At 40.1% G+C, this 72089-nt stretch overlaps 1 long non-coding RNA gene across 1 annotated transcript; it reads left to right on the forward strand.

The window, feature by feature from the left end:
* The first annotated feature begins 49324 nt into the window (after window positions 1-49324).
* On the forward strand, window positions 49325-50436 carry LOC129417277 (uncharacterized). The gene is made up of 4 exons (XR_008635713.2): window positions 49325-49496; window positions 49585-49746; window positions 50063-50187; window positions 50292-50436. It is a non-coding gene; the product is annotated as an uncharacterized lncRNA (long non-coding RNA).
* The last annotated feature ends 21653 nt before the right edge of the window (window positions 50437-72089 follow it).

Below are 72089 nucleotides of genomic sequence, written 5' to 3' on the forward strand. Positions count from 1 at the left end.
GATGGAGCCAAGGAATGTTTCTTAACCATCAATGATCTTTTACCTAATGACAATGCAGTGTATTACTGTGCAGCTAGTTTACACAGTGTGATGTGCAGTCATAACCACAATACAAAAAGCTCTGTTGCAGAATAACCCACAACTGGTCTGTTGCACCACCTGTGCGAATTGGTAAATGCTAAATATTCACAACGTGAAAAAACATAATTAAAATGAAAATGAAATGTCAGCCTTTGTTATATTTTGATTGACCAGCATTCAAACAAACAGCATAGCATTCACAGAAATATCATTAAAGTCATTAAAAAGAAATCAAGACAAAAGAGAGGTCTTCAAAGTATAATTTTTTTGCATGAACTGGGAAACATTGTTTACCGTATTGTTGGTTCTCTATACTTAATAGACTGAGAGTATAAATACAAATGATTTACCTCTGCAGTTGCTGCCACCCTTTATGACATCACTCCACCTCTATGCATTAAACTCACAGATGAGTCCCTACGCAGAGAACAGACAACATGATACATTTCCCCTGGCTAAGTGTTTCTGTTTTTGTTCTGCTTCTTGTAGGTAAATATATTTATTAGTATTTTGCTAATATATTAAAATCGTACATTTTTTAAACAATTATGCAAACCCATCACTGCTATAAAAAGAATTTACAGAGCCATTTTATCTTTTTCAAAGCAGCCACAGTTCTCGGTAAAACTGTTCTTCAGACTCCCTCCGACCTCCTGAAGAAAGAAGATGAATTGGTTCAAATAACGTGTTCACATAATATACAAGGCTATGATGTCATACAATGGTACAAACAAAACAAGAACATCATGGACCTTCAGTTGATGGGATACCTTAATATTCAATATGAGAACATCGAGTCTGAATTTAAACACACTATCAATCTTACTGGAGATGGAAGAACGAGCTGTATTCTCAATATCAAAAAACTCACATCCAGTGACAGTGCTGTGTATTTCTGTGCAGCATATTACACAGTGATCAGATGAACCTCTGTCTTGTACAATAACCCTCCTTTGACATTAAGGCTTATAAGTGAGAGTATAAACTTTCATTTTACACCTGGATCTGTGGTTTAGTACCAATAATGCACACAGATACTGTAGCTTAGCAAAATGAGACCACTTTCATAGTTAAAAGTGAGATTGTTTGGTGGAATTAGTGGTTTTAAAGTATCGCTGTTCAAACATAAATTTATACAATATACATTTATAGTGGATTTATCATTATCAGGGAATCATACAATCTGAAAAAAAGGTGATCTTTGAATAAAACTTTCAGGTGGACTTTATGCCTCCTGAGCTATGGTATGAACAACCATTAAGCAATACTTACCCCAGATGCACTTTATCAGTCACGCCTCTTCTGTTGGACAAATAGGGATCGGCGATGTGATGCTTGTGATGTCACATGTTGTGTTAAAACATGAGAAAGAAATCATATTTGTGCTAGTTGCCATTTTGGAAACTAAAGCCAACATGAATCCAGTTTTTGTTTTCCTAATAGTTTCACTTCAGTGGACCTCAGGTATTTTTGCAAATTCACAAACGTTGAGGCAATTAAATTATAAAATAAGCCATGTACTTTTGATTGAATATGTTTTTATATTCAGTGTATATCTTTATGTGTTTTCCTTTTTTTATGTCAGGTTTTGCAGATGTAAATGATATCACACAGTCTCCAACCATTATGTTACCTCTTCAGGAAAATGCCACACTTACATGCAGTCACAGAAAAAGTGCCACTTACAACAACATGTACTGGTTCCTACAACACAATGGAAAAGCTATGGAGCTCATTGTGTACGCAACCACTTATGGTAAACCAGATTTTCAAAAACCTGACAGCAACAAATATTCAGTGATTTATAAGAATCACGATAAAGGATTTCTAACTGTGAACAATCTGGAGTCAAATGACAATGCATTGTACTTGTGCGCGGTGAGCGAACACAGTGTGGCAGAGTCATTTGACAGATGTACAAAAACTCTTTCCTTGATAAGTAATTAAAACATCACACACACAGGTGGCACTCTTGTTCGACACCAACATTTTCTCAAAACAATACTTTAATTACTGCATGATGTATTATACTGCTTGATGATATATAACAATTATCCTATATACTGCCAGAAAATTATCAAACTTTTATCATTTTTTTGTCATTATATGATTTGAAAAGAAAAAACTGCATAGATATCTTTTTATGCTCCAACCATTTTTGGAAAAGAATGTCACAGGCATTGTTATTACATATTTTGTCACATTAAGATGTTTTATTAACGTAGTTCGGGACAATCAGTAATCAGCTGTCTACAATCAGCAATCAACATATCTACCCAATCAGCATGAATGCAAGCCCATATATAATCACATTCAAAAGGTGTGTTCGACTTCATGTGGCGCTGTGCAGATTGGCGGCTGACTTAAAGCAGTGCATGCCGGTTATTAATTTTGTCCGACTTAAGCTGGCGCTGCAGGCAGGTGACTGTCTCATATGGTTTTAAAGAACCGCGAGAGCGATTCGAGATCAGCCGCCTGAGTCAGCAAGTGCAGTTCGCGAAGAGGAGCTGCACGGACTGTAATGACAACACAGGATTCCCCTCATGACAACAATCGCATGTGTTTTGTGTTTATTTTCACGCCCAGTTCCACGAGTGCTCACAAATCTGTATTTTGATAACAGTTAAAGCACTTTTCATGTAGTCGTGTTGTTATATTGTGTCATGTTCATAAAAAAAAATTGATAAAAAACTTAGACCCCACTACATTGGTATTTAATTAATATATGCTTATGTTAAACTTTATTCCTGTAAAAACAGATGCCATAAGCCTCTTTAGTTTCACTCATGCTCATACACGAACATTCAAAACAGTATCATTAACTTTTTATGTTGTTAACATCTTACAAATCATGTTTAATTAAAGCAAGCAAACGCCACGTGATCAGCCATGCCTGACGTAAATGCAACCACAGCGTGTCCAACTTCGCGTCTCCGTTTTCAGCTCCACCCCGCCTGCACGTGGCTAATCTCGCTGATCGGTTACATCCAGCCGCAGCCAATGTCGAACTCACCTAAGAATTCTCTACAGTCTTCAAAATCCCTCCACCACCCCATTTCCTCTCACTCACCAGGTTACTCCCTAAACCTGGGGGTATTCTGTGTTCGGGCCAATTTCCGAGCTCAGAGCCCCCGGACAGCACGCCAAATACGTTTACAAATTTAATCTATCCAACTTATTTGTAAGTGTGAACTTGTGAAACCCTAAACCCAAAAAATCTTTACAAACTGTATATAATTGAAGAGAAATTAAAACTACAAGCTTTCAATCGATATAGTTTGTCTTGATTAATGAAGAATTCATACACAAAACACTGAAGTAAAGGTTGGGGGACAGTGACATTAGGATATAGTACTGTATGTAAAATTTTATGCGAAATATTGAAGTAAACGCAGATCTCATGGGACGGCGCCAGTTGTCTCCTAAACTACCATATTTACAAGCATTAAGCAATACCTCTTAGAAAACCCCAGATGTACTTTGTAAGTCACTCCTCTTCTGTTAATTTGACAACAAATAGGATCTGTGATTTTAATGTGATGTCACATGTTGTGTTGAAACAGCCGAAAGAAATCATACTAGAAGTTTGGCTGGAAACCAAAAGCGGACATGAATCTAACTTTTGTTTTCTTAATAGTACTGCTTCAGTGGACCGCAGGTATTTGACAATTTCACAAACTCTGACATTTAAATGATAAAACAGGCAATGTACTTTTCATAGAATATTTATTAAGTGTATATTATAAATATTCAATGTATACAATATATTTCAGTACATACCTCTTTGCTCTATGTTATCTTTTGTTTTATGTCAGGTTTTGCAGATGTAAATGATATCACACAGTCTCCAACCATTATGTTACCTCTTCAGAAAAATGCCACACTTACCTGCAGTCACAACAAAGATATTACTTACAACAACATGTACTGGTTCCTACAACACAATGGAAAAGCAATGGAACTCATAGTGTACACAACCAGTTTGGGTACACCAGAATTTGAAAAACCCAACAACAATAAATATTCAGTGATTCATAAGGTTCATAATAAAGGATTTCTAACCGTGAACAATCTGGAGTCTAATGACAATGCATTGTATTTGTGCGCGGTGAGCCAACACAGTGTGGCAGAGTGATCTTACAGAAGCACAAAAACTCATTCCTTGATAAGTTATTAAAACATCACACACAGACAGGTGGCACTCTTGTTCAACATCAACATTTTCTCATAATAATACTTTCATTACAGCATGATGTATGATATACTGCTTGATGGTATATACACCCATTATCCTATGTCCATTTTATGTTCCATAGAGGAAAGAAAGCCAAGTGAAAAGTAAATGAACCAAACTTGTGTGTAAGTAAATGGTGACATATTTTTTGTGAACTATTACATTTATATTATTTGCTTCGGGATAATAAAACACAACATGCAAGTAAAAGTACAGTTACAGGTATTCATTGCATGAATTTACCATAAAAACAACAACAGTATTAACGTATTACAAGCAATTCATTTTGCAAACCTTGCGAACTGAAACCATACGATCACTTTATATGAAGAAATCCATAAATGCAAACCATGGTTTTACTACAGTTAAGACCAAAAAACCATGCTTACTGTAGTAAAACCATGGTTACCACAAAATAACCATGGTTTTGACAACCATGTTTTCAAAAACCATAGTTAAACCATGGTTAGTGTAGTAAAACCATGGTTTTGCTCATAGTAATCAATTGACCAAAAAACCATGGTTACTACACTTTTACCACAATAAAACCATGGTTAATTTTCGTAAGGGAACGCACACTCAGTCTCATTCAAACATAAGCCGTAACATTAGAGCATGTCGCAATCGGTCATGACAGCCAAAAGTGCTTCACATTCTTAGCTAACATAATTGTAACGGTTTGCAGACAAGGATGACAACAGAGGTTAGCATTAAGATGTATTTATTGATAAATGATGGATGACTGGAACCAGATAGCAGCGATGGTAAGCAGATATGGAGCAGTCAGGTAAGACACGGAACACACACACACTTTCAGTCACAGAATACTAATCTTCTTTTCCTTGCAGATAATTGGGTGAGAACAGCAATCCTTGGAGAGGACAAGGAGAACAAAGAGTCGAGCTGCCTGGAGATATCGGGAGTCTGATGAGAAAGAGAACTTCTAAGGAGAGAACTTCAAAATAAGAGACATACACAGGGGAACACAGAACAGAGTCATGATAGAACCCCCCCCCCCCCCCCCCCCAAGAACAGCTTCTACACACTCCCAGGGCAGCCATAAATAGTTCAGGTGGGTGGTGGAGTGGAGGGAAGGGGTGGACCAGGTCCATGTAGTGGCAGAGGCCTATGAAGACAGGGCAGAGCTGGCAGGGCAAGAAGCCAGGGCGGAACCAGAAGGGCAGAACCCAGGGCAGAGCCAGCAGGGCAGGAAGCCAGGGCGGAGCCGACAGGGACTTCATCTTGGGCCAGGCAGAGAGTTCAGGGAGCTTGGGGACGGTCATCTTGGGCTAGGCAGATAGGTCAGGGAGCTCGGGATCGGCCATCTTGGACAGCACATAGAGTTCATTGGAGTTGTGTACTGCCATTTTGGCAAGGGCGGAGAGTCTTTGGAGCTTGGGAGTGACCATGTTGGCTGACCTATAGGACACAGGAAGCTCAGAAGTAACCATCTCGTCCTTTTCAGAGAACTCGCAAACAGGCCTTATGGTCAGGACAGAAAATTCTGGAAACTTAGGATCAGCTAACTTTGCCAAGACAGGAAGCTCAGAGGACTCAAATTAAGTCCTTTCAGCCAAAACAGGAAGTGCAGAGGACTCAGGTTCAAACCATTCAGCTGTGACAGGAAGTTCAGGAGACTCAGGTTCAGACCTTTTAGCTGTGACAGGAAGTTCAGTATACTCTGGTTCATGGGCTTGAGAGACCTCTTGTGGAACAGAAGAGCAGAAAGCAGATGATCATTTGAGTGAGATTGTTTAGTTATAACCTGGGTTCACAAGCGGGGTATTGGGTGTGGGAATTTTGAGCGGGTCACATTAATGCCTTTGAGCCCAACAAGGGTCCTTCTGCTTAATCGATTTTCACAGACTGCTTCTTTCGGTTGCTTCAGAGACTGATCTTATTGTCTGTCGCAGAGCCTGTCCATGAATTCCTATGTCTTTCAGCAATCTGATGGTGGACGAAGACACAAAACCTCTGCATCCCACTTCAACCGGATAAATTGTAACTTTCCACCCTCATTGTTGAACGTCTGCTGCCAGTTCTTTGTAGCAGTTTCTTGCACTCATAGGCATCTTCTGTTGAACTCTCCCATGGGACTGTGAGCTCTATGATGTAAAGCAACATGATCTCACAAAGTTCCGTGGGATAGTCACAGAATTTTTTGCACATTTTTCCGTGTCATTCTCACGGATCTCCGCATATTTCCGTGGCCCTGCCATGGACTTTCTTTTCCGTCGCATTCTCACGGATTGGTGTCTGAACTGCTTTTTCCTATTTTCAAACCGTTGTCGCTTCGGTTTAGGGTTAGATTTGGTGGTTGCGTTATTATGTCACTTTAAGTATTGGTTTATCCTATTTTTTCTGACGTATTCTTTTATATTTTCTAAACTTTAATAAATTGTCAACTGGTGTTGGGGTTAGAGTTGGATTTGGGTAGGGATGTCATTTTATGTAAATCTAACCCTAAACCGAAGTGACAATGGTAAGAAAATTGGACAAAACAGTTGAGTAACCAATCCGTGAGAATGCCACGGAAAAGAAAGTCCATGGCAGGGCCACGGAAATATGCGGAGATCAGTGAGAATGCCACGGAAAAATGAGCAAAAAATTCTGTGACTATGCCACGGAAATTCGTGAGATCAGGTTGTGTAAACAGACTTCAATGAAGAGGATCCGAGTACCAAGTCTGGTCTAAGGGTGGTAACTGCAATCTCAGGTGGAAAGATTAGTTGCTGGCCAGTATTGACTAGCATCTTCCAATACCAGGCCATGGCTAGCAGTGATGTGCTGGTCAATATATAAAAGACCCGCACCTGACCGACGTTTTCAACTAACCCCCCGCAACTCGGATCGCAAAAAAACAAAAAAATATTGTACCCACCAATTGTAATTGTTTAAAATAGTTAATTGGCATCTTTATTTCAAATGACCCGACCGTCCGCCACCCGAATATCATTAAAAGTATATTTAGATGACTCGTAACTGCAGGTAACCATGGGTGACCACATGCATCCGCTCATTTTGCATCAATGCATCACTGATGGCTAGTTGTCCAGCTTCTGATTTGGTAGGGGGATTGTTGGGTTTTATCTGTCCCTCTCGGATGAAGGTTGGGGCTGTGATGGAAAAAGTTGCTCTCAGGGGCAAGGAGTTGGTGGTATTCCTCTAACTTTCAAGAACTGCTGCCAAACTCTTGAGGACCTGGTTGTGCCTCCAGGTGTAGTGGCCTTGTGTAAGGCTAGTCTTACAACCAGCCAAGATATGTGACCAGTCACGGAAAGTAGGGACACAAGTCGGATCTGGGCCATTTTGAGTTAGTCACAGATTCTAAGCTTTCCAACGATGTGTAACACATGGAAATCTGATAAGATTTGGAGAAGTTGTGGCCATTTGAATATAGGAAATCAGAAAAACTCAAACCGAGAAAATCAAGACCAAAGGGACTATTCTTTCCCCTTGGGGGAGACAATAGGGCTCAATTACATATCATTTAGCTAAGCCATACCGTAAAGCCGTTTTGAGATACAGATGTTCTAGCATCATATATGTAGTATTTTGTGAAAGAAGTCCGGATGACAACATGCAAAAATAAACATGACTTTTTACCTTTGTGTTGATCACAAGTCGAATCCAGTCTGTTTCAGATGTCTGAATCATCCAATGTCCATTTTTGTCCACAAATGCGTATAATCTGTGAAATATAGTTCCCTTTCAATACGGTTCACTTCGCATTGCGTCAGTTAGCTGACGCTATGGGGGAAACTCCTGTTTACTCCGTGACTGAAGCCTATTGGTTAACGTCTGTAGAAAATACAGACCAATGACGTTTGAGCCTGCGCGGGGCGTGGCAAACACGTCCCTATATAAGACGGGGAAATACGTCAGGAGCTCATTACTTTTCTCCTTCAGCGCGAACCTTCTCGCTGCTCCGAAGAAGAAGCCCTTACTCGCCGTCGATCTGAGCACTGGAGCGGATTACTACACGCCAGCGTGTTCCCCTGCCGCTTTCCGGTTTGAGCATAAAAGAGCGAATTTTATCTAAAAGAGCAGAAGCGCGTTGAGATAATGTCGCTTCGGCATTGCGGCTCATGCGAGCCCCTTTGCCTGTGGAGGATTTCCACAAAGAGTGCGTCATCTGTCTGGGTCCTGCCCACGCCGAGGCCGTACTCACCGAGGCGGGCTGGGCCCACTGCGAACGGCTTCCCATTGCGGTGCTGCGCTCCCGCCTCGACGTCTTTAAAAGGAAGGCTTCTCGTGCTCTCCTGCCTAAACAGCAGCGGAGCCGTGAAGCTGAAAAACGCCCCGAGGCCGAGTCTACGCCGGCTCATCCCCCGCGTGCTCTGTCTCCCCGCCGTCATCCTGTCACTTTCGTCCATGAGGACCAACGCCCCCTGCCGAGTGCTAGCGGCATGGTTTCCTTTGGGTCCGGTGACAATGTGGAGATGATGTCATCCTCTGAGGAGTTGGAGGATTGGGCGGCTTCGGATGACGACGCCCACGCCGCCGCCGCCGCTGAAGGGTTCACCCAGCGCTTCACTGAGGCACAGAAATCGTCGCAGGCTATGCGTCATTTCCTTCCTAAACGATCCGCCTCAGCGTCTGAGAACGGCCGCCCAAAACCGCCGCCAACTCAATGCCCTAAGCCAGCGCCAGCTCAACCCCAGCAGAGAGCTGAACCGGAGGTCAAGCGCCAACGTCCTGCACGATCGGCTGGCCCGCCTCGACGCCGCGGTCCCCGCCCTCGGATCACGTTGGACCCGGCGCCGCGGTCCCCGCCCTCGGATCACATTGGACCCGGCGCCGCCTCCCTGAAGAGAGTCTGAGGAGTAAAACAGGCTCTGGTCCCGCTTCGGCCGGCCCGCCCTCAAAAGTTCTGCGTGTTTCAGTCCCCTCGGGCGCTGGACACACCCCCGCTGTAACAGCGAAAAACAAATTTTTACTTTTTCACAAAAAGAGCAAATTTCCTCCTCTGTACACACACACACACACACACGGCTTAGAGTTCTCAACGGGTCGGGCCGGCCCGACAAACCCGACGGGACCCGCGAGTTCGGGTCAAAAATATAAGCAACTGAGTCGGGTCGGGTCGGACCTCGGGCTTAATCTTTTATGCTCCGCAAAAAAAATTATTAATCATCACTGCTGTTCACCGTAAAGAAAGTCTGGTCTGGCTGCTGCAACATGCATCACAGAGAGGGGCAGGGGATAGCAATAAGCTCCGGGGTGGATCAGCAACGGATCCAGACCGGAGCTGCCGGCTTCAGAGCGGACCGCCCCAGAGCTTATTGCTATCACTGCGTGCACGCCTGTTGCCTGGAGAAGAAGAGATGGAGAAAACTAAACTTGCCGCAGGTGAATTCATTATAGCCTATATTTAAAGTTTATTGTTTCAGTTGTTTGTATTGTTATAAGGCGTGAACATTAAAGCTTGGTTTGAATTTCCGTCTGCTGGTCATGATAATAGCATAACGTTACGTGTATGAGACAAAAAGGGAGGGGGGGGTCGGCGGCGTCGGGCCGCGGGTCGGGTTCGGACAGATAATTCACGTTGATGTGTCGGGTTACATCGGGTCCGGGATTTAAAAGCCACGGGCCGGGTCGGGTCGGGTTGTATTTTTCAGGCCCGTTGAGAACTCTAACATGGCTTACCGTCCATAAGCATATCGACGCTTGCCGTCAAACTTCACGTTTGGCAATCCACCCCCGGTGTGCCGGGTTGGATTCTAAATGTGATCCAACACGGTTATTCACTTCAATTCGCTCGGAGACCACCCCAGTCTCGCGGCGTTCTCTACACCACTGTCCCAGACGATCGCATGCAGATCCTCAGGGAAGAGGTGCGTTCTTTATTACTAAAAGACGCGATAGAGACGGTCCCGGCGGATCAAAGCGAATCAGGCTTTTACAGTCGTTATTTTCTCGTTCCAAAGAAAGACGCGAGGCGGCATCGTTCAAAGCGGGTTCACATCTCCCTCTCAAACGATTTCAAAAAATGCTGGGTCTGATGGCAGCAGCATCCCCACTAATACCTTGGGAATGCTGTTCATGAGACCGCTTCAGTTTTGGTTGAAAGCGTAAGTTCCACCCCGTGCTTGGTTGTCGGGCCGCTTATTAATCAAAATCACGTACAGCTGCGTGAAAGCGCTTTCAATATGGACATCCCCTCACCTTTTCCTCTCGGGCACGGAGCTCGGCTCCGTGAGCAGGAGGAGAGTGGTGACTACGGATGCGTCTGCGACGGGTTGGGGCGCGCACTGCGACGGCGAACCTGCCTTCGGTACGTGGAACAACCAGTTGTCTCAGCTACATATCAACCACCTTGAGATGTGGGCGGTTATCTTAGCGCTATGGCACTTTCGACCGAAACTCCAACATCAACACGTTCTAGTGCGGTCGGACAGTATGACGGTGGTCTCATTCATAAACCACCAAGGAGGGCTGAGATCTCGCTCCCTATCCAGGCTGGTGAAACGGCTTTTATTATGGGCTCACGCGAATGTACGCTCGTTAAAGGCGACTCACGTACTGGGTGTAGCCAATACGGGTGCAGACATTCTCTCACGCAGCGGTCCGCCACCGGGAGAATGGAGACTGCATCCTCAGACGGTCGAGAAAATATGGACCTTCTTCGGCCGAGTGGAGATCGATCTGTTTGCATCCGAGAAGAACGCGCATTGCCCGATATTCTTCTCGAAACACCACGATGCCCTGTCGCAAGCATGGCCGGCGTGTCTTCTATATGCTTTTCCTCCGGTGGCTCTGTTACCACAGATCCTGCGGAGGATAAGAGAGACGAAATGCGCGATAATTCTGATCGCCCCGCTTTGGCACAATCAACGTGGCTCCCCGACCTATGGCAGCTGATAACATCAGCACCATGGCCAATACCGCTGAGGAAAGACCTCATATCTCAGGCGAGAGGGACGATATGGCATCCACAGCCGGAGCTATGGAATCTACACGTTTGGTTTCTGAACGGCAACCGTCACGCCTTTCAGGACGAGTGTTAAATACTTTATCAGAAGCTAGGGCCCCATCTACCAGGCGCCTTTACGCTCAAAAGTGGTCTATTTTTTCTGATTGGTGCACGACAAAAAACTTAAACCCAAACACCTGTGAAGTGGAGCATATTCTCTCCTTTCTACAGGAAATGCTGGACAGCGGTCGCGCGCCCTCGACGCTTAAAGTGTATGTGGCGGCAATAACGGCGAATCACGCCCTTATCGCCGGTCACACCGTGGGAAAACATGATCTTGTCATTAAATTTCTCAGAGGCGCTCGCAGACTAAACCCACCGCGACCTAACACAGTCCCGTCATGGGATCTGTCCACGGTTCTGAAAGCGCTGCGCGGTCCCCCTTTCGAGCCCCTCAAGCAGGCTGACCTGCGCGCTCTCTCGTTTAAAACCGCTCTCCTCCTGGCGTTGGCATCTGTTAAACGAGTGGGCGATTTACACGCGTTTTCAATTGACCCGTCGTGTCTGGAATTCGGTCCTAACGACAGCAAAGTGATCCTTAGACCGAGAGCGGGATACATTCCTAAAGTTTTGACCACGCCATATAGAGTTCAGGTGGTTTCACTTCTCGCCCTCACACCGGCGGACGGCGAACAAACCCCGAACACGCTTTGCCCCGTCAGAGCGCTAAGAATATACACAGACCGTTCTGCCTCATACCGCAAGTCAGATCAGCTGTTCGTAAGCTTCGCGCAACACTCTTTAGGTATGCCGCTCACTAAACAGAGGCTATCTAAATGGATCGTCGAAGCCATTGCTTTAGCTTAGGCCTCTCTGAATGAACATTGTCCTGTCGGTTTGAAAGCGCACTCCACGCGTGGTATTGCATCATCGTGGGCTTGGTCTACGGGGATTTCTATTTTTGACATTTGTAATGCGGCCGGCTGGTCCTCGCCGTCTACGTTTGTCAGATTTTATTGCCTGGATGTCCCTGCCTTACAAGCACAGGTCTTATAGGCTTAATGTTCACGCGACTGCATTTCTGTATGCCTTCACGGTGCGCTTCGAGGTCACCGTCATGGCTACCTATTAATATATCATGCACATGCACAGTCAGCTAACTGACGCAATGCGAAGTGAACCATATTGAAAGGGAATGCTTAGGTTACTCACGTAACCCCGGTTCCCTGAAATAACGGGAACGAAGCATTGCGTCGCTGGCCGTGCTACAAACGTCTACGCAGCGAGTGTTATTCGGCTGCGCGCTTCAGTCGAATAATAATGAGCTCCTGACGTATTTCCCCGTCTTATATAGGGACGTGTTTGCCACGCCCCGCGCGGGCTCAAACGTCATTGGTCTGTATTTTCTACAGACGTTAACCAATAGGCTTCAGTCACGGAGTAAACAGGAGTTTCCCCCATAGCGTCAGCTAACTGACGCAATGCTTTGTTCCCGTTATTTCAGGGAACCGGGGTTACGTGAGTAACCTAAGCGATATGTAATCTATTGTTTACATCAGATTTATGCAACGTTTGGTAGTAGAATATAATATACAATCTGAGGATTATTTACATCGTAACATGTAAGGGTATATGAGATTACACTCCGGTAATTTACGTTTCGTTAAACACATGAACCCGCCTTCAAAGTTTGTATTTAAAGTAGGGAGGTAGTATTATAGATAATCCAAACAGCGCTGTCGAAAACGTGACGTCCTTTAGGGATGTAATCAATCTCTCGCTCGTTCCTTCATCAGCCAATGACTTCATGGAAAATATTGATAGACAAAATATGTAGCCAATTATATAATGAATTCAACGTTCTCTGTGTAACTTATGTGTGTTTGACTTCATGCTGCGCTGCAAGAACTGACAGAGAGATGACGTCAAAGTACCGCGAGAGCGAGTCGAAATTAAACTACTCCGTAAGATTTCTTGAAGAGCGGTACTTTGACGTCATCCGACTGCAGCGCGGCATAAAATTAATGACGCGACTGACGTAGGATGCGGCTGACTGTTATTTGTTCCGCCCCAGCTCTTTTATTTTTCTTTTGTTTTGTGCGCCCGAGCTTCGTTTACAGTCTTGGAGATGCACATTATAAGTTTGAAAAAAAACTTACCAAACATGTCTGAGGAACAGGGCAGCCGCGTCACTACAGTCACATGACTTCATGCTCGAGCCGGAAGAGAAGACAATGCTGAATAAAGTCGTAATTCTTGCTATTTTTGGACCAAAATGTATTTTCGATGCTTCAACACATTCTACCTGACCCACTGATGTCACATGGACTACTTTGATGATATTTTTATTAACTTTCTGGACATGGAAACCGTACATAGATTTTCAATGGAGGGGACAGACTAAAGCTCTCAGACTAAATCTAACGTTAAAACATCTTAAACTGTGTTCCGAAGATGAACGGAGGTCTTCTGAGTTTAGAACGACATAAGGGTAAGTCATTAATTACACAAGCCGCTTATCCATGTAAATACACACAGACAATGACGCCCCCCGCTGCACGCTAGAATCTCCGGAAAAACAAGCTGATTTCAACCGCAAAATGTACGCTTCTAAATATACAAAAACTGCTATCTCAAACATGGAGAGGCTTCTTCGTGATCTCAACTAACAGATTCTGCAATAAAACGAAAATCACAAATGTTGAAAAAAAACGTTGTTGCTCATTATCTCGAAACTTGTGCTGCCGACTTGTGTCACCAGTTTCCGTGATGGGTCACATATGTTTGAGAGTCACTGGAGTTGGGGAGAGGGCACAGGTTGGGTCCTCGCCATACCACTGGTCGAGTTTTTTTTTTAGACAGGAGTACATCATAGGTGGCTCTGATGATGAAGCTGATGTTACTTGCCTCCATTTCTCATAGCTCTCTACAACAGATTCTTCTCTCCAAGCCTTCCCACCTCATCCATTGTCCCTGCTTGACAAGAGAGATAGCTTTTGCACTTCTTTCCACCTCTTCCTGATGGTGCACCTTCTCGACCTCCATTTTCCTTCTCTCTGATGTCGAGGTCTTATGGCAAGTTGGTTTCCTTGCTGTAAAGCCAAAGCCTCCTCTTCCCAACTGGACGTGCCCTACAATATCACTGTGCCTCAGGTCTGACGTAGCTTGCTGCACCACATCGTATGGTGTCCATTTCCATCCAGTTAGCAGGGGTCCAACAGCCTTACTGATGATTTGATCTCTGGAGTCTTTCAAAGTCATCTGGAGTTTTACCTAAGAGCACTTAAATTCTTCTATGAGGCTTGTGATTGTCAGCTCAAGTATCCCTTTACAATAAAGACAAATAATAATTTCTTCACATAAGAAGTCATGGGGTCTATGTAAATGCATTGATGAAATTAACTGTTGGATGCGTCAAAACTTCCTCCAGTTAAACAAAGACAAAACTGAAGTCATTGTATTTGGAAATAAAGATGAAACTCTCAAAGTTAACACATACCTTGACCAGTCCCGGCGCCATGGGCGGGCTTTAGGGGGCCGGGCCCGCCCTGTGAGTCACCAGTGCCCGCCCTGGACGAGCCTGCGGTCTCCCTTCACCTGTTCATCAGCTCCATGTTTTAATCAATAGGCTACTGTTATTAATTAAAAATTATTGTTTTGGACATATATAACTCCTGAATAAAAAATAAAATGTGTTTGGTCTGATTTAAAAAAATATTTATTTTAAACGTATTTGATTGGTTTGTCAATAGTGAGCGCGGAAATGTTTGGTTGTTTGCTAAGCGTGCCCCACCGCTTAACGTTGAGACAAGATTTGTAGTGAGACTGACACGTTATGGTTCTGCTGTTATCTTTCAACTGTTTTTGCTGCTGAAACAACAAAAACACAGTCAACATTGCGTCTAAAATGTAAGTGGCTTAATATTAATTACTTGTTTGTTGTTGTCATGAAATCTGTCACATTTTCAACTGTGATGTGATGCTGCTTAACTGTATCATGTTATTAAAAACTCCACATTTTTACCGCAGTATGTTTAACCCACTTTGTTAACACACTTTGTGTTTGCTGCGCTTATTTGTTTAACTTTGCGTTATTACATTATGCACTTTCTGTCGCCATTGAGACTAAAGGATGCAGAATCATTATCGTGTTTTGGTGATTGTTATTGAAGTTTTTAATCAGACTAGGCTACTTGTTCGGTCGGGCAAGTAAAATTCTCTTTCACTTGGCCTTTTAAAAAATCAACTTGTCTCTGATATTAAGCGGACAAGCGTTGATGTCGAGCCCTGCGACGTGTTTTATTTGCGTTTAGACGGCTTCAGTAGGCTGGTCCAATCTTTACGACTTCTCCGTATTTCGTTAATGGAGAGGTATGTTAGTTCTTCCTCGCTTTTTGTCCATACAATTCATAATTAATGATATTATGCATTGCAATGAGGTTGATCTCATTTGTGCCCCCCCTGAAAAATGAAATGCCCGTCCGAGAATTTGTGTCTGGCGCCGGGTCTGACCTTGACTCTAGGGGCCCTATCTTGCACCCAGCGCAATTGACTTTGTCAGTGACGCATGTATCATTTCGTATTTTGCACTGGCGCACAGCGGGTTTTTCCCTCCACAGACGCACGTCGGCAAACTAGGGAATGAACTTGCGCTCCCTGGCGTGCTCCGGCGCAAACCATCTCTTATGCTATTTTGCAGTTTCAAAAAACAATTGCGCTACTAACCAAAAAAAACTAGTGTAAAGTCAGTGGCGCGTTGCGCGTAGTTCATTATGATATTTTAAGGGCGCATGTTTGACCATAATGTATTGCGTGCACAACGCGCATTGCTTATCTAATCTTCACAGATGCAACAGTTATTTTTGCAAATCAAAAATTGTTACAATAAAAAATATTAATACATAAGATAAGGGAAATCATTAAATCATAAATTGTTACAATAAAAAATATTAATACATGAGATAAGGGAAATCATTGTGGTGATAGTTTTTATTTATTTTGTGTGGCAGCGTTAAATAATTATCATGCAAATAACGATTAAAATATTTTCATAAGTTTGTTGTGTGGCTGTATTACGTTTATTTTATCTAAATAATAATTAAAATGTTTTCATAAGAAACCTTCATGTATGTGAACTTGATTTGTAAGTGTACTTTGGGGTTGGACCTTGCTTGCGTTTCTTGTGTCCGATTTCAAAGCCCCCAAACCCTTTCAGCAAGGAGGGTGGACGCAGCGATGTCCTCCTGTGTGCCCGGCGTGCCCGATTTATGCTGGCAAGCTTGGGATTCCCCCGTCGCCTGACATTGTAGTGCTTGGCGCAGCTGATGAGACAATTGCGGCTATTTCCTCTCACGCCTGTTTAACCGACGCTGATTTGGGCGGGTTTCTCCCATCCCCATACAAAACAACTTCTCTGTCTTTGACTGCTCTTACAAGAATGTGTGTCTCCTCAGCTGTGAACCGCTCCTGGCGTGCGCCTGTCAAATCCATCATTATAATAGCAACCCGTCATGGAACTTGCGCCCTTGCGTTTAAAGGGAATGTTGGATAGCGTTCTGATTGGTTTATTTGACGTTACGCCCAAACCACACCTATGAATAATGAACCTACTTCAGACCAACCCCTTATTGATTTGCGCCTGGCGCAAGACTTATTTCTCCCGCCGGGAAAATAGCAACAGCGCCCAAGATCCGCCCACAAAGTCACTTGCGCTTTGCGCTTCAGACTTGCGTTTCAGATCGTTAAAATAGGGCCCTAGGGGTCTAAAGACACAAAATAAAGTCAGAAATCTTGGTGTAATTTTAGAGTCTGACCTTAATTTCAGTAGTCACGTGAAAGCGATAAGCAAATCAGCTTACTACCATGAGAAAAAAGGAGTAAACTGCGCTTCTGTGATCTGAGACAATCCGGTGCGACCAGAGCAGGACGGAACAATATACAACAAGGAGATCGCCGGTGCAACACAGATGTCTGTATAAAATTATTTTAATAAAGATGCACAACAGTGACTGTGACTAACGTTTCGATGCACAATTACATCTTCATCAGAGTCATCTTCATCGGACTCTGATGAAGATGTAATTGTGCATCGAAACGTTAGTCACAGTCACTGTTGTGCATCTTTATTAAAATAATTTTATACAGACATCTGTGTTGCACCGGCGATCTCCTTGTTGCAGCTTACTACCATCTCAGAAATATTGCCAGAATTAGCTGTTTTGTATCAAGACGGGACTTAGAGAAACTTGTTCATGCTTTCATCACCAGCAGGGTGGATTACTGCAATGGACTTCTTACTGGGATCCCCAAAAAGACCATTAGACAGCTGCAGCTAATACAAAACACTGCTGCCAGAATTCTGACCAGAACCAAAAAATCTGAGCACATTACTAGTCCTCAGGTCCTTACACTGGCTTCATGTTACATTTAGAATAGATTTTAAAGTATTGTTACTCGTTTATAAATCACTTCATGGCTTAGGACCCAAATACATGACAGATATGCTAACTGAATATAAACCTAAAAGATTACTCAGATCATTAGGATCAGGTCAGTTAGAAATACCAAGGGTTCACTCAAAACAAGGTGCATCAGCATTTAGTTATTATGCCACCTGTAGCTGGAATCAGCTTCCAGAAGAGATCAGATGTGCTTCAACAGTAAACACTTTTAAATCTAGATTAAAAACACATCTGTTTAACTCTGCATTTACTGAATGAGCACTGTGCTGCTTCACACTGACTGCACTTTTAACTCAAGTCACTTTTACTTCTGTTTTATTCTTTTTAACATTTTAAAGTGTTTTTATTAAAATCACATTTATTTTATTTAATTGTTATTCTAAATTCTCATGTATCTTTGTTTTTATTGTGATTTAATTGTGTATCTATTATTTTTAAATTTTCTTTTTTCTCTTTTATATATTGTTTTCTCATTTTTATGTAAAGCACTTTGAATGACCTCTGTGTATGAAATGTGCTATACAAATAAACTTGCCTTGCCTTGACTTGCCTTGCCTACTGTTATAAATATGTTCTGTGACATTTAAAAAAAAAATGACTCTCACTTCGTCATTATTTTCCCAAAATGGGGATAAAATATGAAAACCACACTCTTAGAGCTTTCCTATGATATAAAGTTTGTCAAGATTTTTTTAGGTTTAGGGTATTAGTGTTACAAATATGTAATAACAATGTGGGCCTACCTGTAGGACGGTGACATTTTGGTGAATGACTCACTATGTCATTCTTTACCCAAAATGGAAATGAAAACTATATTCTATGAGCTTTTAAACGATATATAGTTTGTCTAGCTATGCTAAGCTATGGTATGAACAAGCACTAAGCAATACCTCTAAAAAACTGTTGTACTTTATCAGTCACGCCTCTTCTGTTGGTGTGACAACAAATGGGAACTATGATTTCACTGTGATGTCACATGTTGTGTTGAAACAGCAAAAGAAATCATATTTGTGCTAGAAGTTGCCATTATTTTGAAAACCAAAAGCCGACATGAATCCAATTTTTGTTTTCTTAATAGTATCGCTTCAGTGGACCGAAGGTAGTTTACAATTTCACAAACTGTGTGACAATTGATTGATAAAATAGCCACTTTTCATAGAATATTTATTTAATGTATATTAAGTGTATATATCTTTGCTTTATGTTATATTTTGTTTTATTTCAGGTTTTGCAGATGTAAATGACATCACACAGTCTCCAACCATTATGTTACCTTTTCAGGAAAATGCCAAACTTACCTGCAGTCACAAGAAAGATGCTTCTTATACCAGAATGTACTGGTTCCTACAGCACAATGGAAAAGCAATGGAGCTCATAGTGTACACAAACAGTTTTGGTACAGTGGAATTTGAAAAAACCAACAACAATAAATATTCAGTGATTCATGAGGTTTATAATACAGGATCTCTAACTGTGAACAATCTGGAGTCTAATGACACTGCATTGTATTTGTGCGCGGTGAGCCAACACAGTGTGGCAGAGTCATTTGACAGATGTACAAAAACTCTTCCCTTGATTACTGATAAAATCATCACACAGACAGGTGGCACTATTGTTCAACATCAACATTTTCTCACAATAATAATTTTATCACTGCATAATGTATGATATGTTTGATTAAATATATCTATTATCCTATATCCTGACAGACAGTTATCATCAAACCTTTATACATTTTTTTTTTCATTATACTCGCTAAAAATTGGTTAGTTTCAACCCAGCATTGGGTCAAAAAGGAACGAACTCAGCAGCTGTGTTGGAATTAACCCAACTTTTTTATATCTGACCAAACAATGGTTTAAAACAACCAAACATTTTGGGTTGAAACAAACCAGCATGGGTTAAATTACAAATAACCCAGCATTTTTAGAGTGTATGCTTGGAAAAAAACAGAATTTTGCTATAGATATATTTTTATGTCCCTAAGAGGCCATTGTGGGTCACATTGTGGGTATGTAAAATGATGACAACATTTATTTATTTATTGTGAATTATTACCTTTATACAATTTTGTTTCAGGATAAGGATGAAGTTTGAATAACATTAAACAGTAGGAGGTGGTATTATCACACACCTCCCAGACCCTTGTGAACAGGTAACACTCAAAGAATAGTTTCAAAACAGTTTATTTGTATTTTTATTGCTGTTTTACTGAATATATATTTTTTGTTTTCTCAAGGTTTTACACAGAATGACAAAGTTGATCAGAAGCCTCGTGACATAATAATGAATCCCAAGGAGTCTCCTGAACTGCATTGCTCTCATAGCCTCACAAGCTATGATCGTATTCTGTGGTATAAACAAACCATTGACCGGCAACTAGTGCTTTTGGGATATCTTATAGGTTCACAGCCTCAACTAGAGTCTGATGTCAACAACAATAAGTATACAATTGAGGGTAATGCATATAGTCAGGGCTCAATAACTATTAAAATCCTTCAGTCAGATGATACTGCCACATATTTCTGTGCAGCATCTACACAGCGATGAAAAACCCCTCACTCCTGAGCAAAAACTTACACAGTGCTTTATCAATCACTTACACCTGTATGCAGGTTTTCAAAATAAAAAATAAACATGTATTAAAGGAATATTCCATTTTCTTAAAAGAAAAATCCAGATAATTTACTCACCACCATGTCATCCAAAATGTTGATGTCTTTCTTTGTTCAGTCGAGAAGAAATTATGTTTTTTTGAGGAAAACATTGCAGGATTTTTCTCATTTTAATGGACTTTAATAGACACCAACAATTAATACTTAACTCAACACTTAACAGTTTTTTTCAACTGAGTTTCAAAGGACTCTTAATGATCCCAAACGAGGCATAAGGGTCTTATCTAGCAAAACGATTGTCATTTTTGACAATAAAAATAACAAATATACACTTTTAAAGCACAACTTCTCGTCTAGATCCGGTCGTGATGCGCTAGCGTGACCCGACGCAATACGTCATCACGTCAAGAGGTCACAGAGGACGAACGCGAAACTCCGCCCCAGTTATTACAAGTGTTGAGAAAGAGGGTCGTTCCTACATTGTTGTATGTCAACTGATACTAATTAATGTCTTTGTGTCAGTTTATTGTTTACAATGGTCCGCAAATGTGCGTTTTATATATGTAACACGTGACCTCCCTACGTCACTACGCATTTACGTTAGGTCGCGCTGGACCGGACCTAGACGAAAAGTTGTGGTTTAAAAGAGCATATTTTTTACAAAAACTCTTTTTAAGGTTTCACATCTATCAGCCAAGAGGTGGAAGTAAAAACAACATGCGACGAAGTGACCATCAAATAAAATGAATAATTTACTGCTTAAATTTGTTGCATCTATCGTGATGCAATGCTTACAATCCTTTAACATTGCATACCAAAATATTCAATTAGAGAACATCGAGTCTGAATTTAAAAACTCACAAGGGATGGAAGAAGTAACAGTATTTTGGACATTAAAAAAACCACACACCCAATGACACTGTAGTGAATCAGAATCACATCTATTTGTAGATTAAACTTGGCTGGTGCTGCGTCTTAGTCCGGTGCACCTTGTAAGTTAGTTTGAATTGATTTTGACATTTATGAGGCAAGAGACAACATTACCGTCTACAGCTGCGAGAGTCTGCTATATGCTGCTCCTGTATTTATGTAATTCAATAGATTCTGTAATGTGGAATGACGAGTATGCGAACTTCACGCTAATTGGCTTGTTCGGTTAATTTAGCCTTTTCAACCTTCCAGGTAGTATGCTATTGTTTATCGTTTAAATAACTGATAATATTACTTTTAACGTACAGACATCCATTCAGCCTGCTGTTCTGCCTGCTATTGAATAACTCGCCTTAGCAGATTAAATGTCTGTTCTTCGGCTTAAATTTTGTGAAATAATTTTCTAAATAAACGCGACGTATAGTCCACTGTGACTTATATATGTTATTTCGTCTTAATGATGCATTTTTGGATGATGCGGCTTATACTCCGTTGCAGCTTATAGTCCGGAAAGTACGGTAGTGTGCATTATAAAGTATAGAATCATTTTTACAAATGAGTAAGATTGTTTAGTGGAATTAAAAGTTTTATTTAAGAGCTGAACAAATTGAAAACAACTTGCACTGACATATCAGCGCCCTTTGTTTTGCCCTTAAAATTCACATAAGTAATGTTTTTAGTAAGGCATGTGTGGTGTATTTAATACTGTTAAATATGTGCATTACAGCTGTCCCTAACGGCTTGCCGTTAGTTTAGTGGGTGTGCCCTTCTGCGCATGTCTTGTAAAACAGTTGAGCCTATATACCCTCATGTGTGAGTTGTGTGTTATGCTGAGACCTCTTATAAAGTTAAGAAACGCGTGCCATGCCTCGTTATTAAAGTACATCACATAATTGGCGACGAGATAAAACGGATTAGTTTGTGGAAATGGCGCACTTTTCCCAAAGACCGGATGAGTTTAAGCCGGAGCATGAAATGTGGTCTGCCTACGTTGAACGCATGGAGTTGCTGTTCGAGGCTCATGATGTCGACGACGGGAAGAAAGTTCCCGTGTTGTTGAGTTCAGTCGGCGCAGCTACATATGGTCTTCTACGCAACCTGGTCCAGCCTGACAAGCCGAAGGACAAAACTTTTAATCAGATTGTGACCATTCTAAAAGATTACTATGAGCCTAAACCATTGGTTATCGCCGAGCGTTTCAGGTACCGTAAATGTGTCCAGAAAAGCGGCCAGACAGTGACGGAATATGCTGCTGAGCTGCGCCAACTTGCTGCAAAGTGTGATTTCGGGGACAGGCTGGATGAAGCTCTACGTGATGGATTTGTCAGCGGAGTCAGTTCTGAGGCATGCCAGCGCAAATTACTCTCGGAGGATAGACTGACTTTTGCGAGAGCTGTGGAACTTGCTGTTAACATGGAGACAGCCCACCGAGATGCGCAGCAGTTGCGGAAAGGTGATGATGTCACCGCTGTTCACAAGGTAAAAGGGAGACATCGATCGCCTTCAAAACAAGAAGGGTGCTATAGATGTAAAGGAAAGAATCATAGCGCCAGTGATTGTTATTACAAAAATGTAAAGTGTCATAAGTGTGGCAAAGTCGGACATATTCAGAAGGCATGCAGGACTGGGGGGCAGACACGTGAGAGGCAGGAGAAAAGGGGGAAGAGAAACAGTATGCAAAAAGAAAAAAAAATGACTGGCTACGTACAAGCTGACGAGATAGAAGATGAAATTCTGATGTTTTCTGTGTTCAGTGCAAGTGGTGCTGGCCGACGGCCATACAGGGCCATTTTTGATGTAAATGGAAATAAACTGCCGATGGAAATTGACACAGGAGCAGGAGTCAGCATCATCTCAGAAAATGTGTATGAGCAGTCATTCTCACATGTGCCACTGGAGGGCAGCAGCGTCGCACTGAAGGGATATTCAGGGGAGACCATTCCAGTGAAAGGACAGTTTATTGCAAAAGTGATTTATGGAAATCAGAGTGCTGATCTACCACTCATAGTAGTGGCTGGAGAAGGTCCTTCGCTGTGTGGACGTGCATGGCTGGATAAAATCAAACTGAACTGGAAAATGATCAAAAAAGTCACAGAAAATGTTACACACCCAACAACTAAACCCAAGTCCATCCAAGATGTGTTGGATAAATATACTGATGTTTTCAAGGATGAGTTGGGGACATTAAAAGGTATTAAAGCAACAATTTCTGTGAAGCCTGACGCAGTTCCAAGGTTCCATAAAGCCCGTGTCCTGCCCTTCGCAATGAAAGAAAGGGTAGAAAAAGAACTGGAGCGCCTGGAAAAAGATGGTGTCATCAGCCCTGTGAAGCACAGTGAGTGGGCTGCTCCAGTGGTCCCTGTAGCCAAGCGGGATGGTGGACTCCGCTTGTGCGGCGACTATAAGGTAACTGTGAACATGGCTACAAACACTGAAACATACCCGCTACCACGCATTGAAGAGGTTCTGGCAGCGTTGTGTGGGGGGAAAATATTTTCCAAAATTGACCTGGCAGCCGCTTACCAACAAGTCCTTTTAGACGATGAGTCAAAAAAGTATACAACTGTAAACACGCATAAAGGGCTGTTTGTGTACAATCGGCTTTGTTTTGGCATTAATTCTGCTGTCAGTATTTTCCAAAGGATCATGGAGAACGTGATGAAGGACCTCAATGTAGTGGTCTATTTGGATGACCTGCTAGTGATGGGCAGGGACGAAACTGAGCATCTGATGAACCTGGACAGAGTTCTACAGCGGCTGCAAGAAAATGGCCTGAGAGTAAAAAAGGCAAAGTGCGACTTTGGGAAAAGGCAAATTGAGTACCTAGGTCACATGTTGGATGGAAAAGGAGTCTACCCTTCTAAGGACAAGGTCAGAGCTGTGCATGATGCTCCACCACCCACAAACATCAAAGAGCTCAGAGCTTTCCTGGGGTTGGTCAACTATTATGGTCGTTTTTTACCGCAGCAGAGTACAGTGTTGGCCCCGCTTTACAGATTGCTGAAAGAGCAAACAAAATGGGGGTGGAGTAAAGTGGAACAGTACGCATTCGATAGGTGCAAAGAAATGTTGGCCAGTGACAGGGTGTTAGTTCACTATGATCCAAACCTGCCGCTTTCTCTCGCATGTGACGCTTCAGCATACGGCATTGGAGCCGTTATTCAGCACACAACACCTGATGGACAAGAACATCCAATAGCCTATGCTTCTCGTACGCTCTCGCCTGCGGAAAAGAACTATTCGCAAATTGAAAAGGAGGTGTTGAGTCTGGTGTATGGAGTGAAGAAGTTCCACCAATATTTGTGGGGGCGGAAATTCAATTTAATCACAGACCATAAACCCCTGCTCACGCTGTTTGGAGAACATAAAGGACTTCCAACAATGGCAGCAGCGCGTATACAGAGATGGGCTATTATACTGTCGGCCTATGACTACCACATAATCTATCGCCAGTCAGAAGAACACGGAAATGCAGATGGTCTGTCTCGTGTCCCCCTGCCAGAAACTACAGATGCAGGAACAGAGACTATGACGGCATACCTACATGCACTAATCTGTGAACACCTGGAAGATGCACCACTGAGTGCAAAACAGATTTCGAAGGCAACACGTAAGGATGCGGAGCTGTCTAGGCTGCACAGATACATCATGGAAGGGTGGCCGAAAGACATATCAGAAGAACTGAAAGTGTACTACAAAAAAAAAGAAGAACTATCTGTTGAGCAAGGTTGTGTTCTATGGGGAACAAGAGTAGTGGTGCCGACAAAGCTGAGAGCAGCAGTGCTAAATGAGATCCACTGCGGACACCCTGGCATTGTGAAGATGAAAACCATTGCAAGGCAATATGTCTGGTGGCCACATGTAGACATGGACGTTGAAAAAACCTGTAAACAGTGTGATAGGTGCCAGTTGGAGCAGCGTATGCCACGTCTAGTCCCTCTGCACCCCTGGGAATTTCCAGGAGATGTTTGGAAAAGGCTCCACATTGACTTTGCTGGGCCGTTCATGGGTCACATGTTTATGATAGTTGTCGATGCATATTCTAAGTGGCTGGAAGTTTTCAAAATGGCACAAATAACATCCTCCGCAACCATTTCGAGACTTCGGAGACTTTTTGCATCATATGGATTGCCAGAGCAGGTTGTCACAGACAACGCCACGACTTTCACATCAGATGAGTTTCAGCTGTTCATGAAAAGGAACGGGATCCTTCATACTACTGGTGCACCGAGGCATCCAGCTACTAATGGCCTCGCTGAGAGGTATGTTGCCACATTCAAGGCAGGCATGAGGAAGCTGAATGGAGAGGATTTGAGTGTTGAGGACAAAATCTCACATTTCTTACTGCGATATCGCACAACCCCCAATAGTGCTACAGGTGAGTCACCTGCCGATTTGCATTTGAAGAGACATGTGCGTTCGAGATTGGACTTCCTAAAGCCAAACATCGCCATGAAGGTGAGGAGGAGGCAGTATCAGCAGAAGGAGGAACATGACCATCGGGCTGCTGAGAGACAGATTGATGTGGATGATCCTGTGTATCTACGCAATACTGCAGGAGATAAACCCAAATGGATCCCTGGAGTAGTTACACAACAGACAGGTCCGGTGTCGTACCGGGTGCAGGGAGAGTTAACTGACCAAGTGTACAGACGTCACGGAGATCAGTTGCGACCTCGATACCCTCAGGGCGTTTCGAATTCAGAGTCTAAGGAAGCAACTCAGTCAAATGAGCAGGAGACTGACCTTGCTGTGTCAGTTTCCGCAGCACCTGCACCACCACCTTTAACGCTGGACCAGGCCGGGTTGCCTGATCCAGAGACAGTGACTTTGAGGCGCTCAGAGCGCGTGACTAAGCGACCGTCACGTTATAGAGATTGAATATAGTAGATACTGGGGCTTGTTCAATTATTTAAGAGGGTTGAGTTATTGTATGGTTAAACATGTTTTTGTTTCATTAACCGGGGTGAAATCTCTATTCGGTTCACTACACTAAGCAGTATAGTTTAAGTTGGTGTTATATGTTTGTGCTCTTTGGAGATTACCTTTAATTTTACAGGGGGGGTAATGTGGTGTATTTAATACTGTTAAATATGTGCATTACAGCTGTCCCTAACGGCTTGCCGTTAGTTTAGTGGGTGTGCCCTTCTGCGCATGTCTTGTAAAACAGTTGAGCCTGTATACCCTCATGTGTGAGTTGTGTGTTATGCTGAGACCTCTTATAAAGTTAAGAAACGCGTGCCATGCCTCGTTATTAAAGTACATCACAGCATGTTTGTTAAAACGAATTATATTTCCGATTTAAATTACGGCCTAGTCCTGTCTTAAGCTAATCTTTGTCTGGGAAACCACCCCCAAGCATTTTGTAAGTCACACCTCTTCTGTTGGTGTGACAACAAATAGGATCTGTGGTTTCACTGTGATGTCACATTTTGTGTTAAAACATGAGAAAGAAATCATATTTGTGCTAGAAGTTGCCATCATTTTGGAAACCAAAAGCCGACATGAATCCAATTTTTGTTTTCTTAATAGTATCGCTTCTGTGGACTGCAGGTATTTTACAATTTCACAAATTGTGGGACAATTAAATGATAAAATAAGTCATGTACTTTCATATAATATTTATACGGTTAAATTCAGTGTATACAATATATTTCCGTGCATAACTCTTTGCTCTGTTATCTTTTGTTTTATGTCAGGTTTTGCAGATGTGAATGATATCACACAGTCTCCAACTACTTTATTGTTACCTCTTCAGGAAAATGCCACACTTACATGCAGTCACAAGAAAGATGCTAACCACAACAGCATGTACTGGTTCCTACAACACAATGGAAAAGCTATGGAGCTCATCGTGTACACAACTACTTATAGTAAACCAGAATTTAAAAACCCCAACAACAATAAATATTCAGTGATTTATAAGGTTCATGATAAAGGATCTCTAATTGTGAACAATCTGGAGTCTAATGACAATGCATTGTATTTGTGCGCGGTGAGCCAACACAGTGTGGCAGAGTCATTTGACAGATGTACAAAAACGCTTTCCTTGATAAGTAATTAAGACATCACATACACACAGGTGGCACTCTTGTTCAACATCAACATTTTGTCATAATAATACGTTATAATACTGCATGATATATTACCTGATGATATAGGCCATATGCATTATCCATTATCCTATATCCTGGACATTTTTAAACGTGTATACATTTTTGTCATTATATGCTTTGAAAAGAAAAGAGCAGCATTTTACTATCAAGATCTTTAATGTTTCAAAGAAGAAGAAAGTCATAAAAAAAGTGAAACAACTTGAGGGTATGTAAACGATGACATCATTTAATTATTGTGAATCATTACCTTTTTTCCATTTGATTCAGGATAAAGATGAAATTTAAATAACATTAAAACAGTAGGAGGTGGTGTTATCACACACCTCCCATACTCTTGTAAACAGGAAACCTTTCTCTTAAAGCCAGTTTCTTTTGGCATTGCTATTTTGCACATGCATAACCCAGTTCATAGATGAGACATGAGTCAAATAGAAATAATAAAGACAGTCACTATAATTTTTTCTTTGTTTTGGTCACATGGTATGTATAATACATTTTAATGTGTTTATATTTTTAAACACTCAAACAATGGCTTGAACTTTTTACTAAATAATTTCTTTTGTTTCCTAAAGGTTTTACACAGAATAACAAAGTTGATCAGAAGCCTCGTGAAATAATAATGAATCTTAAGGAGTCTCCTGAACTACATTGCTCTCATAGCATCACAAGCTATAATTATATTCTGTGGTATAAACAAACTATTGACCGGCAACTTGTGCTCTTGGGATATCTTATAGGTTCACAACTTCAGTTTGAGTCAGATTTCAGCAATAAGTATACAATGACAGGCAATGGAAATAGTAAGGGCTCAATAACTATTAAAAGTCTTCAGTCAGATGATACTGCCACATATTTCTGTGCAGCATCAACACAGTGATAAACAAACCCTCCCTCCTGAGCAAAAACTCACACATTGCTTACACCTGTGTGCAGGATTTCAACATTAAAAACAACAATGTATTAAAATGTAACATTGTATTGATTCGTTTGGCAACTGACAGTATTACAGTAACTCTTTTTTCAGCTAGAAAGTTTAGATCCAGTTTACATCTCATTAGATCTTTAAGGATATTTTATTCGAAATCAAGTCTTGTGAATTCTTTTTTATGCAGCTGTTTGCCAGTAACTTATTGTAGATTTAAATTCATGTTATTTACTGGCAACAGTTTGTTCAAAGTTAAATAAACATTAAACATTAACAAGTCTTTGTCTTTAGAGAATAAAACTATAAAATAACAGCCTCGTGCAAAGCATGTGTACTTGGGATATCGGTTCCTGGTCTCAGTTTGAGACAGAAGTAAAACCAAACTTTAATCTAAAAAAAATAATTAAACACCAAAGTTAATTGATTCGGACACATTTTTTATCTCCTCCTGAGACTGTCACACAATGCTTATCATCTTACATATGCATTAAAGGTGCAGTGTGTAAATTCTAGCGACGTCTAGTGGTGAGGTTGCGAATTGCAACAAACAGCTCAGTCCACTGCCCAACCCTCGCTTTTGAAATGCATAAAGAACCTACGATAGCCCGCACCGGACAAACATTTCATCATCTGAGACAACTTAGTAAAAAGGTTTGTCCGTTAAGGGCTTCTGTAGAAACATGGCGGCACAAAATGATGACTTCCATGTAGGAGGACCCTCGGTGTATGTAGATAAAAACGTCTCATTCTAGGGTTATAAAATAATAAAGTTTCATTTTAAAAGGTCTTTATACACCACTGATAATATAGTTTTGTATATTATTTTGCATTTCTTTCAAGAGATCCTTCTAAAAATTACACACTGCATCTTTAATTTTTTTTAAACAATTATTCACTTTGTTTATATGTGGATAAGCAGTCAAACACCTGCTAACGTATGCATAAATCTGATGTCACATCCTGTGTCTCTCATTTCAAATGACTCCAGACCCACACCCAAGGCTCATTTAACATGATCAAGCTTATAGTTGCAGTTATTGCCATATTGTCCTGGCAAACAGGTAATTTATAGGCTACTTGCAGCACAAATTTGTCCATAAGAGCCATGCAAATTTGAACAATTTTATATTTCTCCTTTTTTCCTCCAGGACTTGTTTGTAGCAGTAAAATTAACCAAGTACCATATGATCTGCTGAGTAATGGTACATTGCACGTCAAATGCAATCACAACAATGCTGAATATGTCGCTATTCTGTGGTATCAACAGCTGATTGGTGCTCCGGACATTAAATTAATTGGATATGTATATTATAAACAAATAACTATTGAGAAAGAGTATGAAAAGCTCTTTGACGTGACGGGAAATGGAGAGGAAGAATCATCTCTTATTTCTCTCAAATTAATGCAAGCTCAGGACAATGGCTTGTACTTCTGTGCTGCAAGAACACAGTACTAAAAATGTGCCTTCTTCCCCACAAAAACCTTCTGAGATGTCACCTCACTGTAACACACAACATCTTTACTCATCTTCAGAAAACCAGTATCCACAGTATTAACTAAAGTGTTCTAGGTTGGATTTTTTTAATGTATACATCAAATTGTTTTGTTTCCTGTCAGTGAGGGGCAGTGTCTACACACATCCCTTGTTGTTTAACATTCTGGCATGTGAATTTGAGGAATCCACATCAAACTTGTATGTAGTAAAGAGTTTAGGTTCAGAATGCTCCTGATACTCTTTATATTAATAAGTTTGGACTCATTAGTCTTAGGTAATACTGAAAGATTGTGAACTTCTTGATATATTTGTTACATATTTTCAAATATTATTATTTTAAGTTTTGTTGTATTTTGCAGGTGAAAAGGAAAATATGGCTGTTCAGCAGACACCTCAGGATCTAATAAAGACCTATGGAAAATCTCCTGAGATTACATGTTACCACAACATCCCAAACTATGACCGTCTGTTGTGGTACAAGCAATCACAACACAAAGAATTAACATTCATGGGATATCTGCTTGGTGAAAAGGGATACCCGGAACAAACATACCAGAACAACATTAAAATACATGGAAATGCGAATAAGTATCGAGGTTATTTAACTATACTTAACATCAGTTTGGAACATAGTGCAGTTTATTTCTGTGCAGCCTATTACACAGTAACACCAATCTTCTTTCTCCCATACAAAAACTAATTCTTGTTACAGTAGGTACACCTGTGATAAACCACTGTTACTGTAGATACTGTCATATGCCTGCTGGAGTATATCTCACTTCTACAACCAAGTGAGTCTGCGTCTAATGCAGCTTTCAATATCAAACATAAATCCCTAGAAAACGTCTTATACAGTAAGCTGTGAATAACAATTGATTTAGCCTGACTTGTAAATCTATTGATTTAAACTTATTTTTTTATTCTACTATTTCCATGGGATAAGCAAACTTTAGATTTTTTTACATTAACATGAATTAATCAAATAATTTTTTACATTTCCAACACATTTAGGCACATTAGTTATTCATTAAAGGGTCAATGCGCATGCCTAGAAAGTTTCCTTTTCAGATTCCTTACTTCTTTGTTGCATTCTTTTACAGTTTAAGAATTAAAGCAAACCCCTAGGGCCAGTTGTTTAAAAGTAATCCATTAGGATTTCAGCTATCCGATTAGACAAAATTTCAAAATGGGTTGTCAAAATGGTCAATTGGATCACACAAAAATCCAATCTAGGCTTTGATCTGGTTCAAATCTTCCCTTTGTGTTGTTCAAAACTCTTAATAAAATTCTGATTTGTTTGATCCCAAAAAGTAGGATTATTCTCAAGGGTGGATTTCAGGAACAAAAAATGTAATAAAACTATATTATGTTAGTCTATATTACAACATTTCTGTCATGTAATATTAAAAAAAGTTTTTCATCTCACCATATCCACAGGTCAAATTCATCACAATAAAAATGTGGGGTAGCATTTTAAAAACATTTAAAAATAGATGCAATATTTGCATTTATTTTAAGCCAAATATTGTAATTCAATTACTGTACTTACCAGGCTACAGGTGAAGCAGCTTTTTATGCCTTCTAATGTCTCGTAATTGGTCCTCATTTATGTCCAAGAGACTTAATAACAATCTTTTATGTTTTAATCCTTTAATTTTTCATATTTAAAAACGTTTGTGTGATGCTGCGCATCCATGTGTGTGATAAGCAAACGCGCAATGTCGTCGTCCTGTTTATAGGTGCATATTAAGAGAAAGTTATATCGTCAATTAAAGTGAAAAACTCACTTTTTCTGGGTTTTGGGGTGTTATTTTGTGTCTCTGATGCTTCCACACGCATACATACTTGGAAAAAAATCCATCCATGCTGTTTTGAGTGAGATACAGGTTTCTGAATGTCCTCTGCCTTGGGTCTCAGATTGCACGAGTTTAAACTCAGCTCCGAAGTGACATAACTAGCCGTTTCGTCACATTACGTTTGAATTTTCCCGCCCACCACCCCACTCGCAGGTCTCCACCCACCAGGTAGGTAGAGCTATATGGATATTATGGATTATACTCCCGCCTACTTTTAAAAACAAAGTTTTAACGCGTGTTTATTTAAACCTAAAATGTGATCTCATATACAACGTATTACGACGCAAATTGTCCTCAGATTGTAGGCGATAAGACGTTCATGCGAAATCTGATGTAAACAACAGACTATGTAGCTTTCACGGATTATATGCATTTGTGGACAAAAATGGTCATTGAATGTATTTTATTGGACTTTTATTGGACTTTCATGGATTATTCACACATCTGAAACAGACTGGATTCGATTCGCGATCGCTATATCAACACAAAAGGTAAAAAGTCACGTTATATTTTGCATGTTGTCATCTTCTGTCACAAAATACTACATTTATGATGCTAGAGCATCTGTATCTCAAAACAGAGATCATACATTGATGCTAATGCCGTAAATTATACCTTTTAAATGTATATGTTATTGTTTGTAGACAGTAACGTTAGGCTATATAGATATTTTTTGCAGGCTATATAGTTTGCAGCGTGGTTTCTAAAGTTACAAAAAATATTTAACGGCTTTATTTTACAATTCTACATGAACTAAGTAATAGTGCTTTGCCAAACTAAAAGTGTTTTGCCAAACTAACCGAGACCGGGCCTTACCGATCCGGCTTTTCTGACGAGGCCAACGTACCCCCGAGTCTCTTATAACTTTAAGGTCCGGACCTCCCGCTAGCTTCTAGTAATTAGCACATGGCCCACAAGCAGTATACATCCCCCGCCGGGTCTAAATTTTGGTCATTTGCGAAATTAATGCGTTTGAAAATGTTTTACAACGGGAATATGTTAGCATTATCTAGGGAAAACGAGTGTATTGTTGAGACTGCTACATCACAATTTCCTCTGGAATCATTGTGTGTCATGAGTTTCTTCTCCTAGAGTGTACTTATTAGTGATACTTTTCTGCTTGATATGTCTGTTGGCAACATAAACCGTTAATAATAATATATAAAAATAATAACACAGTATGGTCTGTACTGCTCACGATACCACTGAGCACGCGCACGGGCACATGACATTAGTAGTGGGGTGTGATCAAAGGAGCAGCAGCTCATAAATATGTAATGACCAGCTCAAAACGGCACAATCTGAAAGGCACTGAAACAGAGGCTACTAGAGATGGGTAACAATCTTTTCCTACAAGCTATTTCGAGCAAACAACTTTTGAAACACGCTTTATGGAACCCATGCACCTATATAACTTGTGGAAAAGCAGTCATAATATAGGCACTTTAAATAGGGAGAAAGTAAATTACAAACACCTGGAAAATAATCACAAGTAAGGGATCGGGGAAAAAGTGACGAGACCCGGGAAATGCGTGGTCAGAATAAATCAATAAAAAAACCACGCATCTCCCACATGAAACATTGTACAGCCAGAACCCTGCCATGCTGACTAGATCTAAATACAAACAAGGATCTGGCAGGATTCTGACAAAAATGGTTTACTTTTACTTAATTGAGTAAAAGTACAAAAGTACTAGAAAAAAAACTAGATGTTTAATGTACTTAAATATTAAATATAAACCAAAAACTTGAAATTATGAAATGTAGTGGAGTAAAAATTATGATAATATGCTTTGAAATGTATGTTTTCCAAAGAAAACCACTGATAAAATAAGAATACTTAAAAATAGACTTTTATGTAGAAAGTAAAAACACTTACTGTAAGTAATGTACGCCTCTTATGTGAAATACGTGCACACCACACGGACCTCGTACAACATGCTAGCACAGAGAAACAAAGAAATGCAGCACTGTTCTCTTCAATAAGGCTTACGGACATGGGGGGGGGGCGTAAAAAAGTCACTTGTTTTGGGATCGTTTTCACAGGCCTGGTTGCTTATTTGTCTCACGAGATCTGGCAACACTGAATAGCGTAGTCTATTTAGTTGCCTCAAAATAGCAATGTGCCAACAATGCACCTGAACACACCTCATTTTCATACAGGAACCCTGATGGCGCCGGGTTCAAACCAGCAAAAGACACTTGCATTGCGCATTGTGCTGGGTGTATGATAGGGCCCTTAACGTCCTTGTGTCTGCTGTCTTTTGCTGGATCGTTGTGTATCTGTAATGGTACAATAATAGCACAGGAAGCAGTCGCAGGAACTATACACAGGTTTATTGTAACTGGATACAAACACATGGTAATGGTAACGAAGGACTACGGTGGTGAGCGGGTGCTGGTGGTTGCTGGTGGCATTGGTGGAGTGGGTCTGTGGTGAGTAATCCAACACGGAAGACTGGAACATCCAACACAAAGATGACACGCAACACAAATCCAAAACACTACCGAACACAGTCCAAACGGAACAGAGACCAACATAAGAACAAGGATCTGGCAGGGAACAGAGAGTCAAGTAAGTATTTATGGAGTGGATGTAATGATGATCAGCTTGAGTGAGACAATCAACACAGGTGAAGGGAATCGGGATAACGAGCACATGACATCACAGGTGAGTAAACACTACACACATGACACGGAGGAAACAATGTGTTTGCCTACCGTGACAGTACCCACTCCCCTAGGACATCACCTGATGTTCCCAGTCTGCTTACCTATTGATTGTAATCATCAATGAGGGTGTGATCCAGTATGTCCCGAGCAGGAACCCAACTTCTCTTCTCCAGACCGTAACTTCCCATTCCACCAAGTACTGAAATCCGCGTCCCCTTCGCCTAGAGTCCAGAATGTGGTTAACCGAATAGGTTGGTTCCCCGGCTACGAGATGAGGCGGGAGGGGGGGGACCGGGACAGGTGTGTTAAAATGAGAGCGAAACACGGGTTTAATTTTAGAAATATGGAAAATTCTCCTGTACGCAGGAGGGAGGTTAAGGCGCACTGTCACCAGGTTAATGACCTTGGAGACAGTGAACGGGCCAATAAATTTGGGAGCAAGCTTATTCGAGACGGAACGCATCGGAATATTCTGAGTAGAAAGCCACACTTTTTGACCAACGACGTAAACGAGAGGCTTAGACCTGTTGCGATCGGCTTTAGCCTTGGTGCGCGCCCCTGCCCAGAGTAGAGCTTCACGAGCTGTAGTCCAGGTAAGGTGACACCTCTGGACATAGGCGTGAGCGGAGGGGACCGCAATCTCGGATTCCAGACTAGGAAAATTAGGTGGCTGGTAATCTAAACTACACTCAAATGGTGATAGGCCCGTGGATGACACTGGCAATGAATTGTGTGCGTACTCCACCATAGAGAGATATTGGCTGCCGGACAAAGGATTCTTGGAGGCCAAACACCGCAACACCCTTTCCAAACCTTGGTTGGCTCGCTTGGTTTGACCATTGCTCTGGGGATGAAACCCGGAAGATAGGCTAAAAGTCGCTCCTAACAATTTGTAAAACTCTCTCCAAAATTTGGACACAAATTGGGGACCCCTGTCAGAGACCACGTCTGTCGGAAGGCCATGTAAACAGAAAACGTGTTCTACGACAGTTACCGCTGTTTCCTTGGCTGATGGTTATTTGGGCAAGGGATGAAATGAGTCGCCTTCGAGAATCGGTCTACTACGGTTAAAATCACCGTATTACCCTGGGATGGTGGGAGGGCTGTAATGAAATCTAGGGCGATGTGGGACCAGGGTCTCGAAGGGACTGGCAGCGGTAGAAGTAACCCGTCAGGAGGGCGATTGGAAGTCTTTTCAGTGGCACAAACCGAACAAGCCAAAACAAAACCGTGAATGTCGTGAGACATACCCGGCCACCAGAATCGTTGTTTGACAAAAACTTAGTGCGACTTACCCCTGGATGACAACCTACACTGGAACAATGGCCCCACATAGGGTCTCCCATAAAAGTTCCCTGGGGAGTAGATGTGCGATCGGAACGCTCAAAAGTCGAGACAAAGCATCGGGTTTGATGTTTTTGGAGCCCTGGTGGTAGGATAGGGTAAAATCGAAACATCCGGAAAAAAATAGCTCCCCGAGCCTGCCTGGAGTTAAGTCTTTTGGCAGTCTCAATGTATTTGAGGTTTTTATGGTCGGTCCAAACGATTCTAACCAGTGACGCCATTCCTCCAATGCAATTTTGACTGCCAATAACTCTCTGTTGCCAATGTCATAACTACTTTCTGCAGGAGATAAACAATGAGACAAAAACGCGCAGGGATGAACCTCTCCGTCTGAGGATGTGCGCTGCAAAAGAACTGCTCCTACCACCACCTCTGACGCGTCGACCTCCACTATGAATTGACGATGAACGATCAGGGGTGACGAGAATGGGTGCTGAAACGAAGCAGCTCTTGAGTTTGGCAAACGCCACCTCGTATAATAATGGGGTGATTTTGTGCAGTTCCAAATTGCGGGAAAATTTGTGGCAAAACAAGTTGTCACAGACTTCCTTTGAACAATCCAGAAAGGCTAAAGTTGTGGCTGGAATTTCTGGGGTTGGATGTGAGCACACCTGTTGAGGTTCTGCAGAAAGCTGATCACCGTGTCTGCGGTCTACATTTCACTAATGAGGACTTCGCTGGAGGTCGAAAAAATCACCCAAAAAGCTTTTTCGGCTGAGAAATACAGCGGTTCCCACATTACGTCCTGGGACGACAGAGTTGGAAGAACTTGGGGTGAGCTTGACATTTTTGTGACGTAACGTTTGTAACAGGTGGAAAATGATCGTATTTGTTATGTCCATACCCTGTCATGTTCATAACATCATAAGCCTAACACTAACCCTAGCCTACATTAAAAAATGGCTACATGATTTTGTGCGTTTACTATTTTTGACTGTGGAACTTTTATAATGAAAATGTAATGATTCACGTAGGCTATCATTCCCAGCGTACAAGTTCTAAGACATTTTAGCATTACCCATGGACGTGACAATAAGGAATTGCCATACTATTATGTCATATGAAGTCAGGTCCGATGTGTTCACCCAGAATAGCATATACTTTGTATATCTCATATACATTGTGGAGCTAATGTACTGTGTGCTTTCTCTGTAAAATACCCCTGTGTGACTTCCAAAAACTAACGCTAGCTAGTTGTTAGCCGCACTCCACAACAGTCCTAACTCGTACTAGATTTGTTCTATGAACATTACATTTAATGAATGTACCCAGCATATTTATTATTTCTTAGCTCTTATGAGAGGACCTCTAAATATCTGGAATACACAACAATGCACCCCTCCCCTCTTTACTGCACCTGAGCCTGTTTTTTTTTGTTATTCTGAGAACACTTCTTGAAATCACCACTCCCCCCTCATCACTGCACCCTCTCTGCTGCACTGAGGCTATTTCCACACGAAGCCGGTGCATTCCCTATCCAATCATTTTTTTTCTTGCTCTAAAAAATGTATCCGTAAACACGAAACCACTGAAACCAGATATACACTATACACGGAGAAGAAGACTTTGAGCATGCGCATAACCAACGTATGGTGTTGTCCATTATCGCTTGTTGGTCACCACAATTGCATAGAAGCAATAGATTTTGCTGTAATAAAGCTAGTAGGCTTTAGTAGCTTCTGTAGCACGAACACAATCACAGTCCGCCGTTATTGTTGTTGCTGTTACGTGTGACGCTTCCGACACGTGATGTGATGACGTTTTCGCTTCACAAAATATACGGATTGACTGTACAGACGAATCCGCAAGGGTGTCGGTTTCAGATTTATCCACTTTAGGACCCGGTTTCAAAAAATAGCGGATTCAGTCTCCCAAAACGCCGGATCCGTGTGGATGAAACGCCAATACGATAACAAATTTATACGTATACAGTGATACGCGTCTCCGTGTGGACAGCCCCTTATGCAGCCACCTATCACTAACAGTGTTGGGAATGTTACTTTCAAAGTGTAATACATTATATATTACAAATTACTGTCATTTGAAAGTAATTAGTAACATTACAATATTACTGTCTCTGAACTGTAATGAGTTACACTACTTTTGCATTACTTTTGAGTTACTTTCATCAAAATAACAGAAGTATGACCTGGCATTATAAAATTTTAATATGTAGTTAATTGATGCTTATAAATCTAGAAGTTATGTGTTGGCCCTCGAGCTTTGAATAGGCACAGTGAAGACGTATGGCAAAATACAGTAACAATCACTGTCAGAATCATAAATATAGACAAATGATCTGGTAAAAGTCTGGTAAATTATGGTACACATACCAAACACAATAGAGCCCACTATAATGCAACCTATGGACTATAACATGGCAAGACGCGACCTTTTTTAATTTCTTTTTTTAATTCACTTTTAATTCAGATTCACAGCACAAACCTAGCAACATGGGTTGACACAACTTATCAAAAAGTGCTATTGGAGGATTAGGCCTCAAGGAATACAGCTCATTTCAGTCCAATATAAGGATTACATGTAGGCTAACGTATCATTGCTTAATAAAAACAGACAAACACACTGTTTTTTGCCAAACAATGAATATAGGTTCCCATACAAAGGCTGGTAAAAACTTTAAACAGTGATGTTTAAATGTTCTATTTAGATAACCATGTTTAAGTCTACACTAATGTTACGTTGTAGTTTTGGTTGCTGTTTGTAATAAAACTGTAGATAGCATAGTAATAGCCTAGCAATCTATTATGTATGGACTGTAACCATAGCAACGTTAGCTTACCTTGTCATTGCTGGTGTGATATGGATTTTACTGGCAAGATTTCTAAAAGTCTCTTTACTTCTGAGGTTCAAGCAGCATGGGAGACCGATAGAAACTTTCTGTTGCTTTTACTTGGTGCAAAATTATGTGTGTGTGGCGCTATCGGACCTGATTGCGACCACTTTCGTCAATCCTTACACAGCCACGGACTTCCCAGATTCAGCTCTTTAAGAAACGCGTCTATATTAAACGCGCACCGCGTCCAAATCGCATTTTAAATACAAAATTAAAGTAAAAATGAACATGCTGCATACAACACCTGGAAACAGCCATACGCTGTGTCCCAAACCGCCTACTTCCATTCTATAGGCAAAGAGTACGAGAAGTAGTGCTTTTCGCCTACTATACAGTATGGAAGTATGCGGTTTGGGACGCAGCCTATTTTATCCGCAGCTTTTTCCTGTGTGGATGCTGATCGCGCGCATTGGTCAAAAATAAAAAATACAAATAACACGGTCTATTTTTAAATGCATTGTTGTAACGCGCGCATTACTAAGACTGTAACGAGTAAAATATTACCAAAATTTTATTAGTAATGCGTTATATTACTGCGTTACAGCAAAAACTGATATTTTACTGTAATATATTATATTTTGTAATGCGTTACTCCCAACACTGATCACTAATACCTTCTGCCAGTCTCCTGATAATAAGGTTTCAATTGAGTAGTTGCTGGAATGTTGCTACTCTTTTTATAAGTGGTTTTGTTAGTGTTTGGCATACATCTAAAGACAATGAATAATGGTGTTACATTGAATATTTGTGCTGTATTGCAGCCTGTTGGTGGTGTTGAAGTGGAACCTCACATTTCCAAAGTGCCACAATCAACTCCTATGAAGGAACCAAGCACTGGCAGGCCTTTATCCTTCTGCAGTGTTGGGATGTCTTTGCTTCTTACCAGCTCACAAGGTTCTCAGAAGTCAAGGAAGTCCCTATCTGGCACGTATCTTGCCTACACTGCTTTCGGGGAGAGATCAACTCTGGCTGTAAGCTATTTCTGTCTTTTGCCTAACTAGGATATATACCATTATTTACTTAGAATGATTTGTCAATGCCTGCTTGAAAATATAAAGCTCCATTATTACACATCCAACAGTCAGATGAATTTCAGACTGAGATGGCAATATTGGACACCAGCATGACTTCAGTCTACAGCGATGACATGACTTTTAGTCTATCCAGCAAACAATCCACCTCCAGTACTGCATCTAGTTCAATATCAAGTCATTCAGAAACGCAATCTGAATGAGATGAAAGAAAATGGATAGTCAATAAGTCACATCTCAGGAGGCTATTCAGGACCTGTCACAAGTGTGGTGTAGCCATCACTGAGAAGAAAGTGAAAACATTGGGAAGCCAAATAAAAGTACAGTGGACCTGTCTGAATGCCCACCATGACAAGTGGGCATCATGCCCAGATGTTGGAGAAATGGGAGAGAATAACCTGCTTGTACCAGCAGCTGTTCTATTTACCGGATCAACATTCACCGAAATCCACGAGTGGGCCAGACTGTTGAACTTACAGCTTCCAAAGAAAACCCAGTACTACTCTGTCAAGTCAAATTACTTATTTCCAATGATACATCAGGCTTACAAGGAACATCAAGAGAACTTAATACAGCAGATCATGCAAGTCCCCTTCAATAAGAAAAATTATGTGAGAGGAATTTCAGCAAATGCACCACGAGTTTGATCCTTGGCATGTTGCTAAAGGTTGTTGTTCTCACAAAACATTGTCTATTGAGGCTGACACAAGTAGCATCGTCAGTACGAGACTAATAACATTTATTTTCAATGTCTCTCACATACAGCTGCTGAGACTTTGTCACTGCCACCATGTGAAGAGTTTGGTTCCAAAACGCGATAAACGCCATTTTTGAAAAAAACGAGTTACTGCCAAAATCAGCATTAAATCAGGTCAGTAGTTAAAAGTAAATTCTTCATTTTACGCAAAATCCAATATCCGCCGTGTTATTCTGTCATCTTTTCTCCCTTTTTTCCCAAAATGCGATAAACGCCACTCTTTGTACTTTGTGATCAACAAACAAAACAAAATAATACTTTGATTGCATTGATAAACCTGTGATGGTTTTCTGTGATGGGAAAGAAACGTAAGCCATCAACATCTAATAATTTCCCTGAGAGGCATCGGGAGACGGGTGCTTGTTCTCCCGACAACATCAAGCTTCTCATGCTAACACATTAACCCCAGAGGATCTTATGAAAAACTTTCCATAATTTTACTCAAAGTCAACGAAAATCGAGCAGGACCAAAAACATTTTACAGCTGATCGCTTTGAAAGACGTTAAGCGAAGACGTCAAGTATAACCGCAATGACAGGGTTCTTAATATGACAAAGTAAGTGTTTTGATTAATAACATTAATGTTTATATTTTTAATTAGTGTGTACAACTAGTCAACTAAATGAATATAACATGGCAAAGATGAATGCACATTTATATAGGCTATTGATTCAATAGATTTATAGCATTTTGAATAAAAACTTGTCATGGATTTATTGCATTTTGTGGAAAAAAATAATCCGTTTTTATAATAAATCTTTGAAAATCAACGTATGGATTTGATTTTTTAATGTTTTTATAATCTAAAGATGCTGTGTGAAAGTTTGTAACAGAAAATGGATTTATTGCGTTTGTCAAAATGGATTTATTGCGTTTTGGAACCAAACTCTTCTTGTTATACTGTGAATGAATATGCATCTACAATCTGTTCTTTGTTCTAATTGCACATACACACAGGCATTAAAGGGGCCATGGCACAAGAATTTTTTAAGATGTCAAATAAACCTTTGGTGTCCCCAGAGCACATATGTGAAGTTTTAGCTCAAAATACCATATAGGTAATTTATTATAACATGTTGAAATTGACACTTTGTAGGTGTGTGCAAAAATGTGCCGTTTTGGGTGTGTCCTTTAAAATGCAAATGAGCTGATGAAGTGCAAACACTGATTACAAAGATGGTGGTTTGTTGCAATTGAAACTCAATTGTGCTGTGAAATAATTTTTTTCTCTCATTTTCTCTGCACTAAATGGCAGTGCTGTGATTGGATAGTGCAGATTAAGGGGTGGTATTTCTAATAAGAGCTCCTTATGACATCATAAGGAGAGCCAAATTTCAATGACCTATTTTTGTATGTGCTTGTACAGAATGGTTTACCAAAACTAAGTTACTGGGTTGATCTTTTTCACATTGTATAGGTTGATAGAAGCACTGGGGACACAATTATAGCACTTAAACATGGAAAAAGTCAGATTTTCATGCTATGGCCCCTTTAAGAAAAAACTTGTGCCACTTTCAAACAAAAAGGAAAACCGTGATCTACAGGGCTGGATACACTCGGTAAAAAACAATTTTTGGTTTTTTATGTGCCACTTGCTGCGGGAGTGCAGAGGTAATCCACCCAAATTCTTGATTACAAGGAAAACATGTAATGATTATACACAATGGTGGACTTCACTTCTCCATCATGTTTGTGGGGAGCATGAATGGGAAGAAGATGATGAAAAAAAGACATGTTTCCACACCCCACTAAGCCTAGATGACCAACTGAGGAAATGTTGGCTCCAACCATACAGTAGTCCCAGGTTTTCAAGGGTCTCCAGGCAATCGTCGAGGACAAAAGACTATTGAAAGATCTACAGCAGTTGACACAGTTTAAACATACTGGTATGTTGCCTTATGACATATCTAAGGAAAAATGCACACGTATGTCATTATGGATTTTTTGATAGGTATGTCCTGGGTAATAAAGACTTCTATAAGATTACCATGATGGCATTTCTTTACAGGGGCTCTGGAGGTGTTTCACAACGCCATGCTGAAGTACTTGCCCAAAAGACTGCATTTTGCATACGAGACGATGGTTGCTCGAACAAAACTGGCCATCATGGACAACAACTTCAACGTTGGCAGAGAGTAGGCAGTGTCTGCACAAGGTATAGTAGGATAATGCACAGCTTATTTGAAAATTTTAGTGAATGCATTTTTGTGATAATAACTAGGTGTAATGTTTGACATTATAGGAACTCCAAGATACAGACTTTCATTTAAAACAACAGAGCAAGGACTGGATAGTGAGGAATTATCTATTAGCCAACCAGTCAGACCTTCACCAGTGGCCTTGTGGAACATGTGTTGAAGAAAAGGCAGAACCAAACAGCTGATGACCGACAACATTTTCAGCAGCCTCCAAATATTGCTTCTAAGCCATCCAGAAGCACCTAAGTAGATTTCCTGAACATTCTGACAGTTAAAATCCGCAGAATCTACACTGAGGGCAATTGTGCAGGGCATTTGTAATTGTCAGCAAAGTTATGTAAATAGTTCAAGAGTTGGCTAACTGTGAAGTGTTCATATTTTATTAAGAAATACTGTAAGTGTTGTATATGTAAAACAACTTTTATTTTAACAAACTGTGGCATATTTTTAAGAAATGCAAAACTTTTTTATACAAAACAAGAACTTTTATTTCAACATACTGTGTTTTGTGGTTTATACACTTCATTTAGAACAGGAGGGTAGGTGAAAAATGGATGGTAAATCTGTTGAAGACAAGAAATGTGTTTAGTAACTAAATAACCAGTTTCATTAAACATAATTGGAAAGGTGGGACATGCTCTCACATACCTTATTGAGGTGTTCAGGATACACTATCTCCCCTTCTTTGAAAGACCTTTGCCTTGAATAAACTCTTGCGATGTTCATGAAGCAGATGCAGAACAGGGGTAGCAAGGACCTGAATAGTACAATATCTAAAGAGAAAAAATGGCTGTAAGTAATTAGATAGGCTAACTATTTTGACACATTGCACTTGGAGTAGGCTAGTGCACTCAAATACCTTGTTGGGTTCAGAACACAGCCTCTATCTCCCCTTCTTTGAATCCTGTGTACTGTCCAGTGGGGGGACACAAAAAACAGCTGGGCAGAACAACTCGATTGCCACGTCCGAGTTGTTGACACTTGAGGGCCCACTCCAGAACCACTCTGTATGACACCAGTCATAACTGTCTGAAAGTTACATGGAAATTACGTAATTCATCACCAAATCGTAATGAGGAAATACAATAGCAATAATTTACTCTAGATAACAGATTTACCGAACATGAAGAAGTTAATTATTCTAAGAATTAGGGGTGCACCGAAATTTCGGCCGAAAATGGCATTATCGGTTTCGGGACGAAATAAAAAATCCAGCCGAAAATGTAAACCGAAAATGAATGTCAACCGCACCCCTCCCATCCGTGCGCTAGAGCTTGGGTTTCACTCACAGTGATCAGTCGTCTCCCACCCCTCCCCTTCGTGCTCAAGCAGGTTTTACTCACGGTCTAGCTGTTTGCAAGCGTCTGCAAAGATTAAGCATGTCTTGATGTGTAAACTTCAGAGAGAGTCGCGCTAATGCGTCTCATACTGCAATCCATTAACATACATTTGGCGAATAAAGCGATGAAAAACAACGTAACATTTTTATGTGGAGCAACTGTTGCGCTGTTTGGGATTCACCCTCGGTCTCTGTATGTGCACGCGTTTAAGTGCCCTCGGTAGTGCACATACGAGAGAAACGCGTTTAAAAAAAACAAGCAAACATAAAATCTCGCTGTTATTGACAGGGCACATATAAACAAAAATATTTCCACAGTATTCTTTTTCTAATAAAAACATTTGTTTATGTCTTAAGTGTATGTATACACCTACTTAAGTCTGTGTAATTAATGTTGATCAAACAACCCATGACAAAGAGACAAATAGCTCTAAAAAATAATAATATATTTAATTTATTGTGTTATTAATTTGATTTCTGTACCTAATGCTAATTTCAGACCTTATTAATGTACAACTTTGTTCTCTTTGTTCTCTTTTATAAATGTTTGCAATTTCTTTATTGTTTATTAGATTTTTCCCACCCGCTTTTTGCTGATATAATAATCTGATCTGTGCCTCAAAAACTGTAATGTGATCCGAACTGTGAGGTTTTTTTATCCGTCACACACCCCTAGTAAAGTTAGTACACAGTGATAGCCATAAATGCAATTGTACTAATAATTGGCATAATAATTTATTTCGGTGTTTCGGTTTCGGTTTTTCGGCCTTGGTTTCCTTTCCTTTTTTCGGTTTTCCGTTTCGGCCAAGAATTTTCATTTCGGTGCATCACTACTATATCTATATGAGATTTGTAAATTATTCCAATACTTTTTTACTCACAATTTCTACAGTGTCCCAACTTTTTCTGATTTGGGGTTGTATATATATATATATATATAAATATATATATATATATATATATTGACATTAATTACAATTAATACACATTTATTGAATATTTAAATGTATTTTCAACAGAAATTATGGTGTATTTTAGTTCACATAAATTGCATATTAGTACATTGAAAAGTACACTTTAACCATATTTTAAACACAATAAAAGCAAATATGATAGTACAAATAAAGATGTATTTAAGTCTCCCTTAAAGGACAAGTTCGGTATTTTACACTTAAAGCCCTGTTTTCAGATTGTTTATGATGGTTTTGACTGAAATTTGGACATATGCTGCAACTCGCCGAGTGGTCAGGGGTATTCACTGATATGCTCACACAAAAATCGCTGCAAAAGATGCTTTCCAATAGGTTTTATCGTAGTTTTTGTCCAACTCCACTGACTTGTATTAGATATGCTTTGAGGTACGGTATTACTCCACGTCGGAAACGGAAATGGAGTTGTTTGTATTCTTTTTGTTGTTTTATACAGTCGTGGTATCGTAGGCTACGCTATCCAAACATTTTTAAAAGATCAGTTATCTGTGTCAACTTGGAAATAGATTCCGAGATATTTGTATGGGAGGATGAGGGCTTTGAGGTTGATTTTGATGGACTGGGTTACAGGTTTGAACCTGAATATTCAGAGGAGGAATTCCTGCAAAGAAAGGCAGAGTTTGAGCTGCAGTTGTCCACGGATTCCAGTGTTACGCCTTTTGCCGAAGCTGCTGCTGTCTCAAGGCTTACCGGCACTTGGTGGTGTTCTTGTCAAAAGTGTAGACAAATGTCTACAGAAGAGGAGAGTTTGTGCTGCACCGAATGGGACCTAATGGTTACAGAGGGGATGGAGAATCTAAATGTATCCGTTGACAAATCCGAGGTCTCGCCATCTTGTCTCACAGATCGTGATGTTCGGGATCTGCTCCGGAGACGGTTATCGAGACATTCTTCTACGTCCCGAAACCTAATTGGAAAAAGCGTCCTAGGCCAAAGGGGTTGAATGGCCAGTTATCAGATCTGTAAGTATTCTTTCATAGCTGCGTAGAAGAAGGATCCGGGCACTGAAATGGCCGCCTGCAGTCCAGATCTTGCACCCATAGAAAACATTTGGTGCATCATAAAGAGGAAGATGCGACAAAGAAGACCTAAGACAATTGAGCAACTAGATGTCTGTATTGGACAAGAATAGGACAACATTCCTATTCCTAAACATTGGTCCTCCTCCAGCTTTTCCTTATATGTACATTTAAATTTTCTGGCCTCTTATTGCTACCTCTCCCAACTTTTTTTGGAATGTGTAGCTCTCATGAAATCCAAAATGAGCCAATATTTGGCATAACATTTCAAAATGTATCACTTTCAACATTTGATTTGTTATCAAAAAATATAAGTTTATGAGATTTGTAAGTTATTCTATTCCTTTTTACTCACAATTTCTACAGTTTCCCAACTTTTTCTGATTTGGGGTTATATATATATACATATATATATCTCACAGTTTTATTTTATATTAAATGCAATATGGTACAGTTTTAGTGTGTTTTGAACCATTAAAATGGCACTTTATGTAACTTATATTGTACATGAAATATGGTTAATGTCAATAGTCATCATGGCTCTCTCTGCTGGCCAGCAGAGGCTTCATCTATATATCCATCTCTGGACTCAATTTACCATTCACCCTACCACCAGGTGGGACCCACTCCATCAACTGGACTATGGACACTCACTCACTGCTTCTACTTTCACTTCCTGTTCTTTGTGTTTTTAACCATGCCATTCATTAGGGCTGAATCCGAAATCGCATACTTACTGTGTAGGTACTGAATTTCACTGAGTACCCACATAACGTGCGCTAAGACAGTACGTACGTTCGTGTTAAGTATGGACAGCATCCGCCATGTTGACGTTATCATAATAATATAATAATAATACCTTACATTTATATAGCGCTTTTCTCAGTACTCAAAGCGCTTTACATATGAATGGGGGAATCTCCTCAACCACCACCAATGTGCAGCATCCACCTGGATGATGCGACGGCAGCCATATTGCGCCAGACCGCTCACCACACACCAGCTTATTAATGGAGAGGAGACCGAGTGATATAGCCAAATTAGTATGAGGGATGATTAGTAGGCCAATGGGCAAGTTTGGCCAGGATGCCGGGCACACCCCTACTCTTTTCGAAGGACATCCTGGGATTTTTAATGACCACAGAGAGTCAGGACCTCGGTTTAACGTCTCATCCGAAGGACGGACCTATGCGACCTATGACGTAGTAGACTTGTTCCATCACATATTTACTGCCATCTCAACACAGCTGTGACAATTCAACAGCTTTATTTTCATGAATCAGCTGAGCACTTTGTGGTATATCCTGGGTCTGTGCGTAAAGTCATGGAACAGCCTTGTGTAACGTATCGAAATCACCCGATTGGCTGGTCTCCGGTCGATTGCTTTGCTTTCCCGTGGCATCATGGGAAAGCTGGGATAGAAGTGTCCATCCGATGCATGCTTCAGAATCTGGGGGGACTCAGTATGGCATCCGGGGATTTCTCGCCTACTGATTTTATGGATACTGAGGATTTGGACATACTACTCTGTTTCCCCTACTACATTTTCAGTAAGTAGGCAGTTTTAGACGATACTTAAGTACACGTGCCTCTGAATCTCGCGAGAAATAGTCCAAAATCCTGGTAATTCTCGCCTACCCATTTACGTGTACTGAGGTTTCAGACATGAGGTTCGTCTACTGCTTTTTGCCTACTATATACATGTAGTATGGCAGTATGCGGTTTCGGATTCACCCAAAGTGTTTCTCAATGTCAAGGATACTTCCTTGGCAGCACTGGTCCTTACAAGTCACTTCCTTCAGAGGCTAGGTGAGACTCCTCATTAGCTTTGACATTCGGAGAACACGTAAATGAAACAGGCTAGCAAGTGCATGTCATTGCCTCATTACGTCAGTAAAAGGATTGTGGGTGATTTCAGAGCGCGAAGAGCGGAAAGGCTACACATATGCATCCTTTCCTGTATATGGGATATTTCTCTAACGAAGGACTCAGTGCTTGATTGAAATTCCGAGGATCCTTTGATGGTTGTCGATGACGTAGCATCCTCGAAATTTTGGCTTCCTAGGATCCTTCCTTGAGTGCGTTTACATGCACAGTCTTACACCAATTATGCTTAATAAATTGATAACACGTGGGGTCATGTAAACGCGTAAAATGGTTTTCTTTAATCGGGGAAAGCCCATAAATGGCGTAAGCAAAATCCGATCGGCACAGGTAGTTTTTCGCTCATTACCCCGATTTCACGTGGCATGTAAACACCTTAACCGGCTTTCTACGGTTTTGTCCATGTGCGCATCTCTCTGCATGTGAAAGATAAACATCAGACACAGAAGTAAGCACAAAGTAACACATAAAAGACACGAAAAGAGATAAAACAATATAGCTTAAGACAGATATGCTGTCGGGTTTTTGATCGACTATTATGCACTATAGGTGATGACGTCACTACCTGCAAGAAACTTGACAAATCTCCAAGTCTCATGTAAACGCAGTTGTCTGCATAGACGGTTTATTGATTTGCATGTAAACGCATGAAAACAGTTTTTTTTACAAGAAGCAGATTTTTGATAGTTATCCGCTTATTCTGTACAGGTAAACGTACTCATTGAGAAACACCTAATCATTCATGTAAGTGATGGGAGAAACTAAGCTTTTCGAAGCCTTAAATTAATTGAACCAATTGCTTCGCAAATTGATTCAGTTTTTCGAAGCGTTCGAAACACCGCAAATGCTGGCGACACCTGCTGGTCAAATTAGTGTAAACACTGAGATCTAGGCCAAAACATAACACATTTGGCAAACTATTGTAAATGTGTTTACAAAAGTGTAGTATTGTAAAAAAAAAAAAGTAAAAAATTAGTATTTGGATTCTGTTTTGCTAATTACAATTTACAATCTACCTGCAGTTACTTTTACGCCACCTTTTTAAAGCAACCCTATGTAGTTTTTTTACCTTTAAATAATGTCTCTAAAATTATTTCAGTGATAGAACAACTTTTAACTGGACAAATTGTACTGTTGCTGCAACCTGAGCAGCCTCCTATCTGCTACAAGCACACTCTGACAGTGGCGGTGGAGGGTAGAGCACACAGCCCCACCCCTCCCCCTGTCTGCAGAAGAGTGTCTGATACCAGGCACTGTTGCGCTTTTCAACCACATGGGGGAGCTGTAAGTAATTTTTACATGGAAACTACATTGTGTTGCTTTAATTATACTCACATGTGTTTGTCATCAAAGCTGCCTATAAAACACATGCAAAGTCAAAGTGAACTGGATGGAGATATAAACCTGTGGGAGCTTTTTGAGAGTAAGATAAACATGCACTTGTGTGTTAAAATGAAATTATGTTTAAAAAAATGGAGCAGTGACAAAAATAAACACAAGACCAATGCAAAAATGACATTATTAATTTTTATTTAAGAACAGAAGTTGTTCTAGTGTTCTAGTTTCCATAGGTGTTCTCTGTCTCCCTGTCCTCCTGCAGCTGAAGTTGATGGCTGGGGCGACTCTGTGCCAGCACTGTCTGCACAGCCAGAAACAAGAGTCTTGAATCTGGGATCCAAAAGTGTAGCCTTGGCCAATGTCCTCAAGGATTCCACTGTTCCAAACCATTTATTAAGGTTTTTAATCAAGTTGTTTGTGAGCTCTATTGCTGTTGTTGATGTAAGTTTCTGTGCCCTCTTGTTGATTTTATAGAACAGCATTCTGACAATGGGTATAATTTTTTAAGCTGTGACCACTTTCTCTGCAGAGAGCTCAACGGTGGCATGGTTAACGGCTGAAAGGGCTTAAAGACGCTGTGTGATTGCTTCAAACTGTCCACCCTGTTAAAGGGTGTCACATTGGTGTTCAAGGACATTAGAGCAGCACCAACTGCTTCACGTTCTTCATATATTCTTTGGAGCATGAAAAGGTAGGTGGAACAGCATTTTCATGCTCCTGAATTAGTTTCTTCCTCGGTCTGCCCATCTGCTGCTGAATGCAGACAGTTTCTCAGAGTCATTGGTGCTGCATCTAAAGAAGGTAACAACTCTTCTGCAATGATCTCAAAAGGCACTAAGATCTGCTGTCAGAGAGAGGACATTTTTAACACCAGATTTAAGGTGTGTGTAAAGCGAGCAATATGTCGAATCAGAAGCAGTGCTTCTGTGTGAAGCAGATTAGCACACAGTGTCAGTGTTGAGTCATGGTTTGTGATGAGGCATGTCACTTTGTCTCTTATTACCCAGGACTCTAACAAAATGGACTTTGCTGCTTTGATGTGCTATGCTGTGTAAGTTTCAGGAAACTTCAAAACTTAAAGCACAACACTACACAACTTCTCTTCATTGACACAATGGCATGTTACTGCAAGGTATGCCTCCCTATTTATTGATGTCCAAATGTCAGATAGAGATTCACAGTGTTTGTGCTTTTGACCTCCTCTACCACCTTTTCTTTTCCCTTCATACCTTGCAGCAACCATGTCCTTTAGCCCATGCCTTAATGGAAGCACATATGTTGGATTTCTGCACAAAAGCCCTGATGCCCTCGTCCTCCACCATGGAAAATGGCTGGGAGTCCTTCACTATCATGTCCACCAGATCCTCATCAATGTCCTTTTGCCTTGCTGGAAAATTGAAAAATAAAAATTAATTATTTAAACCATGTCATTTATTCATATACACGTGCCTGGTATCAGTCAAGGCTTTGTTAATGCCTGTTCTAGGCCTTGGTAACATTAAGATGTTTAAGCAACTTCAATAAACATGCCTTAGATCAGGGGTCTCAAACTCAAACTGGCTTGGGGCCATTTTTAAGACAGACAGTTCATCGGGGGGCCGCAGAGCTATTTTAACGTTCAAAAAAGTACAATGTTTCTGTAAATGTCATGTTTAATTTCTATTATTTAATGTATAATAATACTTGAAAATATATAAGCAATGGTTTTATCTTTTTAATATACATTATTTTATAAAAGTAGCCTAAGTAAATCTTTTCTTAATCTTATTTTAACTAAGACCTATTAAAACCTTGCACTAAACTAACAAATTTAATTCCTGTATACATTTATAAACTATTATAAAAATTACCACCAGTAAGTGTTTCTGTTTTGATTTATTTTGGATTGTTTTCAGTCATAGTATTGACTTCATTATGTTCTTTATTATTTCAGTTTTTATACATTTTCTATTATATGTGGGAAAATATTAATAATTGAAAGTGATCCCATAACTTTTGAATTAGTCCATGTTATATAAGATATATTGGACAGAAAAAATAATAGTACTGCTCTATGTGTAATTGAATAGTAAGCTACATAATAATATATTATACTTCATTATATATAGCAGTATACATACTTTTATCTTCTTTACATTTCTCCTCATCTTTTCTCTTTTCTGAACCTGGACACTTTGATGGCTCTTTTTCTTATCTGTAGTTTAAAATGTGTTGCATTACATCTACCGCTCTGCCTCCATATGCGGTGTTTCCATTAGATGCTGTGACGTGAGGTGAACTAAGCCCACCGCAGCTCGATCTTCTCTGAGTAACAGCTGATATCCACCCGGAAGTAACAAATCTTCTCTAGACAAACACTACAAAGTCCCGACCAGATTAACTGATCGCATGGTGACAATGGTATGATTGACGCGAGGTTCAGTTGAGGAATTAAAATCCGATCACGCATTCAGTGATCCTCGACATCACGGAGCGTGCGGTTCATGGCTGCGTAGCAACCGGTGACGCGACCCACGCCCCGGAGCGCAACTTCCGCTCTCGAGCACGTTGGAAAGTAATGCTCGTTTTAACGCGTTGTTAGACGCGACATGTGAACGAACACTTGAGCGTTTAAATAAAAAATCAAACGAATATAAAAAAGTGAATAAAAATCTTTCTGCGGGCCAGATTATTTTATATTTTTGAAAGTTGACGCGGGCCGCAGAAAGGGGGAAGGCGGGCCGCAAATGGCCCGCGGGCCGGGAGTTTGAGACCACTGCCTTAGATATTACTGGAGTGTAAATTGATAAACAATAGCACTGGTACTGGTTTTAATTTATTTTCAGTTGTTCATCTGTGAAACTGGGGGTTAGTTTTTAGGTTTTAAAGTCCCCCACAAACACAAACTTTTGACAACAAGCACAAATCATTTGGTGTGACAGATTCTATACAGACCTTGTTTGGATGTGCCAGATATTTCACCTCTACCAGATGTATACCCATCAGCTTTCTCTGGATGTTTGGAGTGCAAGTGCCTCAACATTGATGAGATGTTATTGTGATCAGGTGTTGATCACACAGCATACATCTCACAATATTGTTCTCCAAATTCTCAAAGTTATCCCTGACAACTAATCTTGCTCTTAATTCCACTCATTTCACAATCACTATCAAATGCCAAATTAACAACTTCATCCACCAATACTATAAACCACAACATCTTGCCTTTGCTTGCTCTTTATATAGTCAAATCTGGTGGGATTTCACATACTGGTTCATGGGTTTACTTTGAAATCAACACACCCTAGTGGTGAACCAATGGAGTTTTGAAGCAGTAATGACATCATGAAGCCTCGTTTGCTGAAATCACGTGACTTGACCAAATTTGATACACGCCCCGAACCAATGATTCAAAACAAAAGGTTTGTAAAGGTTTCGAAGCTTCATGAAGCAGTGCTTCGAAAGCAACCCTCACTAATTCATGTTGCTAATTATTGTCAGCTGTAACCTGCCTTACGAAGCGTCTTCATTCAGCTTGTTTACATGCACACCAATAATGCGATTATTTCCAATAATGCGAGTAAGGTCTTAATCGCAGTAAGATGTTTACATGACTGGAGCTAACCTCTTTACTCCGGTTTACATGCAGTTTTTATTTTCGGATTATTCACACATAGCCCAATGCAGAGCACAAATGATGAACTCACATATATTGTCCACTGTTTTAATTTACTTACGTTAAATGACAAACACGTTGTTATAGATGTATTTCATTATCCGGTGCCGTGATGAAGATATAAATATGACAGTGCCTGCAAAGGACGTTCACATTAAAACGATATAAAAATATAGTTTTAAAAATCTTTTTATATTAAAGATAAAAGCAGAGTTCACACAACAACTATAACAATAGCGATTTTGGCACATGATGAACGATAAACCATTGACAGCCAATCAAATCTATTTGAACTTGAAGTGCACGCGCACTTAAAATGCAATAGAAAGCTCATTTATTTCTGAGGTCTATAACATAAAATTACCTCAGGGATCCAGCGCTGATGCAGTTGCTGTGAAATTTTTCAATTCAATTCAATTCAATTCAATTTTATTTATATAGCGCTTTTCACAATACTCAATTGTTTCAAAGCAGCTTTACATTAATAGAAGCAGTAAATGCACAGAAAAATGACAGATAGCACAACATAATACACAATAGCATAAGCTGTCAAATTTGCTGAGGCTATGACTCGACATTATGAACGAGCGTATTACTAATGTAACGTCTAGGATAAGATGCTAAATTAAGCCCAAGCAGTTTCTACCACACTGACTAGCTACGCCAAAAGGTAAGATATACACAAACTACCAGAGATGTTCACAAGTCTCTGAGCTCGAGTCCGAGTCAAGTCTGAAGTCTTTGAGCTTGAGTCCAAGTCAAGTCTGAAGTCTCTGGGCTCGAGTCCAAGTCAAGTCTCAAGTCTCGTTGTAACAAATAAAACTCTAATAACAAATAAAGAAATTATAAACATTTATAAAAAGGAACATAGTTGCACATTAAGTAAGGTCTAAAATTAGCATTATGTACAGAAATTAAATTAAATGGATTATAACACTGTCTTTATTGTACAAATTAAATATTATTATTATTATTTTTGAGCAATAGAAGTGATTTTCTGTTTGTCTTGGGTTGTTTGATTAACATAAATGACACGGACTTAAGTAGGTTAATTGAGGTTACTGTCTCTTTATTAAGAACTAATAAGTCCAGACTGGTTTCTGACTGGTTTCTTAAGACATAAACAAAAATGTTTTATTAGAAAAAGAATACTGTGAGATCATTTTGCGTGTATGTATGTGCCTTGTCCAGAAAAGAAAGATTTTATGTTGGCTTAACTTTTGAAACACTTCTCTCTGTATGTACACTACTGAGGGCACTAAACGCTTGCTCAAACACAAGCGGAGCGCTTCAGGAAGAAGATGCAGCAGTCGCTTCACATAAAAACGTTACGTTGTTTTTCATTGCTCTATTCAGCAAATGTATGTTGATGGACTACACTACAGTATGACACAAAGTAGCGCAACTCTGGACCTGACTGGAGCTGGACCGGACACACTTAACCGCATGTGCGTACAGAAATCTGCTCAATTGAGCGCCTTTTTGCGGTTAAATTGTTTAACCATTTAAACAATTGCAAGCCTTAGAAACAGTGATACACTTACCCTATTTAAATTGCATATTAATCCGCAAATCGCATGCCAGCCGAACCGCGGATCCGTCACAGCACTACCCAAAGCTTCGGATGAATGCCACAGCAGCGGCCGGTGCATTCATGTATGTTCGCGGCCGCGCGCGCGGAGCAGATACGTCACGTGTTATGTTGTGGGCAGGTTGTAGGTAACGGAGGGAGCTATGACAGCGAGCTCATCAGACGTTTCCTAAAAATAAACATTGTTCATGAGTCGCGCGAGTCGAGTCTGAAGTCTTTGAGGGTCGAGTCTGAAGTCGAGTCTGAAGTCACTGTGTGTGCGACTTAAGTCGCACTCGAGTCCGAGTCTCAAACTCGAGTCCCCATCTCTGCAAACTACTACATTCATTGTTCAGTTACGCGAAACGCAGCGCATTGAGGACATCTGCTGGTTTCCCGCTGTGTAAATGCAACAAGAACAGCATATGTACATATTCAGTAACATGTAAACAATTGCAAAAAAGTTTTTATTACAAGAAATATCCAACATTAGGTAATGCCGCGCTCGTTGAGCGAATTAGCATGAAGTTATCATTATGATGTGGTCACTAATATATTTATCGTTATAATTATCGTTATAATGTCCCTTAAAGGTTTTATACACCGCTATCGTGTTATTTGAGCTGTTTCTGAATGAAGGCAGACTGCTGACAGCGAGTCGTGTTGGCAGAGTTCAGATAAAACTTCCTAATGTCAAGTTTAAAACGAATTTGTGGTTAAAGGCAGGGTAGGCAGGAATTATCTAAAAAACTTTTTTACAAATTTGTTTAAACTGTCTTTATATACAAATACATAATTAAAATGTAAGTACTCTAAAAAAGAGAGTATAAAACTAAAGTGTCTGTAGACCTCTCACCACTGTTTTAAACACAGTTAATTATTTCCATTCGGGACGAAACAAATGATTAGCTTCCGCGAATATCACTCTCTCTCGGGACCATGGCACCACCCGTTGCTGTGGGATCTCCCCAGACATGCGCACACCCGATTGATTTGAACGTGCACGAGGCACTCTAGGAAGAGCAAAATGGCAGAGAAAGTGCTTTCAGAACTCACAGAAAGTGCATATCCAGTCAGCGAAGGCAAACAAGGCAAAAAAAGGAATAAACGAAGCAATCAAACGAGAGTAAATATCACGTGGCTTTTCCTCGAGTCGATGATGCGTTAGCGGTATTGTCTGTGGAGTGTAGTCCTCATCAGAGTCAACAAGGCTTTCATCACGGAAACTCTTCCATGCAAAACACTAGCTTAATAGTGAGTACTAAAAGCCATCATATCTGTTTATATTCCTACTGATAAAGTTAGGTGTATTATTACATGTGATTGACTTGATGTTATTACATGCACCGCGCTCCTTCCTCTTCGCTTGTCTGAAGGAAATCCTTCTTCTAGCAAAGCTGTCGGTGTCGCGCGTTCATGTGTTTTGGGGGCGTGGCTTTAGAAGAAACCCAGAAGGGAGGGGGTGGAGTGAATGGAAAAATGAGCTGTGTTTAAAACAGTGGTGAGAGGTCTACAGACACTCGATTTTTATACTCTCTTTTGCAGAGTACTTACATTTTACTTATGTATTGATATATAAAGACAGTTTAAACAAATTTGAAAAAAGTTTTTTTAGATAATTCCTGCCTATCCTGCCTTTAAGGTGCGTGACTAAAACACACGCGCGCTTCAGTTAGTGCGGTATAAATGCGATTAAAGCGTTTACATGGACGCATACTGCGATTATAAATGGCGTACGCCACCTCTTTTAATGGGATTATACTTACTGCGATTTTGAGCTTAATCGCATTATTTTTATCGAATTATTGCGTTTACATGAGGTAAAGTATAATCGCAGTATTGCCAAAATCCCATTATAATCGCATTATTGGTGTGCATGTAAACGTGGTCATTGTTTTTGACACTAGGTGTGTTCGACATCGGCTGTGGCTGGATGTAACCGATCGGCGAGATTAGCCGCGTGCAGACGGGGAGGAGCTGAAAACGGAGACGTGAAGTCGGACGCGCTGTGGTTCCCGTAGTTTGCGGCATTTACGTCAAGCATGGCTGATCACGTGTCGTTTGCTTGCTTAATCGCATTAAACATGATTTGTTAGATGTAATCTACATAAAAAGTGAATTATACTGTTTTGAATGTCCGTGTATGAGCATGAGTGGAACTGAAGAGACTTACAGCATGTTTTTACAAGAATAAAGTTCAACATAAGCATATTATTTAAATACCAATGTAGTGGGGTCTACGTTTTTTATCCATTTTATTTTGATGAAGATTACTCAATATAACATCGCGACTACATGAAAAGAGCTTTAACTGTTATAAAAATACAGATTTGTGAGCATTTGTGGAACTGAGGGCGTGAAAATACACACGAAACACACATGATTGTTGTCATGTGGTGAATCCGACCAATCGTGAAACAGCTGTGTCGTCATTACAGCCCGTGCAGCTCCTCTTCGCTTACTACGCTGGCTAACTCAGGCGGCTGATCTCGAATCGCTCTCGCGGTACTTAAAAACCATATGACACAGTCACGTGCCTGCAGCGCCAGCTTAAGTCGGACAAAGTTACTAACCGGAATGCACTGCTTCAAGTCAGCCGCCGATCGGTCTGCGCAGCGCTGCATGAAGTCGAACACACCTATTGTTCTATGTTGCCTTGTTCATGTTATGACCCTTGCCTGCTGTTTGGATTACCCTTTTGTCTTGTTTACCCGGTTTATTACTAAACTTCTGCATTTGGATTCTACCACAAGTCTCTGCACTTTACATAATACTTAGCCTCTACCTGAATCCAGCGGAAGTTTACACAACAGGATCCAGCAGTTTTGACATCTGAACTAGCCAAGGTGACGAATCTGTTCAGGATTTTACAGATAATTTTTAGAGTTTGTTGTCTCAGACTGATTACCTGAAGCGATGCCTTCGAGCGTGGTACTGGCTGGAACTCAACTCCACACTACACAAGTTTGTACCCTTGGACTGTGAGTGTTTGTTGGTGATTTTGTGGGTGCAGTTTTGTGTGCTGCCATACCCCTAAAAGCCAGAATTATCATACCAAAGACTATTCATGTAATGCCTGTTCAATCAAAGCCTCCTCATGTCTGGCCTGACTCTGTTTATGTCATGCCTGTTTTCCCACAGCCAGTTAAAGCCATGCTTGTTTTGCCTAAGCCAATTCAAACCATGTCTGTATCTAATATTGCCGCCGCCATGCCTGTCTCTGTTACTAGATGCTCCTCTATTTAAATTGATGATTCTCAAGCCCATTAAACTGAGTCATGTGAATCACCAGAGTTACGTGAGTCATGTGAATCACCAGAGTTACGTGAGTCTTCTGCACCTTCTATTTCTGCTGAAGGGTTAGAATCTGAGTCCCCTGAACTTCTCATCTTGACCAAGTCTGCTGAACCTAAGTTTCCAAAATTTCCTGTCATGATCATAAGGCCTGTTTCCAAGTTTCCTGTAGAGGCTGAGATGGTTACCCCTGAGTTCCTTGTATCTGGTAGGTCAGCAAATATGGTCACTGCCACGCTCCATAGACTCTCTGCCCTTGCCAATATGCAGTGCATGACTCCCATAGACTCTTTGCCTTGCCTAAGATTGCCAATCATGAACTCCCTGAACCCTCTGCCTGTTCTTTGCCCTAACTTGCCTGTTGTTTGCTAACCTGGTTAGGCCAGCCTCCCTCTCTTCTATCTCTGTTTGCAGGTTTGGAGCACCACCCTGGTGACCTGTGCCACCTGGATTACTTCTGTCTCCAGTGCCTGCTCTCAGGATGGCTGTTGCCCCCTTAAGTAATTTTTGGGGGGTAGTACCCAGGATGAAGGATGAGGCAGAGAACACTGAGGATGTTGCAGAGGTGTCTAATCCTCTGCTGCCCCATGATCCGTTTGTGGGTTACCCTTTTGTCTTGTTTGCCTGGTTCGTTAATAAACTTCTGCATTTGGATTCTACCACAAGTCTCTGCATGTTGCAGTTAATGTGTTCTTCTAAATGTACAAAAAAGCAATTAAAGTGAATTATCATGTTGAAAAATTTATATGCAAAATGACTTTGTATATTTTAACATACTTGCAGCTATAATAATACGTAGTAAATTTAAGATTGCTTTTTTGGGAATACTAATTTGGCACTGAGTATATTTTAGGTTTTGAAGTTAATTTTTATAAGTGTACACAATTTGAAGTGTATACTAGTGTACATCTACAGTATGTGGTAAGTGGAACAACTTGTAAAAAGTGAATAGTTGGATCAGTACAATACACATAAATACATTTTTATTCACAGGATTTGGTTTTAAAAAAGGAACAATTACTTATTGAAGAATGATGTCAAGATGATGAGGTTTTCTAACGTCTTTCTTCACCAAAATCAACTTTAGTCTTTCAGCTTTTGGCCTGATGGCAGTCTGAAAAAGAGAGACAAGAAGCTCATTTAACAAGTGTTTAATGTTAAGACAGTGCATTTATTTAAAACTGACGATTTATTATATTAAATAAACTGGCTAAAGAGAGAAGTGACATTGTTAAACTAAAGCTTAACTAGAATGTCCTTTTCTATTAAATAGTAGTTTTCTATTAAAATGATGTTGGGTTGCAAAGTCCTCCTTACAAATGTCTCTGCAAAAACGTTTCTGTGAAAAGAATACAGCATTATTAATATTGAATGCCAGTATAGAAAAAGCCTGACACAGCACACAACTTCTAAACAGTCAATAAATAAATGGTTGATTTGCCTTTAAATTACAGAGATATTAATAATGTAAACAGCGTTTGTGATGCTACTTTATTCCTGAACCATTCTCTGGCTGACCGATTACCTTATAAGATGCAAAGTACTTGTAATAAACAAATAATATCAATCGGGTGAATTTATTTATCAATACAGGATAACAGTGACAGAGCTATCATGCAAAATCCCATACATTAGCTACACAGCCAGCTAATGGTTAACTCTTTCGCCGCCAGCATTTTTTAAAAAAGTTGCCAGCGCCAGCTTTTTTCATGATTTTCACAAAAGTTTAATGCCTTCCAGAAAATGTTCTTCTTTAAATATATAAACATACAATATATCAAATGAAAGAACAGACCCTCTGCTTTCAAACAAACAAACAAAAAAAGTGTTTCATCCTACCTTCGGTAGTTCTTTTGTAATCAGCTTTTGAATATGGGTAGGTTTCTGCAAGAACACCACATTTTGAGCAAAAAGCAGAGATTAAAAGCAGAGATAAAAGAAGAGATAATTAAATTTTTGTGACAGACTTTTCATAGAGATCCCATTCAGAGCGTGTCATGGGCTTGCCAGACCTTTTGTACTAGACTGAGGTCTGAGTGTATCTGGCAAGACCATGACAGTACTATGTTCTGTGTGAGGACACGTGGAGTCATATTGTGAGTGTGGCTTCCACGTGTTTCCAGTGTCTTGTCGCTGTCATGGTCTTGCCTGACCTTAGTGTATGATTCAGGTCTGATTTCAGAGGGCAAGGTCATGGCAGCATTGTGTTTTGTGTGGGGACACGTGTGTTCACATTATGTATTTGTGTCACGTGTTCCCAGTGTCTTGTCACTTTTACCCTGCTCCCCCTTATGTACTCGTGTCTTACGTAATTAATTATGTTCACCTGTTCCCCATTGATGTGGTGTCTTTATAATGCCCTCTCGTTCTCTGTTGTGCGTGCGTTCGTTAGTCCAGATTCAGTGTTTGTGTTCCCGTCATCCGGGCTTCCTGAATCGTGTTATCTTGTTCCTGACTCTGTGTATCCTGTTCCCGTGTTATTTTCAGTTCAGTGTTTCATCACTGTGTTCATTATCTGTTTTACCCCACGTGGGTTTTTGTGTTTATGTTTAATAAACCTTCTGTTTATTATTTAATTCGTGTCTGCGTTTGGGTTCTCCTTTGTGTTTATACGTAACATGACAGAGCGATCTTTAAAACAGACACGGACATGCAGCCCCTTGCCATAGGGCAATACTTCCGGGTTTAAAAAGTTGCGGAAGTCCTGGTGGATAATAGCGGTATTGCGGAAACCCGGAAATACTCGTCATTGGCAGGGAAGCGTTTTCTCTTGATTGACGAGATTTCTGGTCAATGGCGGCGAAAGAGTTAATAGCGAGTTAGACAGCGTTTGTATTGACGTTGTATGCAAAAGATGGTAAAGTCTACTAATAAACGTTAGAAGCATATGGTCAAGCATTAATCAAATATTTCATTTTTTTATATTTATTTTAACGTCCCTTTGGTGTCTCTGCATTCGTTTTAGAAAGTTTCAACGCTGGTAAGTGCATTGAAGTCAGCCTACATGTCAGATTTCTAGGCTCATTTTCCACAACACTCTTACTGACCTGATTGCTTATGCCGTTTCCATAGTAGAATTGCGCTGCATGCGCAATTATTGAAAAACAATATGGATTGAGAATTATTTGATACAAAATCAATATTTCAACATATCAATATTTCTCATACGTTTGTGGACTAAAACTGCAAATGGATGTTATATTGTGAACGATTAGCATGGAGATTTCCGCAGCGGGAGCTTATCTGGACTTATGACAGCCGCACAGTTTCATAATACGTGTATGAAGTCCTTTTATGAATGAACACGGTCAGATATGCTAGAACTAATGCTAGAGCATTTATTTCATGAATTGAAATCTAAACCCTTTAACCTTAGTAATGATATATGGCATAAAAATTTAAATACTCTTCTTCATCAATATAATACATCGTAAATGTAATAGTTTATAAACGAAAACGTGTCTGGACCGCTCACATGCCTGGTTTGCTTTAACAGGTTAGTGGCAATAGGGTAGCACTTTATTTTACAGTACGTGTACTTACCTTGTACATATATGGTAAATAAGTGGTACTTTTTAGGTATCTACATGGTAATTAACTGGTATCATTACTGTACTTACCAGTGGTACATACTTGGTAGTTATTATGTAACTCTAGATAAGTACTGGGTAATAACAGATACATACTTATGGCGTAGGTATACTGTAACTAACGAGAAACATTACTGTACTTACAAATAAATGTACAATATAAGTATTTAGTATTTACAGGCAAGTTAGGGTTGATGACAGGTATTTATAGTGTACATATATGATAACAAATTGTATGTACTAGTGAATGTACCCAGTAGTTAATGCGTATGGTAGTCAATGGTTGGGTTTGCCTCACAGTGACATGTATATGATGCTACATCTTAGGTGGTAGGTCCTATGTAATAACTGTGTAAAAAGCATCACTTTATTTTACAGTCCTGTTTCCATGAAGTTACCATGGACATACTAGTGAATGTACCCAGTAGTTAATGTATACGGTTATTTAATGCTTGGTTTAAAGGACAAAGATACTGAGTCTGAGTACCAAAATGGCACGTCAGTAATGTTTGTTCTTAGTTATCATATACGTATGTTATAAGTATAACTTACACTTTCCTGCAGGTACCACACACTTATCGTGTATATACAATTTGTAAGTACATTAGAGTTTCTCGTTAGTTACAGTATACATACACCATATGTGCCATTCATTAACTTACACTGGCATACAGGTACCACACACTTATCATGTATATACAATTTGTAAGTACAGTAGTGTTTGATATTTGTTATCATATATGTACACAATAAATACCTGTCATTTACCCTAACTTGCCTGTAAATACTAAAAACTTATATTGTATATTTATTTGTAAGTACAGAAATGTTTCTCGTTAGTTACAGTATACCTACACTATAAGTATGTATATGTTATTACCCAGTACTTACCTAGAGTTACATAATAACTACCAAGTATGTACTACTGGTAAGTACAGTAATGATACCAATTAATTACCATGTAGAAACCTAAAAGTAAGTACCACACATTTGTCGGTAAGTACAACTTATTTACCATATATGTATAAGGTAAGTACAGGTACTGTAAAATAAACTGCAACTGGCAAAAGATATGAATTAGTGCAGGTGTCCAAAGGGGTAGGAGAGCTGGTGTAGCAGAACAGGGTTGGGTTGCACCAGTCATTCGTAAGTTCTTAAACTGGGATGTAAAGTCCAAACTAGAGGCTTAGTAACTACTAGCTAGTTTATAACTAACTCTGTATTCGGTTGCACCATTTGTTCTTAAGGCAGAACATAGCTAGTAGGTCGTAAGCTCTCCGTAAAGTAATGCGTTGTGGCATAGAATGACATCTATTTTTCTTAACCCAATCACAAGCCTTCTAATAGGTAAACAGGAAATAGTCTGAACAGCACGTTATTTCAAACACATTCTTGACTGGCCTAAACTGAAAGTTAAAAAGACGTTAAAGCAAATGTTATCGACCTCAAAACATTGCACTTTTAATTGAAAATATCTATCCCACAAATGGAGGAGAAAATAAACAGGAAGAAAATTTAAATCTTATTTTAATTGATGGATACACAGAAAACAAAACAGTTCTTGAAAACTCGTTGATGAACTTGCGGCTCTTCATAATCAATTACATGCTCATTGATGTGATGTAATCTGGCTGATCTGATGTTATTCCAATCGTTATTCATGGACAGAGGCTTCCGTAAATATTTAGTTACAACGTATTGTTACGTTTAAACTAAGTTTAATGGTGCAACGCAAAAACATTTAGTAGTGTGTATGTTTAACTTAGTGCCCATTTACGTCATAACTAGGCTACGTTGTAACTTACGCACAGCTGGTGCAACCGGCCCCTGGTGAATAAGAGCCAACTTTCTGAAGAACTGCACTTTGGGTCCTTTAATATCCACTGGAGCCTGCAGGAAAAAAGAACCAGAGAAACTATTAGTCTAGCATTGGGAGATCTAGCTTACTTAAGCTTTCCTCTGTTCTGCCTATATCCTCTCATCTTGATGGCCATCAGGTGGCTCCTATGGTAATTGGGTCCTCTTTGTTTCCATGACAACGCTGAGAAGTGCTTGGGCAGGTTGCCACACAGTTTACATTTATTTTAATAAATAATAATGCAATAAAGAATATATTGTATACATACAATTTTAAAAATGAAAATGTTTTATGCCAGAAATGCTAAAAAAATCAAATACATATGCCTAAACTAGTTTTGAACCAACATTTAAGTTAAAATCAGAAGAAAAATAGATTTGTGTCACATTTTTAGTGGTTTTACCAACAAAGGCCACTAGGTGTCATTGGTTTCCTGCATATTCTTGTCACAAATTACTTTTAACTTATTACTACTGCTAATATGACAACTACGTTCTTAGACCTTATGAATGATATTGTTACGGTCAAAATCCAGGTAAGACAGGGAGCGGATTCAAATGCAGTGAGGTTTTATTAAAAATGACAATAGACAAGCAAAACATAGCAGGTAATCCAACAAGGAATAGGAACACGAAAACACCATAACATTAAGTAACGATCGACATCAGACACTGGAAACACTGGGCTTAAATACACAGGGTAATCAGGGAAAACAAGACACACCTGGGGAACAATCATCACACGGACCAATGAACAAAAGAACTACAAAGAACTACAGACATGGATCACACAGACATGACTTCAAAATAAGAGTACAAGACAGGGGTACACAGACAGAGTTCATTACATAGCCCCCCCCCCAAGAGCGGCTTCCAGACGCTCCCAGAGAGTCCACAATAAAGTCCAGGTGGGCGAAGGAATGGAGGTGGAACCGGGGGGAGGGACGGTGGGCTAGGACCATGAAAGTTCATAGGCAAGAGTCCAGGCGGAGCCGCGGGCAGAGGCTGGGACCAAGGGGAAGCCTGCAGAGCAGGAAGCCAAGGCGGAGCCCGCAGAGCAGGAAGCCAGCGCGGAGCCGGCAGAGCAGGAAGCCAGGGTGGTGCTGGTGGCAACAGGAACCTGGGTAGAGAGAGGAAGCAGAAAGAGGCCCTCCGGGCCAGGTTAGCTATGGTAGTTTGCTCAGAAGACTCAGGTGATTCAGGTGACTCGGTTTGCTCAGAAGACTCGGATGACTCGGTTGACTCGGTGGGCTCAGGTGACTCGGTCGACTCGGTGGGCTCAGGTGACTCGGTGGGCTCAGGTGACTCGGATGACTCGGTGGGCTCAGGTGACTCGGACGACTCGGTGGGCTCAGGTGACTCGGACGACTCGGTGGGCTCAGGTGACTCGGACGACTTGGTGGGCTCAGGTGACTCGGACGACTCGGTGGGCTCAGGTGACTCGGACGACTCGGTGGGCTCAGGTGACTCGGACGACTCGGTGGGCTCAGGTGACTCGGACGACTCGGTGGGCTCAGGTGACTCGGACGACTTGGTGGGCTCAGGTGACTCGGTGGGCTCAGGTGACTCGGACGACTCGGTGGGCTCAGGTGACTCGGACAACTCGGTGGGCTCAGGTGACTCGGTCGACTCGGTGGGCTCAGAAGACTCAGATGGTTCAGAAGACTCAGATGGTTCAGAAGACTCAGATGGTTCAGAAGACTCACTCGGCTCAGAAGACTCACTCAGCTCAGAAGACTCAGGTGACTCAGATGAAAACACAATGATGCCGGCCGCCCGAACCGACATCATGGGGGTATCCGCCAAACTGGAAACCAATCGGCCAAATCAGGCCTCAACTGGATATACCGGTGTGGTAACAGTCTCGTGTACTGGCTCAGGTATAGCGGCAGCCATCTTGTAAACAGGCTCGGGAACGGTAGCCATCTTGTGAACGAGTATAGGTGTGCTTCAGATAGCCATCCTGGAGCCTCGTCCTGGTCTGATCCTAGTAGTGGGCTCTACGATAGCCATCTTAGAAGGAGGAGTAGGCACGTGTCCCGGGCCATCCACCGTAGGCGCAGCACGGACCAATGAACAAAAGAACTACAAAGAACTACAGACATGGTTGACACAGACATGACTTCAAAATAAGAGTACAAGACAGGGGTACACAGACAGAGTTCATTACAGATATATACTGCCCTCCAAAGGCAGAGTGCAGTATCTACGCAAACACTGAAACTGAGAAAAATGGCTTTAAAGTTTTTACACTAGCCAGCCAAACATGTTGTGGGTAGATTAGTGGTAATGCATTCATGTAATGCCTTGTTAGGAAGAAATTTTTATAGAAAAAAAAACATGACCACCGATTTGACCCTTGACTCTCAAAATGCAGATACTGCACTTTGCCTTTGGATGACCTTTAACAACTAAAGCACTATTGCAATAGCAGAGTGCAGTATCTACGAACTAAATGTGTTCACTCAACTTTTTCTCATGCTTCTTAATACATTTTGATTGTTTTTAATAACTGTAATAGTTTTATTGATGTTTGCATGTTGTGAATGCTAAAAATGCTCCTTTTACCACAAAGAGTATTTTTCTCATTTTATTAATTTTTATTTATTAATTTACATTATACGAGGTTTGCTTTAAAAACAGTAGTTAAAATTTAACACAAGTTAAAAATAGAAGAACATGTTTGTCCCAAAGACATTATTGTAACTAACAGTATGCCCATTTTAGTTAATTTTCATGTTGTCTCAAAGTAGCACAGTTATGTAAACTTAGATATTCTTAAGATTATAGCTTAAGAAGTACTAAACAAAATGTTTTAATATTAAGTAGCCTACAAAATTAGTTCGTGGAAAAAGAGCACTTATTATGGAAGTGTACTTTTTCACCTAGCGTGCTTTCTGCCGGCCCCGGCTGCGCTCGTCAGGTTGACTGGGCGCCGTTAACTTTGCCTAACAATATAACTTTACCAGAGTCTTATCAAACAAAGGAGTAACCCCTGTCAATACAATTGGATTAGCTGCCTAAAAAGTGGAGAGATGTTCGAATCAACAAACACCAATGCGACTGAATCGGATTATATCATTATTGTCGGAGGATATTGCCTTCAATGGACGTGCACAGGTAGGTCAAAACTTGCTAGCAGCTGGCTAGTTAACTACTTATAAAGCTGTAATTTGCCTATGTATGAGTTATTATCTTGCTATCTTCCTTACCCGTATTTGCTTATTTGCGTTTTAACGCGAATTCAACCATCATTTGGACGCGGCATTGTGCCATGGTTGGTTTGTTGTTGTGTGTTACGATCGGGGAAAAGCGCAGTATCTGCGGTGTCAAAGCCGGGGAAACAAAGCCAGAACGCAGTAACGTCACTTACTGCGGTTTGCCTTGGTATTAGCATGGATTTTGTAGTTACTGCAATTTTGACACCCTCATTTCTCTGAAACGGGACAAAATTTAACCAGGAGACTTTATCATAAGAAAGAACAGATGTCATAAAGCTCGTTTCAAGCCTTAACTCCATTTTGACCAAGTGTGTAGTTACTGCGCTTTTGCTTTGGACGGCAGTATAGTTTGTCAACATTTTTGTAGATTTATTATAGAAAATAGTGTTATCAATATATAAAATGTAATTTTCATTCCAATGGGGTCAGTGACATGTAACAAAATGACTATCATTAGTTTGAAGTTTTTTTAAAAGTTTAGAATATGGTGATTTCACCCTACACTATATACATGTGACTGTGATGTCACATGTTATAAATATGTTAGAACAAATTGGTCCCACCTGTTGGCCTGTTACATTTTAGAAAATGACTTTGACTATGTCATTATTTTCCCAAAATGGTGATTAAATATGAAAACTACACTCTTATAACTTCCCAATGATATAAAGTTTGTCAAGATTTTTTAGTTTTAGGGTATTAGTGTTATAAATATGTAATAACAGTGTGGGCCTACCTGTAGGCCAGTGACATTTTGTTAATTCACTCTAATTATGTCATCTTTGTCCCAAAATGGTAAAGAAATATGAAAACTATATTCTTCAAACTTCCAAACGATATATAGTTTGTCATGATAAGACAAGAATTCACATGCAAAACACTGAAGGAAACATTGGAATAAACTCAAGTGTTCCACTTAGGGATGATGCCAGATGTATCCTAAGCTATTGTATGAACAAGCACAAAGCAATACCTCTCAGAAACCCCTCAGTTGTACTTTGTAAGTCACGCCTCTTCTGTTGGCAACAACTGGGATCTGTGATTTCACTGTGATGTCACATGTTGTATTGAAACATGAGAAAGAAAACATATTTGTGCTAGAAGTTGCCATCATTTTGGAAAACAAAAGCCAACATGAATCCAATTTTTGTTTTCTTAATAGTATCACTTCAATGGACCGCAGGTATTTTACAATTTCACAATCTGTGGGAAAATTAAATGATAAAAATAAGCAATGTACTTTTCATAGAAAATGTATACTGTTAAATTCAGGGTATACAATATACTTCAGTGCATTACTCTTTGCTTTGTCATCTTTTGTTTTATTTCAGGTTTTGCAGATGTAAATGATATCACACAGTCTCCAACCATTATGTTACCTCTTCGGGAAAATGCCACACTTACATGCAGTCACAAGAAAGATACTAACCACAACAGAATGTACTGGTTCCTACAACACAATGGAAAAGCTATGGAGCTCATTGTGTACACAACCACTTTTGGTACAACAGAATTTGAAAAACTCAACAACAATAAATATTCAGTGATTTATAAGGTTTATAATACAGGATCTCTAATTGTGAACAATCTGGAGTCTAATGACAATGCATTGTATTTGTGCGCGGTGAGCAAACACAGTGTGGCAGAGTCATTTGACAGATGTACAAAAACTTTTCCTTGATAAGTGATTTAAACAACACACAGACAGGTGGCACTCTTGTTCAACATCAATATTTTCTCATAATAAAACTTTCATCACTGCATGATATATTGCTTGATGATATAGGCTATATGGATTATCCTATATCCTGCCAGAAAATTATCCAACATTTTAACATTTTTGTCATTATATGCTTTAAAAAGAAAAGAGCAGCATTTTACTATCAAGATCTTTAATTTTCCAAAGAGGAAAGAAAGTCAAAGAAAGTGAAACAACTTGAGGGTATGTAAACAATGAGATTTTTTATTTATTGTTAATTATTACCTTTATACCTATTTTACCTATTGAGTCAGGATAATGATGAAGTTTGAATAACATTAAACAGTAGGAGGTGGTGTTATCACACACCTCCCAGTCTCTGTGAACAGGAAACCTTTCATGTAAAGCCAGTTTTCTTTTGGCATTGCCATTTTGCGCATGCATAACACAGTTCAGTAATGAGACATGAGTCAAATAGTGATGATAAAGATGGTCACTGTAATTTTTTCTTTGTTTTGGTCAAAGGGTATGTATAATGCATTCTTTATAATTTTTTAACACTCAAACAATGGTTTCAAAACTTTTATTTGTATTTTTCATTGCTGTTTTACTAAATAATTATTTTCTTTTCTAAAGGTTTTACACAGAATGACAAAGTTGATCAGAAGCCTCGTGACATAATAAATGAATCTTAAGGAGTCTCATGAACTAGATTGCTCTCATAGCATCACAAACTATAATTGTATTCTGTGGTATAAACAAACCCTTGACCGACAACTTGTGCTCTTGGGATATCTTATAGTTTCACAGCCTCAGTTTGAGTCAGATTTCAGCAAAAAATATACAATGAAGGGTAATGGAAATCCCAATATGGAGAGCTCAATAACTATTAAAAGTCTTCAGTCAGATGATACTGCCACATATTTCTGCGCAGCATCAACACAGTGATAAACAAACCCTCACTCCTGTGCAAAAACTCACACATTGCTTACACCTGTGTGCAGGATCTTAAATTAAAATTTAAAATATAACATTTAATTGATTCAATTGGCAACTTACAGTGTTACAGTATGACTTCTTCAGATAAAATGTTTAGATCCAGTCCCGGTGCCAGGAGGGGGCAGAAATCAGATCTGAGGGGGCAATGCCCCCTTCTGCCCCCTCCTGGCACCGGGACTGGATCTAAACATTTTATCTGAAGAAGTCATACTGTAACACTGTAACCTCTTTTTCATTTTTGTATTCATGGTTACAAATAAAATGCTCAACATTTTGAGTAGGGATGCTCGGATCAATGCCGATCTCCACTAAAAATATGTGGCCGATCACTATTCTGAATTGGACAGCCGATCTTATTGACAGCTATTCCGTGTACTACGGCTTTTGATCAGTAAGTCCTTATCGATCTAAAATCACTGTTAGTTTGAGTCTTTTATAACATGCATTTGAAAAGCAACACTCGTCAAACATAATTATTAAACATATTCTTTATTATCATGAAAATACCTGAAAAGGTTTAAAGAACAGCAATATAAATATATCCTTAAGACATTTGTCACAGGTCGGGTAGCGGACCGCCCTATTTCCACCCCGAGGAGGTCCCAAAACACCCCAATGACCAGACAGACAAAGCAATAAAATTTAACCAGTTTTATTAAATATTTAAAAATAACATATAGGGGGAATTAAATACTAAAAAAAGGATTTTCAGTCCTTCAGGGTCACGGGCACACACCGGGGAGGGGCATTTGGGTCCACTGGGCTCTTGGCTCCAGGCGTGGAGGTGAGTATACAGAAGGGGCACACTGGATCTTTTCTTTGGGCATACGGTGAGTATACAGGAGGGCACACTGGACTTTTACTTGGGCATACGGTGAGTATACAGAAGGGCACACTGGACTTTTACTTGTTGTTATGACTTCACTGCCTCCAGGCGGGAACACAGGGGCCAGGAGTTACCAGCGGTGTACATAAGAGTGAAGGGTCACCGCCAACACAGCGCACGTTCCCTTCGACAGGGTTCTTTCTCGGCCTAGAGGGTGAATGCAGACAACAGGGACAAGGCACAACACTGGGAAAGATCAGGGTTGCTGGCACGGCGAATGACCCAGGTTCCACCCTCAAGTCACTCCGTGACACATTTCCTGGAGCTGTGTGTCATCATAGCTGCGTGTGTGTTGTTCTTTGTCTACAGCGCATTTTGAGTTTCTGTACGAGAGCGCCCTCTGGCTTTTGAATGTAGAGGCATTTCACTGTAATTGATTGAGAAGCATAGCAAGCATTATCTGCCGATCTATCGGAGCATCCCTAATTTTGAGTTAAATAATAATTTAACCTTATGTCAGTGACATGACATTACTGCCAGATTCAAACGTCTTTCGTGTTGGTTGGGGCTGAACCAGACAAACAGGCTCAACGCTGTCATATACCAACACTATGCAGTGTTTTCAACCTCATAATGTTTATTTTAGATTTCAGACATTTAAATACAGATAAGCACTGGTAAAACAATAGCCTACATTTAGTGTGTAAAATATACACTGATGTCTGTGAAAGCAGCAACAAAAATCTATTCAAATAAGATAATAATTTGCAAATAATAAATAAATATTATTTTCAAATAATAATAATTGGCCGACGTGTGTTAGTCATATCAGACAAACACAGTGGAAGCAACTATAATGTTTACTCTATTGTTAAAAAGGTTATAATGATACCTGTTTGAAAGACGAGGATGCACACCTTTTAAGCAGCTATTACATAACAGAGCGAGGCCAGAAACGAACGTGCTCTTAAACAGGAAATAAAGTATGGAATAATTTGTGCATCTTTGAATAACTGTAACAAAATATTTCCTTTAAATATAATTTTTTTCATATAAAGTTTTAAGAGATAATAATGTTTTATACACTTTTATGGCTTATTTAGACTTGCGGTTAACAGCGTGTTTGGTGCATTTACCTCAGAGTTTATTTCAGTAATACTGCTGTTTATCTGGTAATAATAATACAATTTACATGTCAATCCTGCTTCCTTGTCTGTTTATTAATTTCATTATGCTGCTATGTTAAGTTATATGTGGATATTTATTGCCATATGAGATGTTCATTGCCATTATATGAATACTCTCATCTAATATGAAAACTTTTTTGTCAAAGTTTTGAGAAATAATAATGTTGTGAGGATATTTATTGCCATATGAGACGTTTATTGCTGTTGAATACTCTCGTCTATAATATGGAAATCACATAGGAAATATATAATATGATATACTCAGGGCCGCCTTAACCTAATGTGAGGCCCCGGGGATAAGAGGTTTTGTAGGCCCCCCTTCCCCTCGATTTATAGTCTATTTTTTTTTTTTAAGTGTAATATCTAGGTAATCTACATCACAAAATGCATTAGTTTCTTTCGAGACATACAACAGTGAGTTTTCCCTCTTTGAGCCAGAAAACACCATAATATCATTATTAACATATCACTGAGCCCACTTGAGCATAAACACAAGACACTTTATTTAACAACCACACACAGCAACATGTGGTGATAATAAAACCAAAATGTGTGAAAGTATATATGCTTATTAGCTTTATGTTTATATTATTTTTGGAATATACACATTTGCAGAAAATTGCCTCTCATAACTAAATGCTCACCACAGTTTTAAAAATATAATAAGTTAAAGTTAGTTTTAAAGTGAAAATGCATTAATGATAACAAAAGATAAGTCTTTATAGACAGAATCTTGTTAAATGCATTAATGATAACAAAAGATAAGTCTTTATAGACAGAATGTTGTTTTTTAATCAGTTTATTTTGTAGGCTATTGAAGATATTGTATGCATTGTATTTAGTATTTATGCATACATAAGCATGTAAAACGACCAAGTATGAATATGCACAAGACAGACAGGGAACATACCTTTATATACGATCTTTAGATAATGAGATTATAATGGTGCTATCAGGGATGATCATTTGAGATGGTTTTGTCGCTCTTTACTTTCTTAGACTTGCACCTTTACCGTTGCGCCTCTCGTCTTTCTAAACCAACAGATGTGTGTACTGTGAGCTAACGTCGCGTCAAACTACATCACTCCAGCTGCGCACGCGTCACTGATATAAATGCGAGTAAACTTAAACTTTAT

The sequence above is a fragment of the Misgurnus anguillicaudatus genome, unplaced genomic scaffold (genome assembly GCF_027580225.2).
Source record: "Misgurnus anguillicaudatus unplaced genomic scaffold, ASM2758022v2 HiC_scaffold_28, whole genome shotgun sequence".
Classification (NCBI taxonomy): domain Eukaryota; kingdom Metazoa; phylum Chordata; class Actinopteri; order Cypriniformes; family Cobitidae; genus Misgurnus; species Misgurnus anguillicaudatus.